Source organism: Triticum aestivum, chromosome 2D, assembly GCF_018294505.1.
Source record: "Triticum aestivum cultivar Chinese Spring chromosome 2D, IWGSC CS RefSeq v2.1, whole genome shotgun sequence".
Taxonomy (NCBI): domain Eukaryota; kingdom Viridiplantae; phylum Streptophyta; class Magnoliopsida; order Poales; family Poaceae; genus Triticum; species Triticum aestivum.
Window position 1 is genome coordinate 653,980,630 of NC_057799.1, and position 72,089 is coordinate 654,052,718.

The 72,089-nt window shown below is 43.6% G+C and overlaps 1 pseudogene; it reads right to left on the minus strand.

Annotated features, from left to right (window-relative positions):
* Window positions 1–33,901: 33,901 nt before the first annotated feature.
* Window positions 33,902–40,493, minus strand: LOC123055420 (FT-interacting protein 7-like; annotated as a pseudogene).
* Window positions 40,494–72,089: the final 31,596 nt, after the last annotated feature.

A 72,089-nucleotide genomic window follows, 5' to 3' on the forward strand; every position in this document is an offset into this window, starting at 1 on the left:
TCACGAACAGCAAGGCCTTTAGGTCAAATTCTTCCCCCATGTGCTCATCCCACGCACGTACACCTGTTCCATTCCACAGCTGTAAGAGTTCTCCAACTAATGGCCTTAGGTACACATCAATGTCGTTGCCGGGTTGCTTAGGGCCTTGGATGAGCACTGGCATCATAATGAACTTCCGCTTCATGCACAACCAAGGAGGAAGGTTATACAAACATAGAGTCACAGGCCAGGTGCTATGGTTGCTGCTCTGCTCCATAAAAGGATTAATGCCATCTGCGCTTAGACCAAACCATACGTTCCTTGCGTCATCTGCAAACTCCTTCCCGTACTTTCTCTCGATTTTTCTCCACTGCGACCCGTCAGCGGGTACTCTCAACTTTCCGTCTTTCTTACGGTCTTCTCTGTGCCATCTCATCGCCTTGGCATGCTCTTTGTTTTGGAACAAACGTTTCAACCGTGGTATTAAAGGAGCATACCACCTCACCTTGGCAGGAATCTTCTTCCTGGGGCGCTCGCCCTCGACATCACCAGGGTCATCGCGCCTGATCTTATAGCGCAATGCACCGCATACCGGGCAAGCGTTCAAATCCTCGTACTCACTGCATAGAGGATGCATTCATTAGGGCATGCATGTATCTTCTGCACCTCTAACCCTAGAGGGCATACAGCCTTCTTTTCTTCGTACGTACTCTCGGGCAATTCGTTGTCCTTTGGAAGCATATTCTTTATCATTACCATCAACATTCCAAATCCCTTGTTAGATACACCATTCTCTGCCTTCCATTGCAGCAATTCCAGTGTGGTGCCCAACTTTTTCTTGTCATCTTCGCAATTCGGGTACAACAATTTCTTGTGATCCACTAACATGTGCTGCAACTTCTTCTTCTCCAAATCACTTCCGCAGTTTCTCTTTGCATCGGCAATGGCCCAACCTAGATCATCAGCGGGCTCATCTGATGCCTCTTCTTCAGCTTCTTCCCGCATTGCCGGCTCAGCTTCTTCCCCCATTGTTGTATCATCGTATTCAGGGAACCCATGGCCGGGATAGCTGTCGTCGTCCTCTTCTTCTTCATTGTCTTCCATCATAACCCCTCTTTCTCCGTGCTTGGTCCAAACATTATAGTGGGGCATGTAACCGTACTTAAACAGGTGGACGTGAATGGTTCTTGACGTAGAGTAATTGTGATCATTCTTACAGACTAAACATGGACAAAGCATAAAACCACCCACCCGCTTGTTTGCCTCAGCCGCAAGCAGAAAAGTTTGCACGCCATTAATGAACTCGAGAGAGCATCGGTCATCGTACATCCATTGTCGGCTCATCTTCATTACACAACACCGAAAAGACCAAATTAATACAAGTTCATACATAAAGTTCATACAAGACTTAAATGCAACAAACAAATAACTCTGTAACTAAAGCATTTAAATGCAACAACAAATGCGATCAAGATCGCAACTAAGGTAACAATTGATCCAACAGCATAATGATACCAAGCCTCACTATCAATGGCATATTTTCTAATCTTTCTAATCTTCAAGCGCATTTTCTCCATCTTGATCTTGTGATCATCGACGACATCGGCAACATGCAACTCCAATTCCGTCTTCTCCCCCTCAATTCTTTTCAATTTTTCTTTCAAATACTCGTTTTCTCTTTCAACTAAATTTAACCTCTCGACAATAGGGTCGGTTGGAATTTCCGGTTCACAAACCTCCTAGACAAAAATATCTATGTCAACTTGACGGGCATAATTTGTCATAAACACGAAATGCAACAACTAGTTTTAAAAGAGAATATACCACATCCGAATCATAACAAGGACGAGGGCCGACGGGGACGGATATCGAAACCATGGCACTATGTATAACAAACGACGTATGGGTAAGATAATTATACGAGTAAATATATATCCAAATCACGCAAACATCAATTTGGTAATGTAAAACATTCATGAACAAGAGGCTCACCACAAGGTGGTGCCGGCGACGGAACGGTGCGGGCGATCGACTGTGGTTACGACGGAGATTTAGAAGGCACTAAGTAAACCACACCTACATATGCAAACTAAGTGTTATTTTTAACCTCAAATTGCATATAAATCAAATACTAGCACATATATTTCCTCCCAAATTACTAAACTCATAAATTAATCACTATACAAAGCATTGCAAGAGCTAATATAGCAATGAGAGATGAAAGGACAAAGTTGATAACCTTTGTGATCATTTGAATGGATGGGGGCCTTCAAATCTTGACAAATTTTGGGCAAAATGTGTGATGAGCTCGAGAGGAAGAGGGGAAGAACAGAGAGGAGAGGGGAAAGGGGAAGAATAGAGCGAGCTCGGGTGGACGAAGGGTTTATGTAGGACGACCTTTAGCACCGGTTCGTGCCACGAACCGGTACTAAAGGTGCTGGAGGGTCCCCGGACTGACAACATCCTGCCACCACTCACTTTAGTACCTGTTCGTGGCATCAACCGGTGCTATAGGTTCGCCACGAACCGGTACTAATGAGAGCGGCCAGCTAGCCGTTGGAACCGGCACTAATGCACACATTAGTGTCGGCTCAAAATCAAACCGGCACTAATGTGGTTGACATTTGACCCTTTTTCTACAAGTGACACGAGAGGGGCACGGGCCGGCCCCGCGGCCCGATGCATTGTCACGTTGGGATAGAAGGAGCGATTATGTGTGGCCATAAGACACGCGGGAGGACGATTCTAGCGTCCACACGGTCAACGTGGGACAGTAGAATCGTCCTCCCGCGTGTTGCTCCTTCTGTCCCAAGGTGAGAAAGCTTGGGGCGCGGGGCGGCCCCGTGCCCCTCTCGTGTCTTGCCGGGCCTAAAAAGAGGCATCACGTCCGCGCTAGGAGCGCATGCCTGTTTTTAGCCCCGGCACGACACGAGATGGGCACGGCCGGCCCCGCGGCCCGATGCGTTCTCACGTTGGGACAGAAGGAGCGACTGTCGGTGGCCATTCGACACGCGCGGCCTACATCCTCCATCCCCCGAGCGCCTCCGCGACCGCGCGCGGCTCCGCCATCTCGTCTCCACGTGCCCGCATTGCCTCCCCGCGCCGGCTCCGCCGCCCCCGCGCGCCACTCCGCCCGCGGTAGTGTGCCAGCAATGGACGGGGCAGAGCGGTACTCCCGAGACTGGAGGAAAACCCTCGCCCTCTTCCGCTTTCCACCGCCACGGCTAGATGCCTAACACGTCGTCGTCCAACGATCTGCATCTACCCGGCTGCAGGCCCCTCCGCCTGGTAGCTTTGTTTGTGCTAGAGATCATGTGTGCAAAAATTGAGGTCATTTGGAGGTGGTCGAAAAATCACCGCATTCCGGAGGGACCATTTGGTCTAACTTAAGCCAGTTTTTGAACAAAGGTGATCTTTTCCACCACCCCCAAATCACCCAAATTTTCTTTTACATGGTGACCAACTTGTGCCAAACATGGGTAATTCCTTCATAGGCTTGGTGGACGGTGATGGGTTGGATGAGATTTATCATGTAATCGAGTTAGTTTTGTTAGGGTTTGATCCCTAGTATCCACTATGTTCTGATATTGTTGTTGCTATGACTTTGCTATGACTAATGCTTGTCACTAGGGCCCGGGTGCCATGAATTTAGATATGAATCCTTTATGTTTCCATGAATATATTTTTGTTCTTGATCCGATCTTGCAAGTTATACGCACCTATTACGTGTTATGATCTGCATACCCCAAAGTGACAATAATTGGGATTCTTTCCGGTGATTACCGTCGTTTGAGGAGTTAATGTATTCACTAAGTGCTAATGCTTTATTCCGGTTCTCTATTAAAAGGAGGCATTAATATCCCTTAGTTTCCATTAGGACCCCGCTGTCACGGGAGGGTAGGACAAAAGATGGCATGCAAGTTCTTTTCCATAAGCATGTATGACTATATACGGAATACATGCCCACATTACATTGATGAATTGGAGCTAGTTATGTGTCACCCTAGATTATGACAGCTACATGATAAACATCATCCGACACAACTATCATCACCAATCACATATTGATCTTGGCTTAGTTACTTTCGTTGATGTTGCTATTACAATTACTACAAAACTGCTATTTTTACTTTTGCCACCGTTACCGTTACTTCCATACTACTTTGCTACTAAATATTTGCTGCAGATATTAAGTTTTTCAGGTGTTGTTGAACTGACAACTCAACTGCTAATACTCATGAATATTCTTTGGCTCCCCTTGTGTTGAATCAATAAATTTGGGTTGAATGTTCTACCCTCTAAAACTATTCTAATCCCCTATACTTGTGGGTTATCAATGATCCAGAGAACTCGCCATGTATGTTATGTACTTTTTGTAGTTCTTGTTTCTGAAATAAGTAGTTCTCTTGTTTTGTTTCTGAAACTAATTGGAATGTGCCTTTTTGTCAGGACATCGCAACCTTCGCATATGCCTAAAAATATGAACACACAAATCCGAATGGTCGTGAAACTCCTCTATGGGTTACTAAACCATCCAATCTCATCCATGAATGGCTAAGTTCAATGCCTACAATAGAGGAGCTAGAAAATCTGTACGGCATACACATCGTCTTTGTCTCCACTTTTGTTGTCAAGTTCAAGGGAACGTGTGGTGAAGAAAAAGTTGTCCTACAATGGTACTGCTGTCACTCCTGTGTGTTTTGATGGGATGATAGTGAGTTGTACCTCCTCCCTTGTTTTGCTTTCTATTCAATATCCTCATTGTACGTATGCTCAATGTTTTTCCTCTTTCAAAATCTGATATTTTGTTCCAAACCAGATAGGCATCTGTCTACAATCAAACAAGACAACATTGATTAGTACAATCACTAGGTACTGTTGATTTTTAATTCTGTAAAGGGGAAATTACCCAAAACCGTCGGATCACAATGTCGGCCACCGTCTCGCACAAGACACCGTCGACCCTCTCCTCTGGCGGGGCCGGGGCAGCCACGTACAGCTCCCAGCTTAGTGCTAGCTGTGGAACCTGACCCTCACCGGGCAACGTGACCCACCCCGGGAAGTGGTGCCGGCAAAGCACACCAAGGACCTGGTTGGGCCTGCGGACACCAGGGCCGTATTTCCAACCCCTGCAGTATGACAAGGCCAACATATTAGATATTAATTTGAAGAAACATGAAGGACAAAGGTTAAAAAAGAGTAAATGCACTTACTTCTCCCCGTTAGACTCAATCAACCACCTGTGATCGCGGGTCGCCGGCACGGGCAGGAGCTTTGTACCACCACGCTAGTAGACCTTCTTGCCCCCCTGAACCAGCTCGCCCTCGCTATCGTCAGAAAAGGTGTCCTCGCCACCAGCATGTCCACTAGTCTCTGGAGTCATGTGGGACGAAGACTCTGGGACCGGAGTCTCATGGGACAAAGACCCTGGGACCCGAGTCTCGTGGGAAGAAGGCTCGGCGACTCGAGGCTCGTCGGCCCGAGGCTCATGGACCGGAGTCCGAGACGGGTCCAAGTCAGACAGGTCCACCTGAGATGGAGCATTCCGGTGGTTGGCAGAATCAGCTGGGGGTGGCGGCGAGGGAGGTGCAGCAACCTTCCTACCTCTCCCGCCGCCACGTCCACCTCTAGCAGCACTCTTCATCTTCCCCCGATCTCTCCTGGCCGAAGAAAAAGCGCCCGCCAGTGTCTGCATACTGTCTACCAGCGCTCTCCGGAGGTGCTGGGGTGGAATAATAGCACCCCTCCCAGCAAGCGCCGAGGAAGGAGGCTCGGAGCGCTCTCGACCCGCGCCCACCATCTGTCAACACCTGCAATGACAAAGAGTAAACAAAATTAGTACAACATAAACGCAATAAAATATTTAAGTGTGTATCATCATCATGAACACAATAAAAAATTGAATACCTAATAACATGAACTAATTAGTAATATATATATATATATGTGTGTGTGTGTACATAATTCACAAATATATGACCCCGTCGGCCTCTAGAAGGCTGAAGAGCACCTTTTTGGGAGATGACGGGGGTCGGGTGTCATGTCGGGTATCGGGGGATGTCGTGTCGGGGGTCGGGGTGTCGGTGGTGTCATGTCACGGTCGGGGTGCTGTGTCGGGGTCGGGGGTGCCGTGTCGGGGTCGGGGTGCTGTGTCGGGGTCGCGGTGTCGGGGTGTCGTGTCAGGGTCGATGTGTCGGGGTCGGGGTGTCGGGATGTCGTGTCGGGGTCAGGGTCATGGGGTCGGGGTGTCGGGGTCGAGATGGCAAATCCTAGACCCCTCGACCCCTTTTCCCCTCGACCCTCGACCCCTTGGCGACCCTCGCTCCTCGACCCCTCGACCATCGACGCCTTTTCCTCTCGACCCTCGACCATCGGTCATGTCGAGGTCGGGATTCATCCTTTTCTTCTTCTTCTTTTTCATCATCTTCTTCTTCTCCTCCTTTTTCTTCTTCTTCTACTTATTGTTCTTTTTTCAACTTTCTTCTTCTTCTTCCTTTTTTACTTTTTCCTGTTCTTCTACTTATTCTTCTTTTTTCAACTTTCTTCTTCTAATAATATCTAAACCTAAACCTAGCACTAACCTAAACCTACCACTAACATAAACTTTCTTCTTCTAATAATCTAATGTTCTTTTTTCAACTTTTTTTCATCTTCTTCTTCTTTTATTCTTCTCCTCCTACTACTACTCTTCTTCTTCTTCTTCTTCTTCTTCTCCTTCTTTATTTTCCTTTTTCCTCTCCTTCTTTTTCTTCTTCTTCCTTCTTTTCCTTCTTCCTCTTGTCTTCTTTTTCTTCTTCATTTTCCTTATTTTCCCTTTTCCTCTCAACTTCTACTTTTTCTTCTTTTTTTCATCTCACAAAATGTACTAATAACCTAAAATATGACTAACCTAAAATATGACTAAATATTAAAAAACTAACCTACAATCTAATCAACTAATTAACCTAAATCAACTAATTAACCTAAATCAACTAATCAACCTAAATCAACTAATTAATCTAAATTAACTAAAATCTACTAACCTAAAATCAACTAAAATCTATTAACCTAAAATCTACTAACCTAAAATATTACTAAATATAAAAAACTAACCTACAATCTAAATCAACTAACTAATTAACCTAAATCAACTAATTAACCTAAATCAATCTAAATCAACTAATTAACCTAAATCGAAAAACAGCAACAACAAAATAAAGAAAGAAAAAGGGAAGAAGCTCACCAGGGGGCGGCTGGACGGAGCCGCGCCGGGCGGCGTGGGGCGGCTGGACGGAGAGGCTCCGGACGGCGGATGGCATAGCGGCGATGGGCGGCGGGGAGCCGGGGCGGCAGGCGGCCTGAGCGGCGGGGCGCCGGGGCGGCGGGCGGCCTTGGGGGTCGGGGCGGTGGGGGTCGGGGGCGATGGGGGCCGGGGGCTGCGGGGGCAGTGGGGGCGGCGGGGACGTGGACGTCGGGCACGGGGGCGGCGCGAGTGTGCTGAGGGGAGAGAGAGAGGGGTGGGGCGCGGGGCCGGCCGTTTTTTAGTAAGGTTGGATTTCTTTGCCGTCTGCTAGTAGACGGCAAAGAGTTGGCTACACTCTTTGTCGTCTGCTAACAGACGGCAAAGAAGCAGCAGACAACAAAGAAAGTGGCCGATAGGTGGTTCTCGTTAGCTTCGATGTCGTCTGCTAGCAGACGGCAAAGTGCTGGCCGACGGCAAAAATGATCTTTGCCGTCAGCTCTTTCTTTGCCGTCAGTTTTTTGTAAGCTGATGGCAAAGACCTTCTTTGCCGTCAGCTAGTAGACGGCGAAGACATGGCTGACGGCAAAGATCCTGATTCCAGTAGTGATTGCAACTGGATATCTTCTTGCTTTTAGGTTGTTTGACAGTCTTGACCAGGTGGCTATGGTGTACTGGTGTTATTTTTGTTATGAACCTGGCTTTTTTAAAGATCTAAAATGGATTTTTAAATTTAAAAGGACTCAATACCAAGCAAGATATAGTGTGCCATAAGTACAATGGTTCTTTAGTTGTACATTTATTGAATTGTGCGTCCACATGAATCTTGACTCTTTGGTTTTTCTTTACAGGTGAGTGTTTGGTTTATCTTGATGGATCAACGATTTCTCTTGCTCTCTTTGTAGTTTATGAGCAACATGTCAATATTGTTGATGACGATCAAGATGTTGCTGCTGTTGGTGGTCAAGATGTTGCTGTTGTTGATGATCATCATGGTACTGCCGATGAGGATCATGATGTTGCTGGTGCTGATCTTGTTTACGGTAATAATCATCATGACACTGGAATGGTGGTAGTCTTGCACTTCTATTTCTTTGTTTTTGGTGAGAGGTCTGACCTCCTCAAAGATAAAATAAATGGAACAATCACAACCAGAAAAAAAAAGTACATTGTCAACAAGTTGATGGGTCTTCAATGATCTTGCTCGCCACTGGAACTACTCTTGCAAAACGACAGTTTTGCTCAGCCTCATGATTAAAGACATAGAAATTGCACGAGCACTAAAGGTTGCGAGACCGTATATCTATGTGGAACTGAGAAAGTAGATCCAAAGTTACAGTAAAATGGCTCAGGAGTGCAGCCAATACATTGTTGGACATCATAAGGACATCTAGGTTGATTTCAACTTAACAAAGCAAAAGGTGCACAAGTTAGTAAATGGAAAAGTTGTTGGATGATACATGTATAAAAAATGAAGCCTATAACAGGATCGTGGATGCTTGTCTAATGTTAGTAATGTATTCCAAGCTTGTACTCAGGGTGAAGTGAGAGAGGAAAAATATCAGAAGCCACTCTACCTTGAAGAGTTTGTGGTGAAGGAAATTTCAGAGGAGGCTATTGATGGTGAGGCATTGTTTTTGGCATAGTTCAAGTCTTCTGTAACTGAGCACGAAAAAGCTATAGAGGTAATAATTCAGTACTTGCATTACACCATGTTATAGTTTATTTCTGTTGTTGATTTTTTTCGTAATTGAAAACCTGAACTAGAGATTTGCATTATTTTCAGCGCCGATCAACTATCTTATAGGGTTTCTTGATGTTGTTGTCCTCATTTTAAAACGGCGGGGTTACTCCACGCTTGTGAACCCTTCATTGGATCTCGACGATGTCAACCAGTGGTGCAAAAGGTTTAAAGTTTGTAAACAAAGGTAATTTAAGGCTGGCCTTATGATTGCATAGGGCTCGAACCCCACCTTGCCGATTAGTGAATATCCTTTTTGTTTACTTAGACTCTTGGTGAATACACAAATATATTTATACAAAACTTTTATACTTGTTTAAATTTATTTTTATTAAACTAGACTATTAGAGAATATCTTTTTTGCTTACTTAGTTGGTATAATTATCAACACAACAACATTATTAAATAATAATTACTGTTAATATTAATATAATCGTGGTATGTATTATTGATAAAAATCAGCAACAATTAAACTTCATATTATAGTAAAAATTGTTTGAATTGAAATTTGATGATTGCGTAAATCATGTAGTGTATTTTTACTTATTTCTGTGTGTGTGTGTGTATATATATATATGTGTCTCTGTATATTTAAATACCAGTATGGTTTAGATATCTTTAAAGCATATCATTCATCCAATATCTATCTTGATAGTGGTTTCTAGTGGACTATTAAGTACCTAGAAGACCCGTTGTGCTGTTGGTGCAGAGATCAATTGCAACCCGAAAGTTAAGTGAACTATTTCAAACATAAATTGAAAGTTTAGTGAACTATTTGAAGTGACCAACTGCAACCAAGAAGTGAAGTACCTAATACAACCGAAAATTCAGGTAAACTATTTGAATGATGCTTTCATGAATGGTTTGAAAGTGGTTATATTCATATTGAGTTTGTATCTACTTTGTATATTTACGATTAATGTTGCACATGTCGCTCTATGCATCGTTGGTCAAATAGCGGGCAACTAAGCTGAACTGGAGCCGAGAAAAGAAACAACTCACGAATAACATATTTTAAAATAATCCACAAATGCAAAAACATATGCAACCAAGAACTTAGGAGCTCTATTTTAATGATGTTTTTCAGGAATTTCCTGTAAGCGATTAAGTTCGACCACACCCCTACGACAAATGACATGAACCATTGGAACTGGGTTTACCCTGAGAGGGGTGGTTATCACAATTTAATTTCGCCATGACAACAGTCAAATAAAGAGCGGAACATGCCAGTCTGGGGGGCCTAATTCGTTGGTTGACGATGCTGAAATTTGAGATGGGCTCTAGGCCCATATAGCAATTTCTGAAAAATCTCGGCCCATGTGGGTTATATGGCACTAGGTGTGGTGGGAAGTTTAGTCCCACCCCGGAAGTGGAAGAGGAGTTGGACCTCCTTATAAGGGTTTCTCTTCTACATGCTATTGGAGCTTGAGAAGAGAAGAGACCCTCACGCACTCCTCCTCCACCGCCCGCCTCGCCACGCCACGCCACGCCTCGTCACGACGGGTTGCGGGATTGAGCCAAGCCGAGCTCACACCTACGCGCTTATTTTTGCCAGTCACTAACGGAGAGTTCTCTGACAGCTGGGCCACGATCTGAGACGTCGGATCATGGGCTGTCACGGACTCGGACGTGGGTCGAGCCCACGTCTCTCCACGCGGCTACGCCTATATAAGTGTGCGGTGTCTCCTAACCCTAGCCGCCACGAACAGATCACATTTGCTCCACGCGCACGCCCACCATCGTTCCCTTGCTGCTGCTGCCGCCGGTGACTCCATCCCGTCCGCCGCGTACACGGTCGACGGGAGAGCAGGTGTCCGAAACCACGCCCTTCTGGTTCCTGTACGGGGTGAGGGGCGAATAGGTTTTTGAGCAGCGATTACGCGACTGCTCACTTCCGATCGTCTACTTCCTCTACGTCCGCGTCGCCTTCATCATCACCATGTCCACCGACGCCGAACGTGCCGCCGCCGAGAAAGCTGAAGCTGACAAGAAGGCCGCCGAGGACGCCGCTGCTGCCACCAAAGCCGCGGCCTCTGCATGGCCTACTGGAGGGTATAACTCGTTTATCCGCTCCTACTGTTTTCTGTTTTAGCCATGCTAGCGTTATACGTAGATCTTTCTGCAATTAGCGTAGGATGTGCTAGTTTGACTGAATATCAGTATGTGTTTATATGTGTCAATGTCATGCTAGTGATTTACTTGTGGATTAATTTAATCGAGAAATTGCCTATTTACTCAACAATCCAAAAACCTATTATGTGTAGGAATTTCTCAGCAAGTGGCTTTGCCGCTGCACTGAAACCGGATAAGTTTACCGGTACATACTTTAAGCGTTGGCAGACTAAGACCACGTTATGGCTCACGGCTATGAACGTGTTCTGGGTCACCGGTGTCTCCACGGGAACGATTGCTCCTGAACAGGAGAAGGCGTTCAAGGAGGCTACTGTTGTGTTTCTCGGAGCAGTTCTTAGTGTGATCGGAGATAAACTGGTCGACGCATATTAACATGTGCATGTCGCCAAGGACTTGTGGGAGGCGCTCGAATCTAAGTTCGGGCAGCCGATGCCGGAAGCGAGATGTATATTATAGAGCAGTTCCACGATTACAAGATGGTTGAAAATTGTCCTGTATTGGAGCAGGCTCATGAGATAATATGCATTGTTAAGGAGCTTGAACTTCTTAAGTGCGAGTTACCGGGCAAGTTTGTCGCGGGCTGCATAATCGCTAAGCTCCCTAATTCCTAGAGGAACTTTGCCACCACTCTGAAACATTAGAGGCGTGAATTCTCTGTGGAGGATGTCATTGGCCATCTGAGTGTTGAGCAGAATTCAAGGGCAAAGGACTCGCACGGAAAAGGGGCCGAAGGGACTTCTGTCGCCAACATGGTGAACCGGAAGAACTTCAACTCCCACAAGCCCAAGGGAAAGAACGGTGTCCAACACAATACCGACTTTAAGAAGAAGGGTAAGAAGACCTTCAAGAAGAACAAGAAGGATGAGGGCTGCTTTACTTGTGGTTCGGTTGAACATTGGGCCAACAAGTGCCCAAACAAGTACAAGAAGTCAAGACTGGACTCCAAGTTCGTCAACATGATTGTGGACAACAATGAGAATGGTGCACCTGGGTACGGTAATTTATTTACTGTTTTTTCAATGTTTCAGCCCACCGATTGGTGGGTGGACACAGGTGCAGGTGTACATGTGTGTCCTGACATTTCATTGTTCACTTCTTACCAGGTCACAGGCCACGGGTCCGTATTGATGGGGAATGGCGCGAGTGCTTCTGTTCATGGTGTTGGCACGGTCGATCTGAAGTTTACTTCGGGAAGGATCGTGCAGCTGAAGAACGTGCAGCATGTCCCCGCCATCAAGAAGAACCTCGTTAGTGGCTCCCTTCTATGTAGAGAAGGGTTTAAGTTGGTTTTCGAGTCTAATAAATTAGTTGTTACGAAATATAGACTCTTTGTTGGAAAAGGTTATGAGAGCGGAGGGATGTTCCGCCTTTCCCTCGCAGATTTTTGTAATAAAGTCGTGAACAATGTTCATTCGAATGTTAATGAATCTGAAGTTTGGCATTCACGTCTTTGTCACATTAGTTTCGGTGTTATGACGCGGCTAGCCAAGTTGGATTTAATCCCGAGTTTTACTTTAGCCAAAGGTTCTAAGTGCCTTTCATGTGTGCAAGCTAAGCAACCTCACAAGCCTCACAAGGCCGCGGAGGAGAGACACTTGGCACCATTAGAACTCATACATTCTGATCTTTGTGAGATGAATGGTGTGTTGACTAAAGGTGGAAAGAAATACTGTTGGGGAACGTAGTAATTTCAAAAAAATTCCTACGCACACGCAAGATCATGGTGATGCATAGTAACGAGAGGGGAGAGTGTTGTCCACGTACCCTTGTAGACCGACAGCGGAACCGTTATCACAACGCGGTTGATGTAGTCGTACGTCTTCATGATCCGACCGATCAAGTACCGAACGTACGGCACCTCCGAGTTCTACACACGTTCAGCTCGACGACGTCCCTCGAACTCCGATCCAGCCGAGTGTTGAGGGAGAGTTTCGTCAGCACGACGGCGTGGTGACGATGATGATGTTCCACCGACGCAGGGCTTCGCCTAAGCTCCGCAACGGTATTATCGAGGTGTAATATGGTGGATGGGGGCACCGCACACGGCTAAGAGATCTCAAGGATCAATTGTTGTTTTTCTGGGGTGCCCCCTGCCCCCGTATATAAAGGAGCAAGGAGGAGGCAGCCGGCCAAGGGAAGAGGCGCGCTAAAGGGGGGAGTCCTACTCCCACCGGGAGTAGGACTCCTCCTTTCCTTGTGGGAGTAGGAGAAGGGAAGGGGGGAGGAGAAAGAAGGAAGGGTGCGCCCCCCTTCCCTAGTCCAATTCGGACCAGACCATGGGGAGGGGTGCGGCCACCTTTTGAGGCCTTTCTCTCCTTTCCCGTATGGCCCATTAAGGCCCAATACGAATTCCCGTAACTCTCCGGTACTCCGAAAAATACCCGAATCACTCGGAACCTTTCCGAAGTCCGAATATAGTCGTCCAATATATCGATCTTTACGTCTCGACCATTTCGAGACTCCTCTATCCCCGATCTCATCCGGGACTCCGAACTCCTTCGGTACATCAAAACTCAATAAAACTGTCATCGTAACGTTAAGCGTGCGGACCCTACGGGTTCGAGAACTATGTAGACATGACCGAGACACGTCTCCGGTCAATAACCAATAGCGGGACCTGGATGCCCATATTGGCTCCCACATATTCTACGAAGATCTTTATCGGTCAGACCGCATAACAACATACGTTGTTCCCTTTGTCACCGGTATGTTACTTGCCCGAGATTTGATCGTCGGTATCTCGATACCTAGTTCAATCTCGTTACCGGCAAGTCTCTTTACTCGTTCCGTAACACATCATCCCGCAACTAACTCATTAGTCACAATGCTTGCAAGGCTTATAGTGATGTGCATTACCGAGTGGGCCCAGAGATACCTCTCCGACAATTGGAGTGACAAATCCTAATCTCGAAATACGCCAACCCAACAAGTACCTTTGGAGACACCTGTAGAGCACCTTTATAATCACCCATTTACGTTGTGACGTTTGGTAGCACACAAAGTGTTCCTCCGGTAAACGGGAGTTGCATAATCTCATAGTCATAGGAACATGTATAAGTCATGAAGAAAGCAATAGCAACATACTAAACGATCGAGTGCTAAGCTAACGGAATGGGTCAAGTCAATCACGTCATTCTCCTAATGAGGTGATCTCGTTAATCAAATGACAACTTATGTCTATGGCTAGGAAACATAACCATCTTTGATTAACGAGCTAGTCAAGTAGAGGCATACTAGTGACACTCTGTTTGTCTATATATTCACACATGTATTATGTTTCCGGTTAATACAATTCTAGCATGAATAATAAACATTTATCATGATACAAGGAAATAAATAATACTTTATTATTGCCTCTAGGGCATATTTCCTTCAGTCTCCCACTTGCACTAGAGTCAATAATCTAGATTACACAGTAATGATTCTTACACCCATGGAGCCTTGGTGCTGATCATGTTTTGCTCGTGGAAGAGGCTTAGTCAACGGGTCTGCAACATTCAGATCCGTATGTATCTTGCAAATTTCTATGTCTCCCACCTGGACTAAATCCCGGATGGAATTGAAGCGTCTTTTGATGTGCTTGGTTCTCTTGTGAAATCTGGATTCCTTTGCCAAGGCAATTGCACCAGTATTGTCACAAAAGATTTTCATAGGACCCGATGCACTAGGTATGACACCTAGATCGGATATGAACTCCTTCATCCAGACTCCTTCATTTGCTGCTTCCGAAGCAGCTATGTACTCCGCTTCACATGTAGATCCCGCCACGACGCTTTGTTTAGAACTGCACCAACTGACAGCTCCACCGTTCAATGTAAATACGTATCCGGTTTGCGATTTAGAATCGTCCGGATCAGTGTCAAAGCTTGCATCAACGTAACCATTTACGATGAGCTCTTTGTCACCTCCATATACGAGAAACATATCCTTAGTCCTTTTCAGGTATTTCAGGATGTTCTTGACCGCTGTCCAGTGATCCACTCCTGGATTACTTTGGTACCTTCCTGCTAGACTTATAGCAAGGCATACATCAGGTCTGGTACACAGCATTGCATACATGATAGAGCCTATGGCTGAAGCATAGGGGACATCTTTCATCTTCTCTCTATCTTCTGCAGTGGTCGGGCATTGAGTCTTACTCAACTTCACACCTTGCAACACAGGCAAGAATCCTTTCTTTGCTTGATCCATTTTGAACTTCTTCAAAACTTTGTCAAGGTATGTGCTTTGTGAAAGTCCAATTAAGCGTCTTGATCTATCTCTATAGATCTTGATGCCCAATATATACGCAGCTTCACCGAGGTCTTTCATTGAAAAACTCTTATTCAAGTATCCCTTTATGCTATCCAGAAATTCTATATCATTTCCAATCAGTAATATGTCATCCACATATAATATCAGAAATGCTACAGAGCTCCCACTCACTTTCTTGTAAATACAGGCTTCTCCAAAAGTCTGTATAAAATCAAATGCTTTGATCACACTATCAAAGCGTTTATTCCAACTCCGAGAGGCTTGCACCAGTCCATAAATGGATCGCTGGAGCTTGCACACTTTGTTAGCTCCCTTTGGATCGACAAAACCTTCTGGTTGCATCATATACAACTCTTCTTCCAGAAATCCATTCAGGAATGCAGTTTTGACATCCATTTGCCAAATTTCCTAATCATAAAATGCGGCAATTGCTAACATGATTCGGACAGACTTAAGCATCGCTACGGGTGAGAAGGTCTCATCGTAGTCAATCCCTTGAACTTGTCGAAAACCTTCCGCAACAAGTCGAGCTTTATAGACAGTAACATTACCATCAGCGTCAGTCTTCTTCTTGAAGATCCATTTATTTTAAATGGCTTGCCGATCATTGGGCAAGTCAACCAAAGTCCATACTTTGTTCTCATACATGGATCCCATCTCAGATTTCATGGCCTCAAGCCATTTTGCGGAATCTGGGCTCACCATCGCTTCTTCATAGTTCGTAGGTTCGTCATGGTCTAGTAACATAACTTCCAGAACATGATTACCGTACCACTCTGGTGCGGATCTTACTCTGGTTTACCTACGAGGTTTGGTAGTAACTTGATCTGAAGTTACATGATTATCATCATTAACTTCCTCACTAATTGGTGTAGAAGTCACAGGAACAGATTTTTGTGATGAACTACTTTCCAATAAGGGAGCAGGTACGTTACCTCATCAAGTTCTACTTTCCTCCCACTCACTTCTTTCAAGAGAAACTCCTTCTCTAGAAAGGATCCATTCTTAGCAACGAATGTCTTGCCTCCGGATCTGTGATAGAAGGTGTACCCAACTGTCTCCTTTGGGTATCCTATGAAGACACATTTCTCCGATTTGGGTTTGAGCTTATCAGGATGAAACTTTTTCACATAAGCATCGCAACCCCAAACTTTAAGAAACGACAACTTTGGTTTCTTGCCAAACCACAGTTCATAAGGCGTCGTCTCAGCGGCTTTTGATGGTGCCCTATTTAACGTGAATGTAGCTGTCTCTAATGCATAACCCCAAAACGATAGTGGTAAATTCGTAAGAGACATCATAGATTGCACTATATCCGGTTATGACGTTCGGACACACCATTATGCTGTGGTGTTCCAGGTGGCACGAATTTGTGAAACTATTCCACATTGTTTTAATTGAAGACCAAACTCGTAACTCAAATATTTGTCTCCGCGATCAGATCGTAGAAACTTTATTTTCTTGTTACGATGATTTTCTACTTCACTCTGAAATTATATGAACTTTTCAAATGTTTCAGACTTCTGTTTCATTAAGTAGATATACCCATATCTGCTCAAATCATCTGTGAAGGTCAGAAAATAATGATACCTGCTACGAGCCTCAATATTCATCGGGCCACATACATCTGTATGTATGATTTCCAACAAATCTGTTGCTCTCTCCATAGTTCCGGAGAACGGCGTTTTAGTCATCTTGCCCATGAGGCACGGTTCGCAAGCATCAAGTGATTCATAATCAAGTGATTCCAAAATCCCATCAGTATGGAGTTTCTTCATGCGCTTTACACCAATATGACCTAAACGGCAGTGCCACAAATAAGTTGCACTATCATTATTAACTTTGCATCTTTTGGCTTCAATATTATGAATATGTGTATCACTACGATCGAGATCCAACAAACCATCTTCGTTGGTGTGTATGACCATAGAAGGTTTTTATTCATGTAAACAGAACAACAATTGTTCTCTAACTTAAATGAATAACCGTATTGCAATAAACATGATCAAATCATATTCATGCTCAACGCAAACACCAAATAACACTTATTTAGTTTCAACACTAATCCCGAAAGTACAGGGAGTGTGCGATGATGATCATATCAATATTGGAACTACTTCCAACACACATCGTCACCTCGCCTTTTACTAGTCTCTGTTTATTTTGCAACTCCCGTTTCGAGTTACTACTTTAGCAACTGAACCAGTATCAAATACCGAGGGGTTGCTATAAACACTAGTAAAGTACACATCAATAGCATGTATATCCAATATACCTTTGTTCACTTTGCCATCCTTCTTATCCACCAAATTCTTGGGGTAGTTCCGCTTCCAATGACCAGTCCCTTTGCAGTAGAAGCACTTAGTCTCAGGCTTAGGACCAGACTTAGGCTTCTTCAATTGAGCAGCAACTTGCTTGCCGTTCTTCTTGAAGTTCCCCTTCTTCCCTTTGCCCTTTTTCTTGAAACTAGTGGTCTAGTCAACCATCAACACTTGATGTTTTTCTTGATTTCTACCTTCGTCGATTTCAGCATCACGAAGAGCTCGGGAATTACTTTCGTCATCCCTTGCATACTATAGTTCATCACGAAGTTCTACTAACTTGGTGATGGTGACTAGAGAATTCTGTCAATCACTATTTTATCTGGAAGATTAACTCCCACTTGATTCAAGCGATTGTAGTACTCAGACAATCTGAGCACATGCTCACTAGTTGAGCGATTCTCCTCCATCTTTTAGCTATAGAACTTGTTGGAGACTTCGTATCTCTCAACTCGGGTATTTGCTTGAAATATTAACTTCAACTCCTGGAACATCTTATATGTTCCATGATGTTCAAAACGTCTTTGAAGTCCCGATTCTAAGCTGTTTAAGCATGGTGCACTAAACTATCAAGTAGTCATCATATTGAGCTAGCCAAACGTTCATAACGTCTGCATCTGCTCCTGCAATAGGTCTGTCACCTAGCGGTGCATCAAGGACATAATTTTTTTCTGTGCAGCAATGAGGATAATCCTCAGATCACGGATCTAATCCGTATCTTTGCTACTAACATCTTTCAACTTTGCTTTCTCAAGAAACGCATTAAAATTCAACGGAACAACAGCACGGGCCATCTATCTACAATTAACATAGACAAGCAAAATACTATCAGGTACTAAGTTCATGATAAATTCAAGTTCAATTAATCATATTACTTAAGAACTCCCACTTAGATAGACATCCCTCTAATCCTCTAAGTGATCACGTGATCCATATCAACTAAACCATGTCCGATCATCACGTGAGATGGAGTAGTTTCAATGGTGAACATCACTATGTTGATCATATCTACTATATGATTCACGCTCGACCTTTCGGTCTCCGTGTTCCGAGGCCATATCTGTTATATGCTAGGCTCGTCAAGTTTAACCTGAGTATTCCGCGTGTGCAACTGTTTTGCACCCGTTGTATTTGAACGTAGAGCCTATCACACCCGATCATCACGTGGTGTCTCAGCACGAAGAACTTTCGCAACGGTGCATACTCAGGGAGAACACTTATACTTTGATAATTTAGTGAAGGATCATCTTATAATGCTACCGTCAAACAAAGCAAGATAAGATGCATAAAGGATTAACATCACATGCAATCAATATAAGTGATATGATATGGCCATCATCATCTTGTGCTTGTGATCTCCATCTCCGAAGCACCGTCATGATCACCATCGTCACCGGCGCGACACCTTGATCTCCATCGTAGCATCGTTGTCGTCTCGCCAACTTATTGCTTTTACGACTATCGCTACCGCTTAGTGATAAAGTAAAACTATTACATGGCGATTGCATCTCATACAATAAAGCGACAACCATATGGCTCCTGCCAGTTGCCGATAACTCGGTTACAAAACATGATCATCTCATACAACACATTATATCACATCATGTCTTGACCATATCACATCACAACATGCCCTGCAAAAACAAGTTAGACGTCCTCTACTTTGTTGTTGCATATTTTACGTGGCTGCTACGGGCTTAGCAAGAACCGTTCTTACCTACGCATCAAAACCACAACGATAGTTTGTCAAGTTGGTGCTGTTTTAACCTTCGCAAGGACCGGGCGTAGCCACACTCGGTTCAACTAAAGTGAGAGAGACAGACACCCGCCGGTCACCTTTAAGCAACGAGTGCTCGCAACGGTGAAACCAGTCTCGCGTAAGCGTACGCGTAATGTCGGTCCGGGCCGCTTCATCTCACAATACCGCTGAACCAAAGTATGACATGCTGGTAAGCAGTATGACTTATATCGCCCACAACTCACTTGTGTTCTACTCGTGCATAGCATCAACGCATAAAACCAGGCTCGGATGCCACTGTTGGGGAACGTAGTAATTTCAAAAAAATTCCTACGCACACGCAAGATCATGGTGATGCATAGCAACGAGAGGGGAGAGTGTTGTCCACGTACCCTCGTAGACCGACAGCGGAAGCGTTATCACAACACGGTTGATGTAGTCGTACGTCTTCACGATCCGACCGATCAAGTACCGAACGTACGGCACCTCCGAGTTCTACACACGTTCAGCTCGATGACGTCCCTCGAACTCCGATCCAGCCGAGTGTTGAGGGAGAGTTTCGTCAGCACGACGGCGTGGTGACGATGATGATGTTCCACCGACGCAGGGCTTCGCCTAAGCTCCGCAACGGTATTATCGAGGTGTAATATGGTGGAGGGGGGCACCGCACACGGCTAAGAGATCTCAAGGATCAATTGTTGTGTCTCTGGGGTGCCCCCCTGCCCCCGTATATAAAGGAGCAAGGGGGAGGCAGCCGGCCAAGGGGAGAGGCGCGCCATAGGGGGGAGTCCTACTCCCACCGGGAGTAGGACTCCTCCTTTCCTTGTGGGAGTAGGAGAAGGGAAGGGGGAAGGAGAAAGAAGGAAGGGTGCGCCCCCCTTCCCTAGTCCAATTCGGACCAGACCATGGGGAGGGGTGCGGCCACCTTTTGAGGCCTTTCTCTCCTTTCCCGTATGGCCCATTAAGGCCCAATACGAATTCCCGTAACTCTCCGGTACTCCGAAAAATACCCGAATCACTCGGAACCTTTCCGAAGTCGAATATAGTCGTCCAATATATCGATCTTTACGTCTCGACCATTTCGAGACTCCTCGTCATATCCCCGATCTCATCCGGGACTCCGAACTCCTTCGGTACATCAAAACTCAATAAAACTGTCATCGTAACGTTAAGCGTGCGGACCCTACGGGTTCGAGAACTATGTAGACATGACCGAGACACGTCTCCGGTCAATAACCAATAGCGGGACCTGGATGCCCATATTGGCTCCCACATATTCTACGAAGATCTTTATCGGTCAGACCGCATAACAACATACGTTGTTCCCTTTGTCACCGGTATGTTACTTGCCCGAGATTTGATCGTCGGTATCTCGATACCTAGTTCAATCTCGTTACCGGCAAGTCTCTTTACTCGTTCCGTAACACATCATCCCGCAACTAACTCATTAGTCACAATGCTTGCAAGGCTTATAGTGATGTGCATTACCGAGTGGGCCCAGAGATACCTCTCCGACAATTGGAGTGACAAATCCTAATCTCGAAATACGCCAACCCAACAAGTACCTTTGGAGACACCTGTAGAGCACCTTTATAATCACCCATTTACGTTGTGACGTTTGGTAGCACACAAAGTGTTCCTCCGGTAAACGGGAGTTGCATAATCTCATAGTCATAGGAACATGTATAAGTCATGAAGAAAGCAATAGCAACATACTAAACGATCGAGTGCTAAGCTAACGGAATGGGTCAAGTCAATCACGTCATTCTCCTAATGAGGTGATCTCGTTAATCAAATGACAACTTATGTCTATGGCTAGGAAACATAACCATCTTTGATTAACGAGCTAGTCAAGTAGAGGCATACTAGTGACACTCTGTTTGTCTATATATTCACACATGTATTATGTTTCCGGTTAATACAATTCTAGCATGAATAATAAACATTTATCATGATACAAGGAAATAAATAATACTTTATTATTGCCTCTAGGGCATATTTCCTTCAAATACTTCATGACATTGATAGATGATTCTACTAGATATTGCTATGTGTATCTGTTAAATACCAAAGATGAGGCTCTACACTACTTTAAAATCTATAAGGCAGAAGTTGAGAATCAACTTGAAAAGAAAATTAAACGAGTCCGGTCTGATCGTGGTGGAGAGTACTTCTCGAGTGAGTTTGATTCCTTCTGTGCGGAACACGGCATTATTCATGAGAGGACGCCTCCCTATTCACCCCAGTCAAACGGGGTTGCCGAGCGGAAAAACCATACTCTAATTGATTTGGTTAATGCCATGTTAGATACATCGGGTTTATCCAAGGCATGGTGGGGGGAGGCTATATTGACGGCATGTCATGTCCTGAATAAAGTTCCGACAAAGGATAATGATATCACTCCCTATGAGAAATGGGCGAAGAGAAGGACAACACTCTCGTACTTGCGCACTTGGGGCTGTTTGGCGAAAGTCAATGTGCCGATCCCCAAAAAGTGTATGCTTGGACCCAAGACTGTGGACTGCGTTAATTTGGGCTACTCTAAGAACAGCGTTGGCTATAGATTTCTAGTAGTGAAATCTGAGGTACCTGACCAGAAGGTCGTTACAATTATGGAGTCTAAGGATGCTACATTCTTCGAGGATATTTTTCCTATGAGAGATATGCAAAGCACTTCTACACAGGAATCTCAGGAGATTCGTGAACCTGCCATCCCTATGGAATATTATGAACAAACACATGATGAAAATCCTGAGGAGGATGACGAGGAAACCCTTGGTAGGGGCAAGAGACAAAGGACTGCAAAGACCTTTGGTGATGATTTCTTCGTGTACCTCGTGGATGATACCCCTACTTCTATTTCAGAAGCGTATGCCTCTCCAGAAGCTGACTACTGGACGGATGCGGTCCGTAGCGAGATGGATTCCATCATGGCTAACGGGACATGGGAGATCACTGAGCGTCCCTATGGTTGCAAACCATTGGGATGTAAGTGGGTGTTCAAAAAGAAGCTTAGGCCCGATGGTACGATTGAAAAGTACAAGGCTAGGCTTGTGGCCAAGGGTTATGACCAGAAAGAAGAGGAAGATTTCTTCGATACTTATTCACCTGTGGCTAGACTGACCACCATTAGAGTATTACTCTCGTTGGCGGCCTCGCATGGTCTTCTCATTCACCAGATGGATGTTAAGACGGCTTTTCTAAATGGAGAGCTAAATGAGGAAATCTATATGCAACAGCCAGATGGCTTTGTGATAGATGGTCAGGAAAGAAAGGTGTGTAGGTTGCTGAAATCTTTATATGGCCTGAAGCAAGCACCTAAGCAATGGCATGATAAGTTCAATACAACTCTGACATCTGTCGGTTTCGTTGTTAATGAGGCTGACAAATGTGTATACTATCGCCATGGTGGGGGCGAAGGAGTTATACTGTGCTTGTATGTTGATGACATACTGATATTCGGAACCAACCTCAAAGTCATTGAGGAGGTCAAGTCGTTTCTGTCTCAGAACTTTGAGATGAAAGACCTTGGTGTGGCTGATGTTATCTTGAACATCAAGCTACTGAGCGATAATGAGGGTGGGATTACACTTCTGCAATCCCACTATGTTGAGAAGGTGTTGAGTCGTTTTGGATATTCGGATTGCACACCATCTCAAACACCATATGATCCTAGTGTGTTGATTCGAAAGTCCAAAGGCACGGCTATAGATCAGTTGAGATACTCTCAAATCATTGGTTCACTGATGTACCTAGCGAGCGCAACGAGGCCCGACATCGCGTTTGCTGTGAGCAAACTGAGCCGGTTCGTTTCCAAACCGGGTGATGTACATTGGCATGCTGTTGAACGAGTTATGCGCTATCTGAAAGGTACTATGAACTATGGACTTCACTATACCGGAGACCCGTCGGTACTTGAAGGGTATAGTGATGCAAATTGGATCTCTGATGCTGATGAGATGAAGGCCACAACTGGGTATGTGTTTACTCTTGGAGGTGGCGCTGTTTCCTGGAAGTCTTGCAAGCAAACGATCTTAAGGAGATCGACAATGAAAGCAGAATTAACGGCATTAGACACATCTGGTGTTGAAGCGAGATGGCTTCGAGATCTTTTGATGGACTTGCCATTGGTTGATAAACCGGTTCCGGCTATCCTTATGAACTGTGACAATCAGACTGTCATCACCAAGGTGAAGAGTTCAAAGGACAACATGAAGTCCACCAAACACATAAGAATGAGATTAAAAGCTGTCAGAAAATTAAGAAACTCCGGAGTGATAGCGTTGGCCTATGTCCATACGGCTAAGAATCTGGCAGATCCCATTATGAAAGGGCTATCACGTGTTGTGATAGATAATGCATCGAGGGAGATGGGTATGAGACCCACATGAGTTGCCATGGTAGTAACCCAACCTATGTGATCGGAGATCCCGTGAATTAGGACCTGGGAAAACAAGCCAGTGGTGAACTGAGGAGAGTAACTATACTAACCCACTCCGTTGGAGATGCAATACTCTCGATACTGTATGGTAGGATGACTACTGTCTTAATGTGTTCCGAAGCTTATATAAGCAAGATGCTATCCTATAAAGCGATCTTTGGAGGAACACACCTATATGAGCCCGACTGCTGGTCACAGTCTATGAGATTGGGGTGATCTCTAGTAAGCTCATGAATAGGCCAGGAGTGTGACTTATATGCTCCACCCGAGGGGTCAGCCTTCGGTAGCCCAGTACTAGTGAGACATGTGGTGAAACTTCTTTACGCCAAACTGACAATTCAAGGCATAGTCCATTGTTCAGTTGTGAAGGAGTGTAGCTACTTGCTCTAGGTGAAGCTCAACCTTAACAGGTCTTCACTGAAACACTGGTATATCGAAACAGTAATTGGAACAGAGGACACAATGGGCCCTCGAGATCTGGTGGGGGATTGCTGAAATTTGAGATGGGCTCTAGGCCCATATAGCAATTTCTGAAAAATCTCTAAGGGCCCATGTGGGTTATGGCACTAGGTGTAGTGGGAAGTTTAGTCCCATCCCGGAAGTGGAAGAGGAGTTGGACCTCCTTATAAGGGTTTCTCTTCTACATGCTATTGGAGCTTGAGAAGAGAAGAGGCCCTCGCGCACTCCTCCTCCGCCGCCCGCCTCGCCACGCCACGCCTCGTCATGACGCGCCGCGCCGCGCCGCGGGTTGCGGGATTGAGCCGAGCCGAGCTCACACCTACGCGCTTATTTTTGCCAGTCACTCTGGGCCACGATCTGAAACGTCGGATCGTGGGCTGTCACGGACTCGGACGTGGGTCGAGCCCACGTCTCTCCACGCCACTGTCGTTCCCTTGCTGCTGCTGCCGCCGGTGACTCCATCCCGTCCGCCGCGTACACGGTCGACGGGAGAGCAGGTCTCCGAAACCACGCCCTTCTGGTTCCTGTACGGGATGAGGGGCGAATAGGTTTTTGGGCAGCGATTACGCGACTGCTCACTTCCGATCGTCTACTTCCTCTACGTCCGCGTCGCCTTCATCATCACCATGTCCACCGACGCCGAACGTGCCACCACCGAGAAAGCTGAAGCTGACAAGAAGGCCGCCGAGGACGCCGCTGCTGCCACCAAAGCCGCGGCGTCTGCATGGCCTACTGGAGGGTATAACTCGTTTATCCCGCTCCTACTGTTTTCTGTTTTAGCCATGCTAGCGTTATACGTAGATCTTTCTGCAATTAGCGTAGTGTGTGCTAGTTTGACTGAATATCAGTATGCGTTTATATGTGTCAATGTCATGCTAGTGATTTACTCGTGGATTAATTTAATCGAGAAATTGCCTATTTACTCAACAGAGGACATGCCCAGGGCCACCTCGGCTGCCGCCCACTGCCCTCATCCTGCGTATGCAGCCCCATGCGTTCATGGTAGGGCATGGCGTTTGTTCCACCAAGTAGAGGCGTCGACTCTGCATGCAACGGGTGCGCTCTAATAAGCACCCATGTACCCGAGTAAGTCCAACAAGCGAGCTCATTAAAGCTCCACAAAAGTGCCAACGGGACAAAGCCAATGACCACAAGTGTCCGGGTAGGCAAAGCCATAGCCGTGAGAAAGAGAATGAAACAGAGCTTCGTCACCGACAACGAGCGCAAGTGTGTGTATGTACTATGCATTTTCCTTTCGTGCATATCACAACCGACCAGGGATGAAGGTCACCGTGTTAGTCGGGGCCTCTCTTTTGTACCAAAAGCCAGTGGCCTTCCGCCAGCCTGACAACAGCACAAAAGAGGTATCCGACACCATCATATTCCAGAAACAATGCGCAAAAGGCGTAACCGCATCTTCCACATCATGTGTTGGGCGTTGGCCTCAGCTCGCTCATCGGAGAGACCGGCATCATGTGGAGGGCCTCCATGACGGGTGGTATCCCTTTGGTCCCTATCTATCTTTCCTCCTCGTCCTATTGAGCCAGTGTTCGGATCCGCCTGGTCCTAGTTAAGAAAGCGATTAAATGGACTAAATCTGACAATCAATGCTTTCTGCAAAAGGATTACTAGGAACACGGTGGATTTTTTAAAATTTAGGGACTCGGTGGTATTTTACAATCTTAACCACAAATGTGGTGGTTTTGTGCAATTAACTGTTGCCAAACAGATAAAAAAAATTAGAAGGAAATACTTCTGCTTCGGCACACCCCCCTAAACACAAGGACGGCTAAGATTAGCTCATATCTCTTCATAAGAATGGACATGATAGTCATATTCTTCCCCATCCATATACTAAAGGCTGGACATTGACGAGTTTCCATCTTTTATTTTAGTAGAGGACGAGTTTCCTGTTTGGCGCTATCCCGTTAATACGCATACACTCTCCTACACTGGGCCGGCGCATTCATTTTTTATTTTTTATTTTTAAAACCACAAAAAAGTGTGTCCCGCAGGATTCGACCGAAATTCTTCAGGATTTAGCACAGCCGAACTTATCAACTCGGCAATCCAACCTCATGTGCAACATTCGTTTTTTATTCTTAAAATACACATTGAAAAAACGCACTGTTTACTCTTGTTTTTCTTTTTGTCTTTCGTTTTACTTTGTTCTTTCCTAAATGCGCAAACTTTTTAAATTTGAGAATTTTATATTCAAAAATTAGTTTTTTTTAAGTCGTGAATTTTTTTCCAAAACTGAAGATTTGTTTTCAGATTCGTGAGCTATTTCTCAAATCAGCGATTTTTTTGGAAAATTGATGAACTTTTTTTCAAAATCAATTTTTTTTTCAAAATTGTGAAAATTTACCCAAATTTTTGATGAACTTTTTTTGAATCCGGGAACTCTTTTTGTAAATTGATGGATTTGTTTCCGTGTCTGAAGCGCCAAATAGGAGCACCAGCTACTCCTTTTGACGTTTCGGCGCCTGAAGCGTGGAGTAGCATTACACAAACCAGCACACACATCCCTCTGTCCTGGGCGTGGCCCATTAATTTGAAATGTGTGTGTTTCAGACAAGTTGATAAATTTTAAGAAAGTACATGGTTTGCAATTTGTGTTCGCCATCAATTACTAGGAATTTTTCATAATTTTGAAAAAAATGTTCAAGTCTATAAACTTTTCGTACATAATTTAAAATTACAAAAATATTGACAAATTTCAAAAACTGGTTGGGATACAAGAATATCTTCAAGTTGATTGATAATGACGGAAATTGCCAATAGTCGAAGCATTCAAATCAGAAAATCCAAAACTTTGATCATATAAGTTGTTGGTAAAAATTTTGGGGCCATTTGACGGATGTCGGAAAGCAACGTGCTTTCAAACTGACCCTTCCTGTGCTACCCGAACGCCATCAGATGCACATGGTCTATTTTTGGACATCCTTGGATTAACTCCATCTTTTGCAAGTAGGTGGGCATGCCTATGCTAGGCATCCATGTCAGGTTTGAACAAATTCCGACACCATATGCAAGTTGCGCCATGTGCGACTATTTACCGGTCATTTTTTACCAAGAAAATGCAAGAATTTTTTAAAACTTAAAAAACATGGCATGGTGCTTTTAATTGGTCATGCAAGACCATGAAAAAAATGGGGCTATTTATGGAATTTTGGGACACAACGTGCTATTAGACAGAGCCTTCTCGCCTGCCCGAACACCTTCCTTTGAACATGACATTTTTTCGAAAAATTCATGAAAAGACCTCAACTTTTGCCAGCAGGTGGGCATGCCCATGGTAGGCATCCATGCTAGTTTCAGAGAAAAAAGTAATTTAAATCATAATTTAAACAGGTACTTAAAACTGTTATTTTAAATTTCCCTATTTCCGCGTGGGACGATGGACCAGCCCAGTCGGGCCTATGAAAAAAGTATTTAATTCGTGTACTATTTTTGAAATCAATAAACTTTTTCAGTTTCGTGAACTTTATTGTCAAATTCGTGAACTTTTTACAAATCGATGAACTTATTTTCAATTTCGTGAACTTTATTCTGAAATTCATGAAAAATAATTCAAATTGATGTTTATATTTTCAAAAACTATTCAGGAATTTCAGAAATGTTCGTGTTTTCCAAAATTTCTTCTGAATGTCTTTGTTCAATTTTTCACAAACTTTGAGAAAAAAGATCATGTCTTCAAATTTTGTTCGGCAATTTAAAAAAAATCATTTTATGATATTTCAGAAAAATGTTCATCTTATGTTCCTGTTTCAAAACTTGTTCAGCAATTTATTTTATTTTTTTTCAATTTTTTTAAAAGTTTCAAAAAATCTTTGCATTTTCGCATTTCCAAAACAATTGGATTTCTTAAAAAATATGTTCATGAAATTTGAACCGAAGTTCAAAGAAAGTTAATAAGTTAATTTCTTTGTGAATTAAGAAAAGAAACAAAAATAGAAAGAAACAAGGAAATAATAATAAAAATGAGAATGAAGAATTCCCGAAGAAAAACGGCCAAACAAAAAATGTAGACCGGAAGGTTTTTTATTATGTTATATTTCCCATAAAAAGGTAGAAATAAATAAATTTGTACGACAGCTTAGTTGTCCTAGTGGTTATCACCTGCAGGTCTAAACGTGGAGTGGTGAGTTTGAATCCCAGCCATCGCGCTTGTCCTAGTAGTTGTCAAAGGTTCGTATTGCCTTCTATACGTTTGTTTATCTTTGGGTTGGATCCTTTCGATCTATGTTTTTTCATCGGCGGTGGTTGCTGTTTTGGTGCGCTGGTTCTACGGGTCTTATCACGACGACTTTTTGACTGTCTACTACAACAAATTGTGCCTGACTCCGTCGATGGAGGGCCGATGACGGCGGCGCGCCTTCGGCTCACTTCAGTGTTTGTAGTCATAGCTAGGTGGTCTACGGATCTGAATGTAATATTTATTATTTTTTGTGTTCGTTGTACTGCTATGATTGATGATAAATACTCCCGTCGTTCCCAATATTTGTCTTTATAGACATTTTAAATGGACCATAACATACGGATGTATGTAGACATATTTTAGAATGTATATTCACTTATTTTGCTTCGTATGTAATGACTTGTTGAAATCTATGGAAAGACAAATATTTGGGAACGGAAGGAGTAGATTGAAAGTTTCCTTGCGAAAAAAAAGAACCGGGGATCACATAAAAAGGTAAGAAACAAAAGCACTTGAGGTAAAATTACAGATTGAAGAAGGGTACTTTCTTGCGATGGGTCTCTTCCATACTCTCGTTCGAGCGCAAATAGATGTATCTTTCAAAATGAGAACTAACATGTGGTTGGATGTTTAGGAGGACAGTGGTATCCCTAACCCGTCAGAGTTCAAGTTCTAGACTTAATATTGGTGCTCGCATTATTCTAAATTTATTTCAGACTTCCATGGACGTTCGTTCAGTGGAGGAGACGTTCCTCGAAGCCGTCGGGTCCACCGGGTTCACGTTGTCTTGATCCATAGATGAACCGCGGTGGCGCCCGGTTTGAAGCACATGCTTGTTGGAAGATTTGCAGCGAGTGAATTATTCCAAGTCCAAGATGCCACAATAGAGCTTTCGCTGCCGTTTCTGGACTTCTCTTCCTAGAAAGTCAGCATCATATCAGAAGTTGGCTTTTCTGTCTCTTTTTTTGCGAATATTTTGTCCACAAATAAAAAGCAGTGACAAGCAAATATAGAAATTTATAATAGTGGAGTCTTCCTAGAAAGCGAGTGTTGTTGTTCACTGAGAACGACACTCTGGGTCAAGCACCATAGTCGATGCATTTGCTTAAGATTTTTTTTTGCGAATAATTGTTGAAGGGGTGCGCCTAAGTCTTAGTTGACTGAGATTTAACCAAGTCTTCGCCTAGTGACATAACATACAAGAGAGAAAAAGAAAAAAAAAACTGAAAAAAAAAGTTTTGCACGAATCTCAATGTAAAATCTTACGCATATAGCATTGACTGAGACTTAGCAAAATTTCAGTCGAATAAGATATAGCAAGACTGTTGCTGAAGTTGAGCTGGAATGAATAAAATTGGCAGACCAATTTATCAAGTGAAAAAAAACCATAGTCAATCCTCTCTTAATTTTCAACACTAGTGAGTACTATCTTGTTTGCATTCTGTTAAATGATCCATCATTCAGAACCATATATACCGGCGTTGGGTGTGTGTACCTTTCAATCAGCCTAGCTAGTGGAAAACCCGCAAAAAAAAACCTAGCTAGTGGAAAAGAAGGATCCTTTCTATTTGAGATGAGGTGGAGTCTTGTTGCCCACCAAGGCACCAAACCTCTATATCCAAGCACCACCACGAGTGACTCGGAAAGTTCAAACTCCCTTGCTCCTTCCAGGGTGGCTGGCTATTCTTCCAAGCTCCCATGCATCCATGGCTTCTCACGTGTTCCTCCTTGTGGAACACAAAGTTTAGGCCGTGCAACACAATTGTATTGATCGGTGCACTCGGCACGTATATATGATGTACACCATGGTGGCCACAACCTCAACTATACAAGATAATTAGGAGGTGGGCCCAGGACACAATATACATGCACAATATATTCAACACCCCCCCCCCCCCCCCCGAGCAGTCGAAGCGTCGCTAGAGACACAGAGACTGGAACAAAACTCCTCGAAGGTGGAAGTAGGCTGTCCCTTAGTCATGACATCGACGAAATGTTGTGCGGTCGGAACATGGAGAACCCGAATGCGTCCAAGGGCTACCTGTTCACGCACAAAGTGAATGTCTAGCTCGATATGCTTGGTCCGGCGATGATGAACGGGGTTGACGGAAAGAAACATCGACAACCGTGGCCTGGGAGACATCATGATGCAACTCCTGAAGTAGCTGTCATAGCCAAGTGCACTCGGCGGCTGCGTTAGCCACTGCTCGGTACTCGGCCTCCGCGCTGCAGCGCGAAACTGTGGGTTGTCGCTTGGACGACTACGAGACGAGGGAGGTACCAAGGTAGATGCAGTATCCAGAAGTGGAGCGACGTGTGTCAGGGCAGCCAGCCCAATCAGCATCGGAATAGGCCACGTTATCCAGAGAGGTGGATGCCGTGAGAGTGAGTCCAAGAGACATTGTGCCACGGATGTATCGGAAAATCCATTTCACGAGTGTCCAATGGGAGTCGCGAGGGGCGTGCATGTGGAGACACACCTGCTGAAAAGCATACTGCTGATCTGGTCGGGTGAGTGTCAAATACTGGAGAGCACCGACGATGGACCGGTAGAATGGAGCATCCGACGCAGGCGAGCCCTCGAGAGCAGAAACCTTGGCCTTCGTGTCAACAGGAGTAGCACCAGGGTGACAGTTGAGCATGCCGGCACGCTCAAGTAGCACATGCGCATACTTCTGCTGATGAAGAAAGAAGTCGTCGGGTCGCCGAACAACCTCAATGCCAAGGTCGCATAAGAAAATTTCATTTGTTGGTTTTCATTTTGTTTTCTTCTCCTTTTTAGTTTTGTTCACATTATCTAAATATTTCAAATACACATACCCCAGTGATTAATTTAGTTTAATTTTTAAATCAGTTCATGCATCTAAAAAACAATAATGCAGTTTAAAAACAAATGTTTGTGCATTTTGGGAAATGTTCATAGCTTTCAAATAAATGTTCGTGACATTTTATAAGTATTCCTGACATTTAGAAAATGTTCACGTGTTTCAAACAATTGCAGGTGGTATGTTCCAAAATATTTACACAACGAACATCAACGTTTGCACAATTTTTAGAAAACATTTCGTACTATTAAAAATATTTGTCACATTCGAAAATATACAATGTAAACACTGTTCATAATTGTTTTTAAAAAATCTGTACCACGACAACATGTTCGTGAAAATTAAAGAAAAATTTCATGTGATTTATAATTGTTTAGAAAATTATTATGTGCCACTAAAAAAAGTTCGTAACATTTTTTTAAAATATTTGCGCAATGTAAAAATAATGTTCACGTAGTTTGAACAAAAATGTATCGTACCATTTAAAGAAAGTACAAGGTGTATTGGAAAATATTATGCATGTACTCAAGAAAGTTTCAACCATGAATTTGAAAAAAATATTTGTCATGTATAGGAAAAATGTTCAATGTGTATAAAAAATATATTGTGCATGTATACAAAAAAATTTGTATATCAAGTATTAAGATAAGTCGACATGTAGCTTCCCAAAACCGTTTAGTGGAACTACATTATTGGATCGGCCTACTAGCCTCGCGCAGAGGTGATAGCTTGTCTTCCTACAGGCAAGATATAGGGGAGCTCGTATTGACGCTCTCTCGCAAATAGTAGATCACGCTGGAATAAAAAAATATGCGATGCCAGGAATCAAACGCTAGACCCGCTGCTTCGAGCATACGATTCGAACCAGTTGACCTAGCTAGCTTTCTTGACCACAGAACATTGCAAAACAAAATTTGGAAACACAAAAAACTTTTGCACACAAACATTTTTTGAAATCCAGAACAAAATTTGAAAAAAACGATTTTTTTTTATATTTGGAAACACAAACAAATTTGGAAACGGACCATTTTTCGAAACTCTGAACAAAACTTGTGAATATTAATTTTTTGAAATTTGCAAACAAATTTTGGAACGGGAACATTTTTTTGAACTCACAAACAAATTTATGGAATTACGAACATTTTTACAATTCATGAACAAAATTTGAAAACATGAACATTTTATAAAATTTTTGAACAAAATTGGAAAGCTGGAACACTTTTTGAAAATCCTAAACATTTTTTGAATGCAAACAAAATTTGAAAACATGGAAAATTTTGAAATGGGAACATTTATTGATACTCACGAACAAAAATTGAAAAAACAAACATTTTTCTTAAATTTGCGAACAAATTTTGCAAAGTTGTGAAATTTTGAAAAAAAACATAAAGAAAAGAAAGAGAAACTAAAAAAAGAAAAGAAACAGAAAAGGAAAAAAAATGAAATAAAAAAAAATAGAAAGCCGAAAAGAACCAAAAAAACGATACAGGGAAAAACCCGGTTCAGGGAACCTTCTAGAAGGTTCCCAAAACCGGTTGGACGCACTATGTATAAGTGGGCAGGCCCATGTCTGTCGCTCGCTGAGCTGCTCTGTGAGATCGCTCGACAGTTCGCCGCAGCGAGCGGCGAATAGGATTTTCCAAGGTATAGCCCTGGTGGAGAAAAATGGCTAAGAGCATGGTATAAAAACCGGCTTGTAGCCTTAATTGGCCTGGCCCATTAATTCGAGGGTTTTGTGGGAGCGTTTGTCTATATATCGCTTGCCATGAGCTAGAAGCTCACCTCGCCTACACACCTTGTATTGGGTGACAATCTCCATCAGCATCAGCTGCTGCCCAAAATTTGGATCACATCAGCAGCTACAACCAAACAACAATTTTGTTAAATCTCAGTCAACTGAGACTTAATGATGTCTCAGTCAATGCTCTATATTCATAAGATCTTACGTTGAGATCTGTGCAAAATTATCTTTTTATTTTTTTTCACTTTTTCCTTTTTTTGCATATTATGTCACTTGACAAGACTTGGTTAAGTCTCAGTCGACTGAGACCTAGTGATCCACCAAAGAATTGCTACACAGCGAGCGGAGCAAATAAAACATCATGTGAGCAGAGCGCCTGACTACTACGGCAACAGGGCCTGACTACGTAGTATTTATTATTTTGAAAATCTTTAAGCACAAACTATGTGAACCTTTCTGTTCATATACTACAACATTTTTAGTGAATGATAGAACATTTTGAAACTGTTACACATTAAAATAGAAGCACTAATATCTAACCTATTCTTGTGGATCATTTTGGCAAATGAACAAACTGAAATAGTTAACTTTCATTTTCTTCTGACATGAGAAGCAATGTTTGTCATTCAAAATTGCTCGACAAAAAGGAATGCATATTAGGATAATGTGAGATCAACACAATTTCAGCATCATAGTACAACGAAGTGAATATTAATGTCCTATGGAATCCGGAGAAGTCATATATAAAAAAGGACACATATACAGTCAACCAAAACGAAGAAAGAAAGAGAATAACTCCTGCATGTTGTATCCATCAACGGATCAACCTTATAGCATCACGCTCATTGCAGGAAACAAAAACCCTTATAGCATAACGTCATCCTTGGAAGGCAGACGACTGTACAAGTTGAGGAGCAGGTTGGTCCGGCCTCGGAACCATGGCGGCCGGAGGAAGTACAACCCCACCACCATGGTCAACACCCGGAATGGAATCAAGTACAGTACGACGGGCATCACCAGCGAGAGCGCAATGAAGACGGGCGTCAATCTGGGGTCGCGCCAGCTTAGCAGTGACTGTGCGCGCTCCCCCTGCGCAGCCAGGTTGCCGACAACCGTCTGCACCATCCCAGCCAGGCCACGCAGCCGGTCGTATCTCCGTCTCACGGTGTCTGAGGGCTTGGACGTCGGGAACGTGTCGAATTCCTCGTCCAGCTCGTCGGGGTGTGACACATCCTTGTACCACCGCAACATTGTATCGAGCTCCACGCCCATCTCGTTGGGGTGCGCGAGCTCCACGCGTGACAGCATCATGTCTATGTGTGGAGGCCCCTGTGGCCGCCTGAAGTAGTTCCTCGCCCCGATAATGATCATGCACAAGAACACGACGGGTAAGATCAACTCCGGGTAGCACACCAGCTTCAGGAACACCACGTGCACCAAAATCGTCGTCAGTGGGTTCTTCCACTTGCAGATGCCGTCGAACCACTTGCCGACGGCGACCACGCCGGAGAAGAGCGACGTGATGCGGTAGAAGTTGGCCTTGCTCCGGCGCAGGCTGAACATGTGCGAGTCCACGTCCAGCATGTACTCCACCACCTCCCGGTGCAGCGGCGGCTCCGACCTGCCCAGCCGCGTCGCCACCATCTGAATCGCCTGGAACCGGAGGTAGTCGAGCTGCGGCACGGAGATGGGGTTGGTGTGGTGCATCTTGGGAAGGAGCGGTTTCCCGTACATGGCCAGCATTTTGGTCCATGACTTGCAGGTGAAGCGGACGGCAAGATGGAGCTCCCCCGTCTTCTTCAGCCCCGACGGGCTCAGCAACATGAGCGCGTAGCACTGGGTGTACTTGCGGTCGGTCTCGAGGGTGGCGAGGCGAACGCGCACCTTGCCGATCCTCTGGTCATTGGCATCGCCGTGGTAGTCGTTGCAGACGGCGATGGTGATGACGGTGCTGAGGTCGAACACATCCCAGGTGTACTGCTCATTCCACTGCGGCGCCGTGGTGTTGAGCGTGCGCGTGCGCACCCACTTCTTGCCGTACTTGGCGACGACGTACGGGTTCTCCACGCCCGCGGCCAGGTCACGTGCGCCCAGGATTTCCACCTCCACGATGCCAATGGCGCTCCTGCGGAGTTTCTAAGCCCACGATGAACAAGTATACGTGTTAAAATATACTATTATATTTGATTATGCGTTGAGCTGTGATGACGCAAAATAACGTTTGACAAGTATGCTAATCGTACTTCCTTGCACATTTCCAACTTCAAATATAGTTTGTTTGGTTCCCGCAAAAAAAAAGTTTTGTTTGGGACATATATGCAGAAAAAAGACGAAATTGCTAGTGTAAAAACGCCGCCGCTGGATGCAGGTCGCTGATGTAGCACGTTGACTCGTCCAGCACGTGGTACGCCGTCTCCAGGCCCATCCTGAGCTGGATCTTGCTGGTGAACGTCTTGGAGTGCTCTCGGTGCTTGATCCCCGTCGTGACGTCCGCCGCTGCCTCATCCACCGTCATGCGGCGCAATAGGGTGAACCATTTTGACGGCACCGACTTGACCAGGTCGTTGCGCGGCACATACGGGGACGCCACGGGGATGATAACACGGCCGATGGGCTCGTCCCTCCCGGCGACAACCTTCTCCTCCACCGTCACAACCAGGGGGTCCTCAAATGGCTCGCTGACCACGAACATGAACTCCTCGTTCCATGCCGGGTTCGCCGACCCCTGCGGTTGCCCCGGCCGTGTCCTCCTTATCTGGTTGCCAATCTGGATCTTGGCGATGGTCGGCGCGAGCGGCCGGCCCTTGTCGGCGGCGATGAGGTCCTGCGCCGCGATGACGGAGACCTTGAGGTAGATGAGCTTGGGCGAGTAGTACACCTTGGAGCGCGTGTTGGTGAGGCCCTCCCGCGAGAGCGAGTGCGCGTCCGAGTGCCACGCCTCCGGGAACGCCTCGTCGGCGAGCATAATCTCGCCGAGGCTATTGCCATGGGGGAACCTCTCGCCGTGGGCATCGGAAAGGCTGTACCATTGCGGGGCCAACTGGCTGTCGGGCGGCAGGCGGCTGGGGATGTCGGACATGTCGAAGACGACGCGGCCAACAAAGTCGGCACGAAGAACGTCCTTGTGCCTGACGATAACCTCAAGCTGGTTGGACTGCAGGTGGGCGGCAGAGAAGGTGAACATTTGTCGCCACACCGGGTTGGCGTTCTTCTCTAGGTGCCGCGTCACGCTCTTGAAGTTTCCCAGCTTCACCTCTACGTACGGGTCCAGCGCGCCGGTGATGTCCATGGTGGGCAGGTCCCGCGCCTTCACCACGCTCACGCACAGATACGACATCGGCTCCACCATGTCGTAGATCGACGCCATCTTCGTCGCCGCGCCACACTGGCCGACTTTAACGGGAAGTGGTGGTTTCGTCTCGACCAGACCGTACGCCGAGCCTGGTAGTTGAGCCGGCTCGGTAGAAAAGTAGAATATTTTCTCAAACCAGCCCTACAAAAATTCACTTTTGCTATTATTCATGCGTCTGGAAACAAGAAATTCAATTCGGAGCTCCAGCACAACAGCGAATTCAAAAGAATTAGTAAAAAAATGTTGTTCTAAAAATCCTTTTTGAGCACTGAACTTGTTTTTCCAAACCTCCACACATGGTATTTCTTCACGAAATTTTGCATGCAGTTAGAAGACAAGACATGAACATGTTCACAATCAATACTACTCCTATTTCCCCGGCAAAAAATAAAGAGGCAATTACATCGCTGGTGCTAAAACTTGGCATGGAAAGTCACTTTAGTGCCACTATATATATATATATATATATATATATATATATATATATATATATGTATATATATATATATATATATATATATGTATATATATATATATAGTAATATTAATTTGGCGTTCCCTTTTTGCTAATTATTTATTGATGGTCAAACTTTAAAAAAATGTTTGAGTGGCAAAAATTCTAAAGCTACTTATATTATCAACCTGAGATAGTATTATATGTTGAAAAGGGGTCTAGTGTCGAAATGGGGATGTGCAACTAAAGCCCATACTGTAGCAGCTCAGATGGTTCCAGGCGCAAGGATCCGAGTGGTACACTCAAAAATTCTAAATCTGTAGCACCTAGGAACTAAAGGAAGAGATGCATACACTCAAATTTTGAATGTACCTGGATACTTTCCATTGTGTGTAGCCTGTCAATTATATCTCGTGCACTAGGTGGTCTCATCTTTGGATTGAATTCCCTGCACTCTAAAGCTATCTCGTAGCATACTCGTATTTGCTCGCATAGTGTGTCTCGTTGTGATCTCTCCAATCTATCACTCCAACTTTCAAGTACCTAAAAAGTTACAACGGTGAGTTATGGTCTATGAAATGGATCAGTAAACATCTTTCTACATAGGAAAGTCAAATGTGCAGTCTATACTGACCATATACATTCAAGCATCAAACTAACAACAAAAGTTCTCTAAGAAGTCAATTGTGTCCGATAGATTCAACTCAGATCCATCACCATGTAATTGCGCTTTCAGAAATGAAGCATCAAAACAAAGAGCAAAAACTCTCTCAAAAACAATCTGCTTCACTGATTCTTTAGAAGCCAAATGTTGCTTTCCACTATTAGCTGTGCTTCCAGAAATGATATTGTGCAACATCTTAAACTAAAATGTAAATACATATGCGATGAAAAAGTGTGAACATTATTTTAAAGTCAATCTTTCTTAGACAAAAAGGAAATTGAGCTTTTATCTTTATAACAATGGCATATATTTGTTCTTACATCCCCAATATCTTGATACCCCTTCTGCCCGGTCAGTATTTCCAGCATAATGACACCAACACTATACAAGTCAGCGCTGCGTGCGATTACACCTCCTTCGCGAATTTCTGGTGCCAAATATCCTCTGGATGAAAATATAAAAGACCAAATTGATTAATGAACAAAGTGTGTGCAATTTAAATCACAGAGCACAAAAGGCTGAGCTTTAAAGAGGAGTAAGCTGCTTACATTGTTCCTAATATAGTTTTGGTAATATCCCGGCTTTGATTTTCATCAAAGCATCTTGATAGGCCGAAATCAGCAATTTTCGGTTCCATGTTATCGTCGAGCAGTATATTGGCGGGTTTCAGATCCAGGTGAATAATATGATTATCGTGAAGGTACTGCAGACCCTCACAGATCCCTTTGATTATTTTATAGCACGTTCCCCACTCACGATATGCACCTATAAAGGGAGAGGAGAAACCGGGTTTATGATTTGAGATACTTGATGTCTTAACTTTTGAATACTAGATGCTATATGATAGATTACGTAATTCGCAATATATGAAGAAAGAAAATAAAGGGAAAAGTTAGAGGCCATGTGGTCCTACCGTTGATATACTTATCAAGACTCTCTTTACGTACATATTCGAAGCAAAGCAATCTTTGGTGGATCTCTGCCATGACATGTTTTCCATCGAATATTTCCCTACTTCTTTGTGTGTCATCACAATATCCCAAAAATCTCACTACATTTTTGTGCTTTGCCCGCATTAGGCATTCAATCTCTCGGTCAAATTCCGTTTCATGCATATAAGCGTTGGACAGCTTCTTCACGGCGATCACCTTATCGCCAAATATTCCCTATCACACTCACATGTGTCAAGCATCGGTTGATTTTTCAGGACAAGCATGATAAAGATTGGAACACTCGTGCCATGTATACTACCTTATAAACCACTGCAAATCCACCACGTCCAATCTCCTGATCGTCAGAGAAATCACCTGTGATGTCCTTCAAAAGTGATAATGGCAGGGCCGTGGGTTCTGCGGTTTCATCGACTAATATCTGCTCTAGATAACTTCGCGCGGTGGTAGCTTTGTGTTCCATTTGTAGTCAGTATATATGTCATTACCTGGAAAGAAGGGCAAACTCATTATGTATCAGCCTACTATACAGACCCAAACCCCCAATTTCTCAAGTAGCTAACTAATGAAGTAATATTGTGTCACGAGAACTACTTCTGTGACTAGCCTGGAGCAAGACCCAGCCCAGCACGAGCGACCCCGGAGAAGCACCAAGCCCAGTACGCGCGTCCAAGGCCCAGAGTGGACCCAGTGAGCCATACTTAAGTGCAGCGAGTGTGGTGTGGTAGGGCATCGTTGGATCACAGACTGGAACGGCGCCGCTAGGCGATGTATCCTTCCTCCCACCCCCAGGCTCTCATCCCCCGATCCCCTTCTTGCTGAGAAACCCTAGACACAATTGTACCTCTGATTTGGATAACTGAGAGGAGATCGAACTGCCTAGACACTAGATTCGTATCATATTGACCGATATACACAGAACATAACAAATTACCATCACTCGCCTACATATTATGCAAAAAAAAGGCAGTAGTTTTGATTTTGACGCTCCCTTGTTGTGCACTTGTACAGACTCGAACTCTTCTCGAGCCCGTGCCGCCTGACAGCCCAGTGTCTAGTGACAAATTGGTGGTAATTGATCTGCCAGAGACGGCAGATCCCTGAAAGCAGCAGCTTCTCAAATTGCAGCTAGCGAGAAGACTATCTACAAGAGCAGGCCAATCAACCTCCTAATATATATCTCAGAGAAGATCTATTCACTGAAAAGAGGCTGGTAATTACGGTACCTGGACAAGCCTCTTGCCGCTTGATGCCCAGCCAAGGCGATGGAGCTTCAGCTTGACCTGCCTACTGAAGGGAGGAGGAAGGGATGGATCTATCAGGTCATCAGGCACTTTCAGAGAAGGGACATGAGCGTTAACGTTCCAATCAGGTCACTACGTACGTTTTTAACATGGAAACAAAACCATACTCATGCATCGACATGTGTACGTAGTACCAAACAAATTGAGATCCAAATCCCCAATTCCCCAGGTAGCTAATGAATGAAGTAGCATCGACATGTGTACGTAGTACCGAACAAATTGAGATCACTCACCTACCTATAGTATTACGCAAACACTGGAAAGCATCAATTTTGATTTTGACCCTCCTTGTTGTGCAGTACTGCTCCTACTCCAACTCTCTCCGAGCCGTGCGGCTTGACACCGCAGTCTCTAGCCACAAATTGGTGGAAACTTGATCTGCCAGAGAGCTGCGATCAATGATGAATCTCCATCTGCAAAGAGCAAGCCAACGTACAAACGATGTATGCATCTGAGACGAGATCTACTACGTTACCTGGGCTGGACTTGCAGTTTGCTGCTTGCTGCCTAGTGAAGGCGATGGAGCTTCAGATCGATTCACCTGCCTAGCGAAGGATAAGGAGGGGATGTGAACGTGATAGCAGGTCAGCTGGCACTTCCAGAGAAGGGATACAATAATTGAGCTAGCTGCCTCTAGATGGACATGTCATGTGTGTGTGTGGAGCCACGGCCAGCAGTGTCGTCACCTACTTACTGAGCCTATGAACTCTCCCCGGGCTTGTGCCTCTTGACAGCGCTGCCTCCAGATAGATGGTAATAGAGGAAAGGGACACAATAATTGAAGTGGTTGCCTCATTACTCTCTGAACATGTGCGTGGGTGGGTGGGGGTGTGCCACCGCCATCAGCATCACATCCCCACTTATAGACTACCCATAGTGAGAGTAATATAAATATTAATATCACACTTGTCTAAGCAAAATAGATGATGTGGCAAACCATTAATAAGAAAAGAGATGAATTGAGTAACATAGCTAGTTACTCATACTATGGGTAACATCGCACATACCAAGATAAGATGAGTCTATATATCTTAATAAAGGAAGTATTGTATGACACCACCCATATGTTACCCCCACAATAAAAATAGTAACATAGACTAGTAACATATGCATGTTGCTGGTCTAAGTTATTCCCCATTGTGGGTATTCTTAGTGAATGAGTGATACCATGGGCGCAGCTGGTTCACAACATTAAGTGGTTTACTAGCGGTCATAGGCTGCACCATCCCATGGCTAGTTTTGGACTGAACACAATTGCTGAAGCTCAAACCAACCCAAATCCATACGGACTAATATGTACGTACTAGTATTGAGCACTCAGTCAGGAGTAATTTTAACATGCCCCCTCTTACCCCCTCTTTTCACATGGGAGGTAAGAAGTTAAGACCGTAAGAGTTAATCAAACCACTACTTAAACAAATCAATGTCTCAGATCTATTATGTACTCTTACCTCTCAAGTGAAAATGGGAGGTAAGAGGGAGCATTCTAAAATTTGCCGTTAGTTTGACTGATCAGCTGGTCAACGGGGAGGAGGAGCAAGGGATTGCTTACCAACCATTCCACCGAGGAGGGGAGATCATCAGACACATGGGGCGGAGCTCCTTCTCTTCTCTCTATTGTAGGTTAGGTGCTCCGGTGGCGGCGGGCCGGTGCAGAGACGGCGACTCAAATCTCCCTAAGATCGAAGTGACTGTGGCCCGGCTAGATGGGTGGATGCCCGGTGGACTGAGTGACGGGGACGTGCGTCAGGGATGGCGGAGGAAGCTCCTGGCTCCAGAGTCCGGACGACGGACGACGGCGGCGATCCTTCGCAGCATCGAGCGTGTGTGGTTTATGGCATTGGAACCGCTTAGCTAGCCTTATTTGGTCAGGGTCTAAGCGAGAAGTCGCTTCACACCCATGCACACGTAAACATCTATATCTATATTTATATCTATACTTATACCTAATTATTATATTATTATTTTGTTATATCTTTACCTAATAATAAAGCATTGGAGAGGATTGATTTTTCTGCAATTGTTCAATTGGAAGTAAAAAAAAAATCAACTCTGCATGCCTACATGAAGCTAGATTCCTGAAAAATAGGTGTTTTCGCACAGTATATCAAAATGAAACTGCTAATTATTAAGTTTCATATGTATTTTGTCTCCGATCTAACAAAAGATGTGTCTGATGTCGGAAACTCGGTCTGAATCTTGACAAACAACCAACTCAAAATGATTAGGAGGGACTATCTATGCATTACGAGTGTATTGGGAAGGGAATCTGTGCCATACAAGTTAGTGCCAATGGGAAGGCGATCTCTACGGAAAATGTAGCTCACTTATCATTGATTGATAGAAGACACTGAAAAGTAGGTCACAGATAAGTGATGGACAGGTCTCAATTATTTTCAAGAGGCAATCATGTTGACAAGAAAGTTGCTGCTCACCCTATTCTAACAACCAAAAAAAATGCAATTCTATTTGAGAAAGTAAATGCAGGATTTTTTCTAGGGTGCATCTATACAACAAACATGTGTGTAAGAATAGTTAGATTTGGAAGTTAGAAGCAATGAAAGTTGTAAAACCAAAGCAACATTGGTTAGGGTTCTTAAGAATCGTGCTAGCCTTTTCCTACATAAAAGTATGATCTGAACTAAGAAATCTGTTTAGTTTGTGGGTTGGAAGTACCACATATAAGCTTGGTCCATGTGAATTGGCACACTGTATGGAACAAAATAAAACTTAGCAGTATAGTTTGGTAGTTAAACTACTCCTTACCTCAACATTCTGATTATTTGTAATAACTAGGAAAAAATGCCCGTGCGTTGCAATGGGGATGCACATATTTTAAGGATTCAACCTTATCTAAATTACAAATTCAAATTGCCAAAAAGCACCCTATGCGATTAATGTGTTTCTCGGGTATGTTCCTTATGACGGACAATACGGGTTTGTTAGTCTACACTACTCCACTAATCTTTGGAATGAATAAATGTTAGCAATTATATAACACCTCAGATAAAACAAAAAAATTATCACACCACCACCTTGAGAACAGAAAGATGGACAACACTACTGCGCTCTCCCTACAATAAACCGATGTGCTATTCTCCCTAACAATCTAGATGCGACCATCTATGACAGTAATTAACACTACTCAAGAAAAATATTAAATTGGTTAATAATAATAATAATCAATATGTGGATTGATGACCTTTCATCCAATAGTAGAGATGAGATAAGTGACACTTATGTAAGGAAGAGAAACTTACACTGTAACAATTCGTATGGTTTTGACCACCCCTAAATATTGTACGAGGCACGTCCTAATTGCTTGCATTCTAGACATAATTAACACAACATGCCTATACAAAGACGTGTAAGTTTGATGTTAACAAATCAATCACAAAAAGGGTAGTGGATTCAAATGAAAAATAATCGCATTAAAGACTATTCATTATCTTCTTCCAGTAGTAGAGAAGCACTATCAGTAGTCTCAATAAGTTTTTTTAGATATTGTCAGACATAACATTCAGTTATGAGAGGCAGACATGTCCAAGGCAACGCCGTCTATTACCTACAAGTAGTAGACAAGCACTATCAGGCCTCATTCGGTTTGAAGGATTTTCATAGAAAAAACATAGGAACAAGGATTCCGGAGGAAAATTTCCTATAGATAAATTCGGTTTGTAGGAAATACATACAGTAATTTCGTAGGAATACTATTCATTTCCTGTGTTTTTGGAGGAAACTATACATCCACCCAAAGCTCATTTTACGCGTAGGAACGAGGCAAGTCAAATCCTTAGATTGGCAAGTGCCATCCTATCAAATTCCTATACTACTCCTAATTCCTACGTTTTGATTTCCTCCAAACCGAATGAGCCCTCAATAGTCTCAATAAGCTATTTCAAAATATTCTGTTTGGAGAGGCGGATATGGCCGAGGCAACCATGCTATCGCATCCATGTCGTTGTGCATTAGCACTTTACCTGTCAAATTGAGTAGCAATCTTACTATCAGCTGCAACCTGCACTGTGTACATATATCAGTGGCATAGTATCCAGTAAAACTGGTTTTCCGTAAAGATCGGAAAAGTTCTGTCGTGGACCATCATAGATCAGACAAACAGGATGGATCAGAGATAAGTCTCTAGCAAGCCACTTGAACACCAATTAGCACATAACGCCCTCTCTTTTGTTCACCATCTCGGTGAATAAGTCCTCGAATCTTCGTGCATTCATAAGAATCCTGATCGGGTTCGTCTTCGATTGTCTGGAGCACTGCGAACACCTTGCAGACTTCCACTGGCAATTAGCCGCTGCCTTCCGCCGACAGGTATCGGCCGTTCAGGTCAGCAGAGATTGGACTCTGACCACTGTGATGGCCCCTCCGTCAGCAGCAACTGACCTTCTGCTGGCAATGTCTCACGCCATGGCCTCCCTTCTGCAAACTGCGACTCTCCCTCCACCGTTGGCGTCTTGTGCTATGACTTGTCTTGCATGGCTGTAACTTCTATAAAATCTGCTCTTTCCAATTCCACATCTAGTATGACAATCCTGGAAGCCATCGAGGAGTTAGGAACCACAGAAAGTACAACTACAAGGCTCAAACGGAAACAATCATAAAAGAAAAATCATACAGTACAGCAGCACTGATGTGTGATTGTCAATAAGCAGTAGTCTCCTTTTACAACGGATGTAGATGATTTACGCGTTCAGCTACAACCATTTTTGAAGCTAATGGCCTGAATGTTAGGGGTTGATCTAGACCGTGTGCCGGGTGTCCAGCGGCCACCCAGGCCATGAAGTGCAAAACTAAATGGGATTAACATAAAACAACCACGTGCCTCAGAATCAGTGACCAAAGAGCATTGGCCAGGTGGAAACTGAACAACACCAATTCCAGAAATCCACAAATCCGTTGCTTTGATCTAGAGGGTATTCTCTTCTTTTCAGACGTAGAAATCACATAGAAAAGTCACCTGAAAAGGAGCAGCAAATTAAGGAACTTAGTGGAAGCTGAAGGCATTCGAGAAGGATGACAGGTTTGAGAATTAACGCACAAATATGATCATAAAAGGTGCTATGCCTCTGCATCTATCTATTCAACATAATATGCAAAGCTAATTAACCTTCATCAGACAATAAATCATCTGCATATCTATACATGCAAATTATTCAGGTAAATTTTTAACCTTTTACACTCAAAGAACAATAAAAATTGATTCATGCATTCAATATCACAACAAACGGATCTGATGAGAAAGAAAAGTGGATAGCTTTGCTTACCTGCCGAAGACAGCGGTGACGCTTGCGTCATCGCATCGACCGTGGCCTTGTGCAGGCTGGCGACGGGGATCTGCATCCCCACACCCACGGACGGGTAACGCAGCCGGTGGCGCTTGAGTAGAGGGCGCCGCCGGCCGCCTCAGCTCTCCCGCCTTAGGTTTCTCTTAGAAGCGTCCTTGGGCTTGGAGGGGAAGGGGATGAAGTCGAAATCGATCGGGGACCTTGTTCATTCCTTCGCCGTCTAGGCAATGGCTGATGCTCCGCCTCCGCCTCTGCCTCCACGAGATCAGCCTCGCCGCCTTCCTCCCAGCAGATTTATGGCGAGAGTTAAGAGATTTATGGGGAGAGTTAGAAATTAAGGTGGCCAGAAACGCGGAGTTAGAATCCAACTCCAGGGGTCACGGCCTGGCAAACGTGGGATTTCTGTTGGCTGCTTTTTTTCTTGCCTTTCGAATCTACTCAGATCGTTAAATATAATTGGAGAGAGACAAATAAATTTTGTTGGGCCATAACACGAGCTGAGGGACAGGCATGTTCGTTGGGCCATAACACGATCCGAAGCCCAGGTATGGGCGGACGATCCACACGAAGAAACGAAAAAAAATTGTCCCAAAAAAACAAAAAATAAAGAGTGGATTTTTAGTACCGGGTGCCCCGGCACCCGGCTGATGTGACAACCTGACAATACAACATTACCAACTAGAGAACTGTTGGCTACAGGCATTCTACATGCACCTGTGACTTTTCGTTGGTTGAGATGAGATAGGCTGTCGGGGAGGAGAGAGATGGGCTTTGAAGGGACTGAAAGAAATGTCAGGAGAGAGACCGTGTGAGAGAAAAGAGAGATAACATAATTGTTTTCTTGGGAGAGAGAACAAATGGGGCAGTGTGAGCATGCAAATTTCTTTTTCCAGGATTCGAGTCTCTTTCACGTGTGAGAGAGAGGTCGTGAGAGTGGAGGAGAGAGTTATGAGAGAGAAAAAGGCATTGTATATTCTGTAGTTAACTGTGCGACTGTTCTAGTACATCTAGAAGAGGCTGCATCGGGCCATTCAATGCTACAGTTACCTGCCACATATGTCGGGAAGCACTGTGGAAATAGGTGCCTAGTGCTGCCTGTTAGAAGAATTAAGTAGACTGATAAAGCTGTAAATGGTCTGGTTCCATTCAGGCCCAACACGAATCTCAGCAGCACTGGACGGCCAGATAAGGGGGTGCCGGGAGCCCCGGATGCTACTACACCTTTTCGAAAAATAAATTGTCAGCGGCGACGTGGGCATGTTTATTAAATTGGAAAGCCTCAATAAGAATCAATGTGGGTTCGATATCTCATGTGAGCAATGCTTTTTTCCGTCAAACCTTTTTTCAAATAAAATAAAAAGATAGATAAATCTCATCCGTCAATCTTTATGCTTAACACATAAAATCAACGGATATAAAAAGGTGACGTATGAAGAACTATGAAAGTCTCCGTCCTTTATTATTAGGTAAAGATGATAGTTCGCATTGGTCATGCAAGATCACTTGGAAATTGGTGGCTTGGTTCTGTTGTACTTCACAGTTTTTGTTGCTTCTGTTTATTTTACAGGTTTTTATTTACTACGATTTACAAAACAAAAGTAGCATAACTGAAATTTCTGTTTGTGTTGTTTACAGCAGAAACATAGTCTGATACGACAACTTCTGAATCAAAGACCGAGAAGGAAACCATTGACTTAAGGAGTTGGACCGAGTTGAACACATCCGCATGTCTTTGCAACGGAGGTAGAACATTCTTTGAACCCAAAAAAAAGCCTGAGTTAGATAGCAAAACTTATTTCCTGTTACTTACCATGGAACATAATGACAGCCCTTACACAAAAGTAAGTTGGGGGCACATACGGTGCACTAGACACATGAGATGTACTGATGCACCATATGCCTCAAGAATAGGAGTAAAATTGTGTCTCAAGTTCTGCTGCCGCTAGATTCGGATCTTCTGGTTTTGCCTGCGGATGTTTTTTTATTCAAAGTGGTTCAGTTCCAGTCCATACAAATTAGTCATATTATGAGTTGCAGGAACCTTTCTTTAGTTTTAGTATATGTCCAGTTCTGCTTTCTTGTGATGTGAACACTAATGAATAGAAATACCTTATGGTGTACTATTATTTACGTGCATGAAGTCAGTAAAGTTAGTTTTCTGTTATAAAATCATTCGTCAGCAATTGAATCAGAGGGAAATTTATGAAAAGTGAACCAGTAGACAAAGTGTAGTAATTCCTAGCTAATTTTATAAATTCATCCCGGTGAACTTTGTGTAAACTGGTCTTCCAATTCTCATATCTTGGAATATAAATGACGATCCTCAATTTTTTTGCATCATAGTTTTGTATGATGGCCATGGCTACATAACAATGATAGTACATCAATTTCTGTTGACGTATGAAGGTAAAATGTCAAAAAGTGTTTGTTCTTATTACATTTATCTTCACAATAGATATATGGAGTTCATGGTTTGTTATTTAGCTCTTCTGCAGCCCAGCTGCAATTCCTAAAGGTTGGTGCAGACAAAGCGCCTTCTAGAGCAGTAGAGATGTTGTCTCTGCAACAATAACACATCAGTTGGTGTATCTGAATGTGTAGATTTGCAGCCTTCAAATTCAGAACTAGCAGATTTTTGCTGCTACTGTTACTTACAAAGACTAATGTCTCATGTGCCTAACTTATATATGCATAATTTCTACACTTCCATGATGTGCCTAACTTAAATGTAGCAGATATCAGCATGCTATTATCAGAACGCTACTGTTGCAACATCACAAGATTTCCATGATATTCATGGGAAAACTACTGTTGAATATATTGTGTACGTGTATATTGTGTCTTGGGCCCACCTCCTAGTTCTCATGTATAGTTGAGGTTGTGGCCCCTCTCTGTACATCATATATACGTGCCTAGTGCACCGATCAATGCAATTGTGTTGCACGACCTTATGGTATTTTTTAAATGGAGGGTCATGCAAAGTGCCACTCACTGGTAGACTGCGGTGGTATTTTTTAACTTATTTTTTAGATGAAAGTGAGGATTTTTTTCTGGGATATTTTTTTTTAGACGGAGGCGAGGACTCTATGTATTTTTTTTAAATGGAAACAAGCACAGAACTTCCTCTCAAGCGGCGTCACAGGGTGACGCCCCAACCACTAGTTACAATCAAAGTCCCACATTAGAGATGACAGATAAAGAGTAGCGAACTAAGCGTAGCTCAGATGGTTAGATTCCATGCGGTGGAACCAACCCACAGAGTTCAAGTACTAAATTTGGCAATGCTGCTCGCTTTTTTCCTAATTTACTTTAGGTTTTCCGGTGATGTTTCTTTGGTGGAAGGAGACGTTTCCGTCGACTATGAGCGCCTGTGGTGTATTTGTTAATGTCAAGATGTGATGCTGGCTCAATATCTCAGAGGTGCTCATAGGGATAGGGTGTGTGCATGCATGTGGGCATCTATGCTTGTACTGTGTTATAGAAAAGGCATTGAATAAATGGTACTAGAAAAAAGACTTGCAATGAAGTGGTAATGTTCTATGGAATTTAGAAAAGTATTATACATTTTTTTCTTGGCAGGGAAGAGAAGGCATATGCATAGATAAAGATAGAGAAGGAAACATAGTTAACCGAAACGAAGACAAGAAAGATAGCAACTCCTGCATGCATCAAGCCTTGCGTTCATTGCACGGGAAAAAAGTACAGAACCTTACAGCATCATGTCGTCCTTAGAGGGCAGAAGACTGTACAAGTTGAGGGTACAGTACGACAGTCATCACCAGCGAAAGCACAATGAAGACGGCAGTCAACCTGGGTCATCCCAGCGCTCCCCCTGTGTAGCCGGTCTGGGGTCGAGCAAGAGCAGCGAGTGCACGCGCTCCCCATGCGTAGCCAGGCAGCCAGTCATCATCTGCACCGTGCCAGCGATGCCCCTCAGCCGATCATACCTCAGCCTCCAGATGTCATCTGGCTTGGACGTTGGGAACGTGTCGAACTCCTCGTCTAGATCGTCGGGGTAAGTGAGATCGATGTAGGTCGGAGAATCGTTTTATTTAATACTGTGTTGGCAGGGACTTTAACTCAAGACCTCTTGGCTCGGATACCATATTGAATTCATGCACCAGCCAACTCATCTAAAAGTCCGAACTGATGAAGGAAATCGGGCAATATATTTCAACACACATCACCGCATCTATGTTTGGGAACGCCTTGAGCTCCTCGTCAGGGTGTGCGAGCTCCGTGTGCGACAACATCGTGTCGATGTGTGGCGGGTGCCGTGGCTGCCAACAATAGTTCCACGCCGCAATCATGATCAAGGCATCAAGCATAGGAACTCCGGGTTGCACACCAGATTCAGGAACACCACGTGCACCAAAATCGTCGTCGGTGGGTTCTCCCACTTGCAGATGCCGTCGAAGCATTTGGCGACGGCGACGCCGCCGGAGAAGAGCAAGGGGATCCGGTTGAAGTTGGCCTTGCTACGACGAAGGCTAAACATGTGGGAGTTGTCCTCCAGCATGTACTCCACCGCCTCCTTATGCAGTGGCGGGAGTATAGTACACCTGTGAGCGCGACACCGAGTACGCTTGCGAGTGCCACGCCTTCAGGAAGGCCCCATCGGCCTGGGTACCGACCCAGACGGCGAGCATGATCTCGCCGAGGCTATGGCCATGGTGGAACTTCTGGCCATGGGCGTCGGAGAGGTTGTACCACTGCGGCGCCAATGGGCTGTTGGGCGGGAGGCAGCAGGGGATGTCGGACGTTTCGAAGGGGATGCGGCCAATGAACTTGTCGCCGCTGATGTCCTTGCCCTTGACGATGACCTCCAGCTGATTGGTCTGCATTGTGGGTGTGGGTGAAGAAGAAGGCGAAGGTCTGCCACCACACTTGGTTGTGGGTCATCTCCGGGTGCCGAGTGATGCCCTTGAAGTTGCCCAGTTTCACTCCCACGTACGGGTCGGGCGCGCCGGTGATGTCCATGGTGGGGATGTCGCGCGCCTTGACGACGCTCACGTACATGTACTACATCGGCTCCAGCATGTCGTACGTGGACTCCATCCCACTGTTTTGGGTACCGCTACCCCACGGAAAACACTCATACCGAGCAAAAAAAAATCGAGTTTTTTGAAAATTTTGAATTCAAACGCTCACCTTACAGTTAAATATAGGGCATCTCTTATGTACTAACATTGATGGTAATGGCCTAGTGGCGAAGGCATGCTTTCTGTAGCAGGGAGTCGCGGGTTCGAGACGTTACCCCTCCTGTTTTTCTTCTTTTTTGGAATGCAAAAGTAAAAAACTATAAAAAAGTTGTGAGTCGCGGGTTCGAGACGTTACCCCTCCCGTTTTTCTTCTTTTTTGGAATGCAAAAGTAAAAAACTATAAAAAAGTTGTGAGTCGCGGGTTCGAGACGTTACCCCTCCCGTTTTTCTTCTTTTTTGGAATGCAAAAGTAAAAAACTACAAAAAAGTTGTGAAATTGCGGGAGCGGCAAGGAGTCAAACTCGGGATCTTGTAGCAAGCAGCAGCGGTGGGTGCGTGTGAAAAGCCACTACGCTAGGGAAATGCTAGTTACTTCAAAGAGTTAAATTTTATATATATCGTCTTTGAAATATTCGAATTCAAAATTTGATTTTAAATTTCGTCCGATTTTTTTCGGTATTTTGTGGTTACTGTGGTAACCGTGATTCTCGATGCCCCTTGAGAAAAAAGTTCCGCCTGGGATCCAAAACCTTGCTCCATCCTCATCACCGTCATTGCTGCTCCGCGCCGTCGAGCCTCGCCTACAGGTGAGGCTTTGTCTCGACGAGATTGTACGCTAATCTGGGGCCGCCTGCACCGGCGCAGGGCCTGCGGGCTGCGCCATGACCACCATCGGCATTGGTGACGGGTGCGGCGCCATAATGGCATGGATAAGCGTGGCATGCCTAGGTTCAGAAGAGGCGGACACACGAGGCTTGTCCTTGCTCTTGCCCTTGGATTCGGCAGCCGGCCCACATGAGGTAGAAGCAACAGGATCAGACGGAACGGCGAAAGCTTCGTGATGATCATCTCGGGATTCGTGATATGGCCGTGCAGGACCCGCTAGGCATGGCATGGCGCCCGTCTGGCCCGCCAACGGATGCAGATGGGGCTCGTCTTTGTTTCTCGAGGGGGGTCGGTAAACGCGGTAACCGCGTGAAAGCTCGGAATTTCGTTCGGTAACCAAAACCATGGTGGGTGGTGCCTCCTAAAAATGTGACTCTGTTCATAGTATTAGCTCATTTAGCTGATGATGACTTGATTCAAGAGTAGACTCGATACAGAAGATCCCTGTATGGTTCGACTCCATGATAATAAAATACTAGATCGGGATCGCGCCTTGGCGCGAGGGTGCCAGTCCCAACATTTGGTCAAGCAGGTATCTAAATTAGTAGAAATCCAGGTTTAACATATGCATTCATACATAATAACAATAAATGAAGAAGAAATATTCAATTGTCATAGAAGCGAGACATAGTGGTGCTCAATATCGGCATGAGACTACAAAATCAATTTCAGTTCGTTCATAAGAACACAAAAGATAGCCACTGGACATGAAGTTCGAAACAAAAAATGTAGCCACTCGACATGAAGTTAGATACCAAAAGCACTATAATAGGAGAGGGAGTAATAAGAGCAGGAACATAATAAAGGAGACACAACTACCAAGCCATGGCTACTAAGCATACTTCGCACGATCCTAATGCAAACTGATCCAAGAAATCAATGCCCTGCCATGGCCTGCCAAGAAACCAATGCCCTGCCATGGCCTGCCTGCTTCCAAATCTATCTATCAGAAAATTAAGCTACTTGAACATGTAAAGAATCAATAACAAAAATAACGACTATGAATTTCCAAGCAATGCAACTACACATGAATGTTATGAAATAAACAAAAGAAGATCACACCAATGTAGCCACATGAGCATTTTCTTAATTTTATTAGAAGCATAAATTAGGTGAGAACCTTTCAGCCATGTAATGCAAGTATTAATTATGCATTTTAGAAATAATTGAGCTAACCTTTCAGTAGCTACCACCATAACTCATATTTGACCGACCAAAATGGCTCTCTATATTAATTAGTTTCTAAAACACAAAGTAAATAACACATTAATGAGTTAACCAAGCCATGACACCCCATGCAGCATTTATCTTATTGTGCAAGGTGTGCTTCCAGAGTGGAACTAACAAAACTTAGAAATAATGGACATTGCATATTCATGGTGATAGTTGAACAGAACATTTCCTAGCTCCACATAGATCCTAGCCAGCATCAAGTCAAGTAACTGTTCATTTAACAGAAATGAGAGATAAAGAGAGTATTTTCACCTCGGGCTTGGACCATTAACGTGGTTATGGTGGTGCCGTCCATATCGCCACCATGGCAGGGACACTGGTGCAGTTGCTGCTCCACGACTGATGGAGCTAGCATAACTTTCATAAGTCGGTCTTGGTAGGAACTCCCTTACTACTAACCTGAAAATAATAAAATGAAAAAAGGTTACTAAATTCAGAAGCAAACAATTAAGCAAAAGATAGGTTTTCTCCAAACAGATAATCTTTTTTTCTTTTGATCAAAAGAGAATCAATTATGTCCTAGTTAAGCCGAACTGGTGAAGCCAGTATAACTTCCAAAAGCTAGTCTTGGCTACTAACCTGAAAGAAAGCATATCTATATCCAAATTGCCAAAATGATGACAAGGTCCAGATCTAGTTTTGCAAAGTAAGGCATGAGCTTTTAGATGAGAAGATGTCGTTATCCACTCATATAACCTTTAGCACAAAAATGGAGCCACGTATCTATGAGTGAGATTTTCAAATAAACATTGGAAACTTCCGTATGGAAGAAGCATAATGTGATGTGCCGTACAAGATGCATTTTTCTCTGCTCTATGCTGACCTAGCAACATCCACTGTCTAGTTACATCTAGTAAAATGTTACGATTTCAACTTTATATAGTGTTTGAGATACTACTAAGCACTGCTAACTACTAAGAAACCATAGAAGAGAAACTAATAATTGAGCTATCCTGAACAGCTTACTTACCCTCTAAAGCGACCTAATATGGAAGAAAGCTCTCTTTGCTCAAGATAAAATTTCTTCGATACCCGTAGAAGAACACTTATAAGAAAGCTAACATGATAAGATCACTGGAATACCTCAAACTGGATAAAAAGGTGTCAAAGTCGAAGTATCAAACACATCAGTGGGCATCGCTTTTAGAAAGAACATGTCTTGTACACCAAGGATAAAGGGAAGAAGCGTCCAGCAGGCAGCGGGCTGCAGAAGCTCAACCCACAACGCGCCGGAAATGCCGAAGAAGTCCTCCACGCGGTGGATGGCCTCGGCGTCAGCGGTTACCAGCAGCCTGCACATAATTTCTTTCACATGGGCCTCGAACGATGTCCAGATCCTTCCACCACAACGCCGCCCCATCCACCAAAACTGTCAAAGGGAACCGGATACTGATATTATCCCGCCGCCGGGAAAGGGGTAGAGGGGGAGGCAGGCGGCATTGGATCGGCGACCGGCGATGGAGAGACTGCAGTGGAGAAAGGGCAATGAAGAAATATGAGATGCACACAACACGACTGGATCGACCAGAAGATCCACGGCCGGATGCACGAACTGAAGAAGGCACCAAAATTACTTCTAAAAACGAAAAACTAAACAAAACATACCAGGAATAGACCGATCAGAAGATCCACGGCTGGATGCATGAACCGAAGAAGGCACCAGCGGCGGCCGATCGGCACGCCGATCACCATGGACAGACCCACCAGACATATCACCACCCAAAGGAAAGGACCGAGACGGGGAGAAGAAAGAACACCACGAGAGCATATTTATAGCCGGCCACAGCGCACGAGAAGATCCCGGAAAAATCGGTGCAACAAGAAATCGACATACAAACACATACGTGGCGAGCAAAGAAAGAATTGGTCAAAGCGGTAGAGATCAGATCCAACCCAGTCAAAGCAGTGAAAGAAAAAACAAATCTGAAACGTATAAAACGCTTGGAGAGGTAAAAAAAATTGTGCACAGGAACAAACCAGGACACAAGCCCCACACGCGTCACAGGAACGATCCAGAAAAAACGGAGTAACCTCCACGCGGAAGTCGTTCCGTGCAGGTCCCCTAGTAACAAGTGTAAAATTTTAGAGGCCGTAAGAAAAAAATTCAAAAAATCCAGAAAAATCGAACCCTTACGGGCCTAGTCTTCTTAGTATATGGTCTGTAGGTGCAGATTCAAATCCAAGAACATCCATTTGCAAAAAACAAACAAACCCTGTCAGAAGTTTATGTGCACTACTCCTATTAAGATGACAGCAGGAACACCTGAATTATTCCCATTAAAATTATGGTATTTCCCCTAAATTTATGTCAGTTTCCACCGCCGGCGACCACCGGAAGGAGGAGAAGCCGCGTCTTCTGTCACCAGGTACCTTCCCCTGTTCCCCCTAATTTTTTTTTCTTTCCCTTGTTCTACTTGCTTATGGGATGAACTGCTCGGAGTAGCCTGTTTTCTGTTGTATGTAATGCCGTTGGTAAGTATAAGGGCGCAAATTAACTGTTAACCCAGCTTCTTAACTGTGAAGTGATGGTGCAAATTAACTGTTAAGTAATGGGATTAACTGCTGGGAGTACTATCTGAAGTTGTGAACCTAGCTACTAAGTATTGGTGCAAATTAACAGTTAACTTGAAGAAACAGAGCTTCTCTTGGTACTATTGGCTGTTAAGATGGCTGAAGTATTGGCTGAAGAAATGAACCTAGCTAGGAGTACAATATCCAGATGCTAGCATTAAGATTTTTCTTTTAGTATTACAGAAAATCTATATTCTCCCAAAACGAATTAATAAAGAAAAGCATATTCTAGTTTATTCATGGATTAAAAACATATGGTGGAATCTCTGTCATGAGATAGCCTGGGTGTACTAAACATAAATGTAACCGATACGCTTCTATAGGGAATGCGAGACACTCATGGAACAGGAAAACAGAGCACGGCTTTGCAGAAATAAGATACATGTTTCCTTACATGTAGGAAAAATACAACATATTGTTTTATTACCTGCAGGCCATAGCAGCATGAAATAACAAAATAAGGAGCCATGTTAGATGGTCTGTGCAAGCGGATACATGAATGGTATTAACATGATATATTTTCTGCCCGCTGGCAAGTTATCAAGCAGGATCATCAAATATTTCTTTGTAGACCACATGTGTTGCCATCATCAGGGAAATTATTTTCAATTTCAATCAAAGCCGGGATCTGAGGACTGACTAAGAAATACTCACATCAGTCAAAGCAAAAATCCTAGGCACAAAATTTGAGATGTCCATTACTGCACCAATGTAGGAACAAACTCATACCCTCTGAAAAATATATTAAATGTATGATAACATAAATAACAATCCAAGAGAACTTGCTTTTAAGTTAATACCAAAGGTAACAGCCCCAGAAAGACATAATGTTAGTCCTTGCCTTAATTCGGATTGTTTCCTGTAACAAAAGCTGAATAAATTTCAGAAGAAGAAGTAAGATTGATTGGCTCAGATTAGCGTACTGGTGAGACATTGAGTTCATGTATGTAGCATCAATCTATCTCTCTAGCAGCTTGACTTACTACTCATACTGTGGTAGGACATGGTGAATACTTGGAACCGCCTTAAACTTGTTTTAGACAATTCTTACTGTCGAGATGGGGGAATAATGATACCTCTATCAGTGACTTTTGAGCATCTTTGAGCTCTTTTGTTCAATACTTATAGACAATAGTTCAATGCTAAACGCTATCGTAATTTGCCTACATCAGAAAGGAAACTACGTATATATATGATTACTGGGCATACAACATACCTTTGCACAAAAGAAACAAATGCTTATTTTAGCATATAGTATCTGACTATAGGTTAGTGCATCTCACATATATTAATGACTGAATTACCTTATCGTCCTCCTCAGTCCTCACCATCAAATTACGCATAGATTTAACTGCTGGACTCAGTTCCATCCCCTTAGCAAATGATTCTACTAACCACTCGAAAGCCTTTGCTTCAAGAAATTCTGAAGAAGGCGCGCTCCGCTTGACCTCCGCCCATGGATGCGCCTGGCCTCCTCCCATTGACGACACAAGGTGGACCTGCCGTGGATGCGCCGCCGTGGTCGCTGGGACCTCTCTGCTGCACCTCTTGCAGAGCTAGGGTTTCCGGCGCGGGGAGGGAAGGAGGGCTGCAGAGGTTCGGCACCGGCCAGGAGGGAATAACACTCCCTGTTTTGTGGCAAAAAGACAGGAAAAAATTAAAACAAAACATGAGAACAATGAAAGCATGTCATAATCAAGATGCCAGAATACAACTACTTCAGTAGTCCACCTACCTATAAGGCTATAACCTATGCATTATAGAAACACAAGCCATGATTTCTGAACTTCATGAACGAAAACATAGCTTCCCAATGAAATACAAACATGAGCATGGTACTGCAGAAAAACAAAATATATAATGTGAAAGAAAATATCAGTTACAAAAAACAATGGTATTGCTATTGGATCAAGCCAGCAATAAAACAATGCACCACACGTAATTGACACAAATGCATCACATAATTTCATATCATAAATATCTACTGCTGGAAACTAAATCAAGCTAGGCAATAGAAGAGCAAGAGGAGCTAAATATATACTGCTGCCATAGTAACATTCATCGATGTTCAATGCTAGAAGCAAACAATCAAGCACAAATTAAGAAATTAACAAAAGGAAGCACAGATAGTATTCAGATAGACTAACTGCAGAGCAATGGAGGAGTTCAGAGTTACCTGCCAACCGATACCACGACTCATAACAGAAGGAGGGCATTACAAAACCGCAATGAAAGCACCAGTAGACTGGATTACAAAACAGGGAGTGTTATTCAAACGATACTTGATGCCTTAAACGTAGCAATGCTTTGTATCTACTTAAATATCAGCAGTTATCAACAGTACCTCCACAAGAGCAACAAAAGCAGCTGCAATCATGGCAAAGCATTCACCAGCATAAAAAGTCGGTGCTCCCCACTGGAATGGGTATGGTATAGTTATCTTGCAAATTTTAAATCAATGATCCGCTCAATAGCTGAATTCCCCCAGTGTAAATTGCAGAAACCATTCATAATATGAATACAGTTATTCTGTGATTCTCTTAAAATTTTACCAGGGAGCACCCCCAACAAGGCCAGATCGATCAGTGCGCAAGTGTAATTGGGTTTTTGGAGCAGCATTCTTATACACCCCACCAACCGTCAGGAAGAACGCATAAAGCCACACGACGGCGACGGACATTATGATGGCAAACCCCTCGAATGCAGTGCCCAGCAAAGGCACCAGATGAGGCATGTACTGCAGAAAAAAATGATCATAAGCTTCAGAAATTGTAAGTGAAGGTCACACAACAGCTAGGTAGGACTGATGATGCATGTACCTGGGGAAGAGCTACCAGCAGTATTGTCTCTAGAAGGCCGATTTCGATACATTTCATGACCTATATAGCATATCCATACTGTTATGTTATTATTATCCCCACTGCTGTCAACTACAGCCAGATAGAATTCAGAAGTGCAGATTTGTGTATGCACAAGATAAAAAGTCTTACACTTGGAAATCGAAGCTCGTAGAGCCTGAATCCAACAAGCGCGATGCGCATCCCAGTGACTGCAACACGGCTAATGGAATCCGTCACACACACACACGCGCGCACACACAGTGAACTCGAGGGAGAGGGAAGCATGACCTCAAGGCGGACAATCATTCGGGATTATCTGTTGAAAAGCATAGTAATAACTTCGTAGTTAGCAATGTAGTTGAGTTTTAGAAGAATTTATGCAAAAGAAGCACGGATGTCGTAATAGTAAAAAATCCTTCATGGATGTTACCGTAGTTCAACACGTGCACTAGTGGCATGTATTGACCATAATGTGGAGGAGTTTGATAAGAGATATTGTAATTCTCAAGATCAGTGATAAATGAGATCAGATGATCTTTCTCCTGATAAGTTAATTCTGAGCTATCGGTGTAGTAGGTTCTGTCTACTATCTTCCGCACATTCTTTGAAGAATGACAATAAGCTATCCATGGAAATAAGTTGTCAACGATTTTGAAATAAACAATATAAATTACGTAAAAACTATGTTTGAGAAACTCAGATAGCGATAGAATTGGAGGCGTATCAACAAGGACCCAAATGTCCATATTGTCTTGGTCGATGTCAGGATCGCCAAGATCCATGGTGACAAGCATACCCTCCTGAAAATCATACATCTTGCAAAGTGCTTCCCAATTGGGGCAACCAAAATGGGTTACGCTCTCAGAATTGTATAGATTTACAGCTAAATCAACACCATGATGCGTCCTTAGCTGAATTATCTTTGTTTCCATACTTTCATGATCTTCAAAATCCATCCTCTCCAAGACATAGCGTCTTGCATGGCATGGGATAAGCTAGTCGAATTGTAAAAGACGAAAATATTACACGTTGAAGAAGCAGAAGTCGTGCTTAAATTAAAAAAACACTGATCATCGTTGTGTACCGTTTCAACATCGAAGGTCTCCTTGAGCTTAATGCTGAAGAACCGATCTTCTTCCAGGTGAGGCCTGTCGCATAGACCCCGGTCGTCGTTGCACCAGTCGCACTCTGCCGGGAGACTTTCGTCGTCCGATAACGACATTTCCTATAGGTTCATATAATTCAAAGATTAAACTTGTACAATTAAAAATTTATACTAGAAAAACTAAATTAGATCATTATTATTCATCACGGGTTGACTATCGGTCTGCCGAATCTTTTCTTGAAAACTCTCTGCTCCTCCCTTCGTCCCCGAGTGCATTATACCAAAATGTCTTATAGGACTCATATTGACATGGAGATTTGGCAGGTCTCACCTCGAAGTCGGAGGGGGTCGGTGACGGGGACGACGGCGGTGATGATGGAGGGGCTCCTTGATTTCTGAAAAAACAAAAACCCTATAAGCTATCAACTAATCAAATGCATACGCCTTGCATAGTGCTCTCCAATTTGAGCATTCAAAGTAGGAGTAGTTTTCCAATTTGAGCATTCAATAAGCAAAACCAAATCATAAAATAAATTAGTATTCAAATTAGCATGCATTCAATAAGCAAAACTAAATCATCTCTTTCGTCCGTACATCGTCGAATATCTACAATAATACATCTCGAATAGTATCATACATATAACATCACTAATACAGCTAAAACCCTAGCGAACGACGGGTATCGGCGCAGGCGGTGGGAACCCAAAGAGAAGGAACCATCACAGGATCATAGCTCCAGTGAGATCCCTGAAGAACCTGCCCTCCAACGCAACCATGTAGCGACGGACGTGCTCGTCCTCCTCGCTGACACGGTGACGTACCACCTCCGCGGGGTCCTCAAGCCTCCGCACCGTCACTAGCCCACGCGACCGCCACCAAAGAAGGTTCGGGTCAATGACGGGCTGGCTCCTCACCAAACTGCGCCCTCCGGAAGGTAGCACCTCCCAGTACCAGCCCGGCGGAGCCCAGTCCCGGACATGGCCCCTCTGATCAAGCAGGTCTCCTCTGCCGAGTCGACGACGAGGATGCGGGATAGGCATCGTCGATGTCGATGCGGGAATAATTGCTTTAACTAAAAAAATAAACTAGTTCTATTAATTTTCTTACTAGCTAAAAATAAACTAGTTATATAGTAAAATTTTAATTGGATCATCAAATCTCATATACCTAAATTTTCTTACTAAAAATAAACTAGTTTTATTAATTCAACTAGTTCAACTAAGCACTTACTATAAATAAAATAAAATAACACTTATTAAAAATAAACTAGTTTAACTAGTTCTATTAATTTTCTAACTAATTCTATTAAACACTTACTAAAAAACAGTAAAAAAAACTAAATCGAATTTTTTCTATAAACTAAATCAACTAACTCAACATTGAAAAAAACATAGCACATTTCAAAATTTTAAAAAACATCATATGATCATGTATGAACAAAAAAACATCATATGATGATCTATGAACAGAAAAATCATCATCCATAAGAACAATTTTTTTTTGAAAAATCAGGACATATCATCATATACACATACATATCATCATATACACATACATATCATCATATACACATACATATCATATATGAACAAAAAATCATCATATATATGACAAAAATAAGAAAAGGGAGGAGGACAGGGAGGAAATGGGGCGTCGGCCGGACCGAACGGGGACGAGGGGTGGCGTCGATGTGGCAGGGGCATGGGGTCGGCGGCGAGGATGGCGACGGCGACGACGGGGCAGGGGCGCGGACTCGGGGAGCAGGGGCGACGACGACGATGGGGGCGGGGCAGGGGCGCGGGCTCGGGGCAGGGGCAACAGCGATGACGAGGGCGGGCCGAGGCAGGGGCGCGGGCGACGCAACACCGACGGCGGGGGCGGCGGGCGGTGTCGGGGCAGCCTGGCGGCGTCGATGTCGTCGGGCGTCGTCGGGGGCGAATGCGAGATGAGAACTGAAAATTCCTAAGTGCCACTTATATACCCAGAGCATTGGCCCCGGTTGGTAACACTAACCGGGACCAATGCCCCCCTCTGGTCCTGGTTCGTGCCACCAACCGGGACCAAAGGTCTCTTTTCAGCAGCCCAAAGGGCGGGAAGCAAAGGCCTTTGGTCCGGGTTGGTGGCACGAACCGGGACTAAAGGGTGGCATTGGTGACACCAACCGGGACCAATACCACCCTTTAGTCCCGGTCCGTGCCACCAACCGGGACCAACGCCCTTGTGCTGCCCGCGCCCAAATGTTTAGTCCCACCTCGCTAGTTGAGAGGAGCTCGGTGTGGTTTATAAGCCCCACTGCGGCTACCCTCTCGAGCTCCTCTCAAATGCAGGCTTACTGGGCCTAATCACACACTATGCTGCCTGTGGGCTTACTGGGCCTTCTGCGGGCCTGAATCCTGGCCCATGGTTGGGTTTCTAGTCGTATTCAGGCCGTGGTGGCCCAGTAGGTGGCATTTTTTTATTTGTACCCGTTTTTTCTTTTTTCTTTTATTTTGTTTCTACTTATTTATTAAAGTTTATTTTGTTTCTACTTATTTATTTTATTTTGTTTCTACTTATTTATTCAAGTTTATTTTGTTTCTATTTATTTATTTTCTTTTCTTTTTTTTTCTTTTTTTATTTCTTTGATGAAAATTATTTTTGCGTTTAATGTTTTGAACAGAAAATACTTTGATAATTTTAGTTGCATAAATTTTATATAATTTTAGTTTCAATAATACTAGAGGTTTATAAAAGCTTTTTACTTGATTCCTTTAGCTATTAGAGTTTCATTAAAGTTTTCTAGTTCATTCTTTTTTCTATTAGAGTTTCATTAAAGTTTTATAGTTCATTCTTTAAGTTTATTATTTTTGCTATTAGAGTTTCATAAAAGTTTTCTAGTTCATTCTTTTTTATATTAGTTCATTTTTTGAGCTAAATGACCCTGAAATTGAAAAGCACTTTAGATGAACTCTGAAGAGGTTTAAAATTGGCATGGTATCATCATTTCACCCACATAGCATGTGCTAAAAAGTTGAGAGGGTTACGACTAAAAATGGATGCACGTCGTGTACAAAACGGACAATCTCTTTCAAAGTATCAGGGTTTCAGACGGAAACTCGTCTGTTACAAAGGGATTTCATTTTTTTGAACTTATTGGAAATCCAGACTTTTTGTGTGTTCAAAATGCACCATTCAAAGCCACATCATCAATTTTCAACCCTTTCTGACTTCATTTGTTATTTTTCATGCATTTACTGTTTTTTTGAGCTATATGACCCTGAAAATGAAAAGCACTACAAATGAACTCTGAAAAGGTTGAAAGTTGGCATGGTATCATCATTTCCAAATAGCATGTGCTAGAAAGTTGAGAGGGTTATGGCAAAAACTGGATGCACTTCGTGTACAAAACGGACAATCTCTTTCGAAGTATCAGGGTTTCGGACGAAAACTCATCTGTTACATGGATATTCTAGATCAAAGGCATCATCATAAGTTGTGGAGAGAAAGTATTTACTTTTTCTTCGCTTGTGTCCTTTTCTTATTGCGCCGTAACCATGGATAATCTTCATCGTTTAATAGGGTGCTTGGGTCAGCCTTGACTTTGAAGGGAGGAATTTCATGAAACTTTTCATAATCTTCAGACATGTCTGTCTTGCCCTCCAATCCCATGATGTCTCTTTTTCCTGAATGAACTATGTGGCGCTTTTGCTCATCGTATGATGTATTCGCTTCCTTATCTTTTCTTTTTCTTGGTTTGGTAGACATGTCCTTCACATAGCAAACCTGCGCCACATCATTGCCTAGGATGAATGGTTCGTTTGTGTACCCAAGATTGTTCAGATCTACTGTTGTCATTCCGTACTGTGGGTCTACCTCTACCCCGCCTCCTGACAGATTGACCCATTTGCACTGAAACAAAGGGACCTTAAAATCAAGTTCGTAGTCAAGTTCTCATATGTCCACTATGTAACCATAATATGTGTCCTTTCCCCTCTTGGTTGCTGCATCAAAGCGGACACCGCTATTTTGGTTGGTGCTCTTTTGATCTTGGGCGATCGTGTAAAATGTATTCCCATTTATCTTGTATCCTTTGTAAGTCAATACAGTCGAAGATGGTCCCCTGGACAACGAGTACATCTCAACAAAAACAGTGTTGTCACCTCTGAGACGTGTTTCCAACCAACTACCGCAAGTCCTGATGTGTTCACATGTAATCCAGTCGTCACACTGCTCCGGGTGTTTGGAGCGCAGACTGTTCTTGTGTTCATCGACATACGAGGTCACCAAGGTAGAGTTATGTAGAACTGTGTAGTGTGCTTGAGACCAAGAATGCCCGTCCCTACATATTATTGAGTCCTCTCCAAGCGTGCCTTTTCCAGTCAGTCTCCCCTCATACCGCGATTGAGGGAGACAATCTTCGTTAGGCCAGGAATGAAGTCAACACAAAACCCAATGACATCCTCTGATTGATGGCCCACGGAGATGCTTCCTTCTGGCCTAGCACGGTTACGGACATATTTCTTTAGGACTCCCATGAACCTTTCAAAGGGGAACATATTGTGTAGAAATACGGGGCCCAGAATGACAATCTCGTTGAGTAGATGAACTAGGACGTGCGTCAGCTCGAAACTGACAAGACATTGCGCCACATCACTCCTTAGCCTTGGTATGATTTCTGGATCAATCACCTTCTGAGAGATTGCATTGAGGAATGCACATAGCTTCACAATGGCTAATCGAACGTTTTTCGGTAGAAGCCCCCGCAATGCAACCGGAAGCAGTTGCGTCATAATCACGTGGCAATCATGAGACTTTAGGTTCTGGAAATTTTTCTCTGGGATATTTATTATTCCCTTTATATTCGACGAGAAGCCAGACGGGACCTTCATACTAAGCAGACATTCAAAGAATATTTCCTTCTCTTCTTTGGTAAGAGCGTAGCTCGCAGGACCTTCACACTGCTTTGGAGGCATGCCGTCTTTTTCGTGCCAACGTTGCAGGTCCTCCCGTGCCTCCGGTGTATCTTTTGTCTTCCCATACACGCCCAAGAAGCCTAGCAGGTTCACGCAAAGGTTCTTCGTCACGTGCATCACGTCGATTGAAGAGCGGACCTCTAGCTCTTTCCAGTACGGTAGGTCCCAAAATATAGATTTCTTCTTCCACATTGGTGCGCGTCCCTCAGCGTCATTCGGAACAGATAGTCCGTCGGGACCCTTTCCAAAGATTACCTGTAAATCATTGACCATAGCAAATACATGATCACCGGTACGCATGGCGGGCTTCTTCCGGTGATCTGCCTCGCCTTTGAAATGCTTGCCTTTCTTTGGACATTGATGGTTGGTCGGAAGAAATCGACGATGCCCTAGGTACACATTCTTCCTACATTTTTCCAGGCATATACTTTGGGTGTCATCTAAACAGTGCGTGCATGCGTGGTATCCCTTGTTTGTCTATCCTGAAAGGTTATTGAGAGCAGGCCAATCGTTGATGGTTACAAACAGCAACGCATGCAGGTCAAATTCCTCCTGTTTGTGCTCATCCCACACACGTACACCTTTTCCATTCCACAGCTATAAAAGTTCTTCAACTAATGACCTTAGGTACACATCAATGTCGTTGCCGGGTTGCTTAGGGCCTTGGATGAGAACTGGCATCATAATGAACTTCCGCTTCATGCACAGCCAAGGAGGAAGGTTATAGATACATAGAGTCACGGGCCAGGTGCTGTGATTGCTGCTCTGCTCCCCGAAAGGATTAATGCCATCCGCGCTTAAACCAAACCATACGTTCCTTGGGTCATTTGCAAACTCAGCCCGGTACTTTCTCTCGATTTTTCTCCACTGCGACCCGTCAGCGGGTGCTCTCAACTTCCGGTCTTTCTTACGGTCCTCTCTGTGCCATCGCATCAACTTGGCATGCTCTTTGTTTCTGAACAGACGTTCAACCGTGGTATTATAGGGGCATACCACATCACCTTTGCAGGAACCCTCTTCCTGGGGCGCTCGCCATCAACATCACCAGGGTCATCTCGTCTGATCTTATACCGCAATACACCGCATACCGGGCATGCGTTCAAATCCTCGTACGCACCGCGGTAGAGGATGCAGTCATTAGGGCATGCATGTATCTTCAGCACTTCCAATCCTAGAGGGCATATGACCTTCTTTGCTGCGTACGTACTGTCGGGTAATTCGTTATCCTTTGGAAGCTTCTTCTTCAATATTTTCAGTAGCTTCTCAAATCCTTTGTCAGGCATAGCATTCTCTGCCTTTCATGCAGCAATTCCAGTACGGTACCGAGCTTTGTGTTGCCATCTTCGCAATTGGGGTACAACCCTTTTTTGTGATCCTCTAACATGCGATCGAACTTCAGCTTCTCCTTTTGACTTTCGCACTGTCTCCTTGCATCAACAATGACCCGGCGGAGATAATCATCGGGCACATTGTCTGGTTCCTCTTGATCTTCAGCTTCCCCCGTTGCAGCATCACCGTATTCAGGGGGCACATAGTTGTCATCGTCCTTTTCTTCTTCGCTGTCTTCCATCATAACCCCTATTTCTCCGTGCTTGGTCGAAACATTATAGTGTGGCATGAAACCCTTATAAAGCAGGTGGGTGTGAAGGATTTTTCGGCTAGAGTAAGACTTCGTATTCCCACATATAGGGCATGGACAACACATGAAACCATTCTGCTTGTTTGCCTCAGCCACTTCGAGAAAATTATGCACGCCCTTAATGTACTCGGAGGTGTGTCTGTCACCGTACATCCATTGCCGGTTCATCTGCGTGCATTATATATAATTAAGTGTGTCAAAAACCATTACAGAACATCATGAATAGATAAGTGACCAAATTAATAGAAGTTCATCATCACATTAAAACCAAAGTACATACATAGTTCTCATTGAACAACATATAGCTCTCCAGAGCATCTAATTAAACCATACATTGAAACTATGTAAAACATTTCAATGCAACAACAAATGCGATCATACTCGCAACCAAGGTAACAATTGATCCAACGGCATAATGATACCAAGCCTCGGTATGAATGGCATATTTTCTAATCTTTCTAATCTTCAAGCGCGTTGCATCCATCTTGATCTTGTGATCATCGACAACATCCGCAACATGCAACTCCAATATCATCTTCTCCTCCTCAATTTTTTTTATTTTTTCCTTCAAGTAATTGTTTTCTTCTTCAACTAAATTTAACCTCTCGACAATACGGTCATTTGGAATTTCCGGTTCACATACCTCCTAGATAAATGAAATCTATGTCACATTGGTCGGCATAATTGTCATAAACAATAAATGAACCAAATAGTTATAAAATATAATATATACCACATCCGAATCATAGACAGGACGAGGGCCGACGTGGGCGGATACCAAAACCATCGCACTATATAATAACAAACAATAATAAAAGTAAGAAAATTATACAAGTATCTATCTAAATCATACAAGTAAGAATTTTTCCTTTTAGAAGGAAGATAAGAACAAGAGGCTCACCACGGTGGTGCCGGCGACGAGATCGGCGCGGGCGATCGACGGCGGTGAAGACGGGGACGGGTCGACGTGACGGACCGCTAAACCTAGACAAATATTGAGGAAAATGGAGCTTCGAGGTCGAGCTTGGAGAGGAGAAAGCTTAAGTAGTGTGGCTCGGGCATTTCATCGAACACCTCATGTGCATAGGAGGTGAGCTTGAGCAACACACACCTCATGTGCATAGGAGAGAAAAAAACAGAGCAGTGAGCGGCTGGGGGTATATATGGGCCTCTCTTTAGTCCCGGTTTGTGGCCAAAACCGGGACTAAAGACACCCTTTGGTCCCGGTTCCAGCCACGAACCGGGACCAATGGATGTGGGCCAGGAGCGAGGACCATTGGTCCCGGTTCGTGTCTGGAACCGGGACAAATGGGTCCACTAGAACCGGGACCAATGCCCCACGAGGCCTGGCCGGCCCCCTGGCCTCACGAACCGGGATGTATGCCTCCATGGGTCCCAGTTCGTGGCTGAACCGGGACTAATGGGCTGGCCAGGCCTGGACGAAAGCCCTGTTTTCTACTAGTGCAAGCCAACTACGAAACCACTGGTGAATCCAATGTAAACCAGACTGCGGGGGCCAACCCACCAGGGCCCACAGGTCATGACAGAGGACGAGCGCCGTGTATAAGCGCTTAGGTAAGTTTTCAGAGGAGTTTGACCAGTATGACACGGCGGGGCTTATAAACAGGTCGAGAGCCCCCCGGCTAGCGAGGTGGGACTAAACGAATAGCGCACGCACACGCCGCACTGCATAGCCGCCCAGACGAGCTATTTGGGCCGAAAAAAATGGCTCCGGGGGATGGCCCAATATAATAGTTCGCCCCATTACAAAATTCCAACCGATCACACATGACCAAATAAAAGAAACAAATGTAGATAATTTTAAAAAAAACCTCATAAGAAATCAGTTCAAAACAAAAGATGTAAAAAGTTCAAACACATGTTAATTGTAAGAACTAAAAAAATAAAAAAATACTTTTTTTTGGAAAATTAAACTTAGAAGATTGTAATAAAAATTTCAGAAACAAAATTTTAAAAGTTCAACTACTAAAATTCATAAGGTTCAAGTAAAATTAGTACTGTGCAGCAAAGATTAAATTCTTTTTATTTTAAAAAATACTAGAACTATCACTATTCAACCAAAAAAATAAAATTGTGCTATAAAATTCCTGTCAAATAGTAAGAAAAAATGCTCTACAACAAACGAATGCGGTTGGCCATTGACATCCAAAAATAGTTCAGTACTATCATTAACAACATGTAAGTTCAACAAGCTCAAACCCAAAAGGGTTCCTACAAACCATCATCAGCGTATATTTTCCGTGTGCGAGCTATGTACATGAAAATATCCCAGTAAAAACAGGATGCCCATCAGTTCAACTATAATTGTTCCAATTCAAATAAAAAGAATATATAAAAAGATAGTTGTGCTTGAGCAAAAAATAGAAAGCATTACATAAATAAAAAATAGCGCATACAATAACATACGAACAAATTGTTCCAAACCATCTGGTAATAACATAGAATTCAACCATCTCACATGCATTGTTTTAAAGAAAAATGCTGCAACATAATCAAACGCACACAAATCTCACAACCAGTGTCATTTGCCACATTTAAACCTACAACACATAAATTCTGAACGTCAGAGAGTCATCTTCCCTGGAGAACATAACCATAACCACATCTCCATCCTCAATTCCAGACTCTGCCACAAACTCCTTCCACCCAGTAGTTAGGTTGATGCAACCATCAAAGTCGATGTGGTAGGCAACTTCCATCAATTGATACCCATTTTTGTCTGAAGTCTCCATCTTCAGTATCCCGAAACTAGGAGCAACAATCCTAATTCTGGGTGATATTTTCTGCAAATGGGCATGGGAGTAGAAAATAAAGTGAACACCTGACATAACTGAATATTTACACAGATCTAGGAACTGTTGCATAACAAAGTGAAAAGAAATATCTGAACCAAAACAAAAAACACCAAACTAAGTAGTCATATGACCTGACTAAACTGAAGAAATATACATATCAATACCCCTACAGTAAAACATCTGACAAAAACAGAACAAGGATTATACAAAAATGGATAAATACTGTTAAATAATGAACAAATACACACACAAATCCCTACTATTAACTTCTGACAAAACCAAATAAAAATTATAGACAAACTATTGATAAAACTAAACTACAGATTCAGTCCATGGGATTAAAAATGAGACCTACAAAAAGAAGAAAACAAAAAGAATAGAAACACATACCCATGAGTCCTCCAAGTCCCCAACCGTCAGGCAAGAAACATAGGGTGCACGAAACCCATGGTTGCTGTACAACAGACACGAAAGTTGCCCACGGCGCTGACTCTCGGTGAGCTCCAAATCAGATTCATACACATAGCAGTCAGCTATGCGCGCCATCTTTACGAGACATCTGCATGAACAACCCTCCATGGGAAACACAGGAAAAGGGAAGAAAACAACAAAGATAAGAGGGAGGAACCTAGATCTGATTCTGGAAGAAGGAAGAAAAAGGAGGGGGAGACTGAGCCACACACCACACATAGATGGATAGAATTTATAGCCAGGAAGACTCGCAGATTATAAAAATAATAATAGGCAGGTGGGCAGCCAGCTGGTAGAAAATAGTTATATACAAGTCATACAACATTTGACCGCAAATCAGTTCAACTTCAGATAAAGCAGTCATTCAAAAGTGCACATAACAAACGTATGTAGATAAAACAACTCATTCAGAGGTAGACAGTTGAATTCATTTAGTCATTCAACCATCTGTTCCCTCACAACACAATCTTAAAAACATAAAAATTTAGTAGTTCGGTCATAACGATCAAAGAAACGACGCCATTTGGCCCTGGTGGATGGATGTGGAGCCGTGGCTGCTCTCGCCCTAGCCTAACTGATGATCTGAATATGGTTTCTTCCCCTGCCCTCTGGGAAAAGTAGCTACAGTTCATTGGAGTTGCAAGTATCCATCACCTCGCGCGCAAGGCGTCTGTTGAACTCTGCCTCACTTCCTCCTCGGCAGCACGTCGTGCCCTCTGCCTGCGCCTGCGCCTCCTCCTCCGCCTCTGCTCCGCTACTGCAGCCCTCACATTGACGGCATCCCCCTCCTCCTCTGTGACCTCTCCCAACTCAGGATCCATCTGGCTTTTCTTTGGTGGCAGCTGGTGGAATGAAAGTGACAGAGGGCTCGGGCTTTATACTCAAAGTGCAGATGTTTGGGTAGGCAGCCAGTAGAAAATACTTACTCCGATGTCAACGCATAGTAATACAACTTTGACACGGAGCAGTCCAACTACACATACGGCAGCCATTCAAACAACACTGAAAAACACGCAACTTAATTACACAACTTGACCAGATTACAAGAAAATCGTAGGCTACAGTCAGCCACCATACACCACCTCCGCCAACGACCAAATCACATGGGAATCCGGGGTAGAAAAAACTCAAGAAGCAAAATTGAAAACGCAAATCTATTCATACAATCCTCATCTCTCTCCCTGCAACGCCAATTCGAAAATAAAACATCAGAAAAAAAGAACACATTTGCATGGCAGACATGGCAAACGACCAAGAAAACCAAAACTTCCAATCAGAAATTACAGTGAAAGAATCTCCAAAAACTCTTACACACCGATTATTCTCACATCCAAATAACACATAAAACAATAAACCGGACGTAGAATCGATGGCTACGAACACCACGATAAACACCAACGCCCGCAACACCTCCGCCGCCAAATGCCCACACCGTCACCTCTGGTGACTTGAGATCAGAAAACACGACCAGGTGAGCGTGCGCACGTGCGAAACCCCGTACATGTCTCCTCTGGCAACGAATGGCCTGCAGCACCGCACCGGAGAACCCCCGGAAGCTCCCCGTTGAATCCCCTGTTTCCGTCCGTCGAAGACGCGGGAAGATCAGTTCAGGTCACAAACCTTGTCAGTCCAACCTGTAAACTACGTCAATTCAAGTAGAGTAATAGACGCGAAACAGAATAGCCCAGATGTATATATATATATATATATATATATAGACACACACACAATGATATTCTCTAATGTAAGGCTTTAAGCAAGATGATATCCAATGTAATCTTTTGCGGTGTCTTTGTTAGGATCTGCTGAGTTATGGGTTTATGATCAGATTATTCATTGAATTTATATGTGTTTCATGATATTTATTTGCTGCGTAATTTTATATCTTTGTATTTCTCTCCGATATATCAGTCTACTTTGGCCATATTGATTGATCTTATTTTGTCTACATTACGTATTATATTGATGCTACTAGGGATAAAATGACGGGGTTTGGTCATATTGATTTATCTTATTTTGTCTACATTATGTCACCTTACTTAAAGCGTTACTCTGTTGAACATAATACTTTGAGATGCATGTTAGATAGCGGTCATGGGTGGAGTAATAGTAATAGATGCAGCTGGATTAACGGTCTACTTGTCACGGACTTAATGCCTATGAAACGATTATGCCATGGATAATAATCATAACTATGCTCAATTATATAAATTGCCCAACAGTAATTTGTTTACCCATCATAGCTATGCTTTCAAGAGAGATGCCACTAGTGATCCTATGCCCTCGGGGTCTATTCTCCATCAATACCAATAATCCTACAATTACTTTATTTGCTCTCTTAATTTTCTTTTTATCTTTGTTGCTTTGTTTGTCAGTTTTAATCTTGCAACTGGCAAGAACAAAAGGAGTGATTCCCCCCTTGCCTTTTTTGGGTGCAAGAAATTGTTGTGTCTATGTACATGTACTATTCATGTTGCTGGTGTGGCACCTCCTACTGGTTGAATAAACCCTAGTTCATAATTGAGGGAAACACTATATGCTACTATACTGCCTCACCATTTCTTTTCGGGGAAATCCAACAAATTTATCGTGAGTAGTAGTCACCAAGGTGTTGTTCCCATACATGCCCCCATCTTCCCTTTCCTGTCTCTTCCTGTTGGCATCGACCATCATGTTGGGAAGATAAACCTCGACGGCATAGACAGATGGCCTCCGGGAGAACCTAAAACCCTAACATGAGGGTAAACGTTTCCTACACCTGCTTCTTTTTTTAGCAGTTTTACTGCTACAGTGAAAACTGGTACATTAACATAGTGCTTCTCATGATGGGCGTGTATTTGCCAATATATTTTATACACGGCCTGGGTGGACGAAAATCTGGGCTACAGTGCATGTTGAGGCCAAGCCAAAAAAACTAAGTGGGCAGCCGCACAAAATTTTAGTACCACCTCGGATAAAAATAACATCTGAAGGCGGTGGACGGACAAATAAAATCCAAGAAATACACCTTCCTTTATTAATATTAGGTATTGATTCAAGTCGTTATATATGTCGCGTCTTATGCCAAGTGTGTGCAAGTCTCTCTTGTATTCATATGCATGTTTGTACACTACTTGGCCAGAGACGTAGCAACAACACAACCGACTTCGCTTAGGCTGGAAACTACAACTTTTATTTACTTACACCTAGAGTAGACAACCATGCACTCTAGAAACCTCTATCTCCTTTAGAGATCTAAGCCGTAATATTTAAGAAAACTAAAATAGATACAAGCCCATGCATATAATTTTAATTCATCTAAGTGGAATAAATTAATCTGCAAAGACATTCAACTTTCTTCCTCTTTGGCTATATAAAAACACTAAAGTCTTAGCCAATGATTTTGAAGAGGCATTATCTAAAAAATAATTAACTAACGTCATTTTGTACAATGTATAGTTTATATTTAGGGATCGCTTATGTTTATTATATGTGTATTTCATCATATCAATGATAAAATTACATATTTAAAATATTGTA